The following is a 72,089-nucleotide window of genomic DNA, read 5'->3' on the forward strand; positions in this document are numbered from 1 at the left end:
GATTACCATGGATTACTTACTAATTTATTATTTGGCAAAAAGACGTCAACGGAAACAACGTCGATTGCGAAAAGCGTGCGCCCGCCCGTCCATCGAGCGTGTGACAGTCCGTCGCCCGCGTCCGCGCTCTGTCGCACGCGCCTGAGCTGCTCATACTATTTTTCATTATACACACGCGAGCGTGCGCCCGCGCGAGTTTTAGGGTTGGCCCTAAAGTACTCTGATCGTGAGATCACATGACCACAGATGACACGCATTGCATTGAAGTCCATTGCTGATAAATTCTTTAACCACTCATATTATTATGTGCTCATTTTTCAACAAGAATAATAATTGGAGATGTTTTAAATATTCTCAAATCTAACATGTTTTAGTCTCCAATAGTATTACAAATTTCGTTTTAGGTTAATCTTGCGTTTGATGCGTGTTTCCTATTGTTGTTTTGGCTCTCATTAGAACTATTCTAACTTTTGACGCAGGGCCCGAATCACGAAACGGTTTTGAGACTCAGACAATCGGATGAGAATGCCACGTCCCGCTCTAACAACATCATTTCACGTTTGTTAGAGTAGGACGCAACATTCTCGTACGATTGTTTGAGTCTCAAAACCGCTTCGTGGTACGGGCCCTGGTTCGAATATTTCCTAGAGCAAACACAAGTATCAAAGAATATGTCCTTATCTGCTCTATACAGTTCAGTTTCTATCAGGGAACTTAATTACGATAAGATTTATTGCTACGTCGTGAATACGGGATAAATGAAATAAAATAATGAGAGTTTAAAAGACAAACTTTGTATTATGTATATCATAGTCACAATTAAAATATTCCATAATTCTTAAGGCTCCGAAAATAACACGAAAAGAAATGTTCGGTGAAAATAATGGGGAAACTTTAAAAATTTTAGCACCTCTGTTCTATGATCCTATACAGAATAGGTAAATATATATTAATAGTACGAAAGGTGACCCTACGGTAAAGGACCAAGCGCACACAATTATACTTTTTAGGTGATTTAAAACTCCCAAAGTGTACTTACTACTATGTATTACATTTTGAATGCCATTTAATATATACAGTGTGTATATTGCACATTAAAACATTGTTTTTTGGACAAAGTTCGTGATTAAGAACAATTTTTAGCCTTTCGGCCAGCTTTAAAATATATTATACTCTGCATTAAATAATATTTATTTAAATTGACATGAACCATTTTACAATTTTATACTATACATAGTCATCACTCATAAAAATATATTTTATTAACATGCACTATGAAAACAAACCATCTATAAAATAAGTTATTAATACAAACAAAACCAAGCGAATACCTATATATTATGGATACAAAAGGTGGAACTAAACCAACAAATGGCTTGTTTCACAACCGCCTCATAGGTAACGAATAGCCTATTTCGCTGTCGCTGAGTATAAAACTTCCGAATAAGCTATCCGTCTCTTACTATGCTGTTGTTAAACAAGTACATAGACCACAATGTTAAAGGTACAGGTACCTGCTCCTAATGTACGAGGTACACATATATCCGCGCAATATCAAACCATTTCATTTATTCTTTTCTTTACAGTATATACTTATTAGTACAAATAAGTACTTGAAAGTTGAATATTATCATTAAAACAAATTGATATCATTTACCTATACTTTGATTTTTATTACCACTTGCTAACAGTTATTTTTATGCAACGGAATAACTATTCAATGTTGCTGTCTTTCTCTACTTGGAAAAGTCACTCCCGGATGTACATAAAATATTTGTAAGTGAATCGCGATTTAACTGAAAGTACCTGGATATATATACAAGAATTGCTCGTTTAAAGATATAAGATTATAAATCAGAGTACTTTTTTTTTGCTGAAGGCAGGCCATTAAGTAGCCCTGATGTCACTGCGACCCTTAAGGATCTATTGTGACTAAATCAGAGTATATGTATTGTTAAACACAATAATATATGTAATATTATTGTGTTTATTACGTTTACAATATTAATTATTCTTTTATGTGGCTAATTTGCCTAGTCTGATGCTGACTGTAATCATGATATTGAGTGAATAGGTACCCTTATTACTATTTGATCGACAGCGTGCACTTATCAATCTGCTATCAAATACTCACTAGACGGTTGACGCTAAATCAGTATAAGTTACCACATTCACAGCTATAAATCCACTGACTACTCTTAACAAGACAACAATTTCGTCAAACGATGAGGTATTAGGTTAAGTATGTACAAATAGTAAGTAAACTGTATGCATTATAAATTATAATATAATATTACTTTTCATTACCTTAGGTACGTCAAATTCACACCTTCTATAAATACTTCTATAGGTAGTGATACATTTTATATAAGTAAATAGTAATACAATATACAATGCAAAGATTTGGGGACTCATCTTAGATTCTATGAAAGTAATTTCGTATTTTTTATTATTTGATTTTTAAATACACTATGAATTAATTAAATAGATTGTCACTATGATGTAGCACAATATTTTGCCAGGTTCAAAAAACAAACACAAGGTACGATATTGTAATTTGTATACTCGTAGGAAGAATTATACAGTACAGGTGAGTATTCTATAATAATGTTTTGGCAAATGTAGCGGTAGAGGGCGCGTTTTGGGCGGAGCTATAAGCCACGCCCATTAGGGCTCGGGCTTCAACACAAGAATCGAACGCACGCACGAGTGAGTCACGACAATGATAATAAAGTAAATAAACTCACATAATATCATGTTGCAGTTTTCTGGGTAATGAAATATACATCGTTTTTGAGTACCTGCGAAGAGGACTCCTTTTTTAACCGACTTCCAAAAACGAGGAGGTTATATATTTGTCTTTAAATATGTATTTTTTTTGTAGTTTGTTGTTTCAATCTTCGTCTCAAATTTTTACATTGTCATCGAAATAGTAAAAATAAGTTTTCGAGCGCAATAACGACTTCTTGCCCCAGAAATAAGACAGTACAGAAGAATATAAAACAAGTATAATGTAGTGCGATTACTACCATTATTCTATTTGAATATTGATTGTGGATAAAGATAAAGTCGTGTCAATAGCTTATAGAAAAAGTATATTATGTATTTATTAAGGTAACAAAATAATTTATTTTCTTTTATATCCCTTCAGCTGTGGCGGCCATTTTTTTTTAAAAAAAAGCGCATCTGTGGGGCTACTTCCGGATGTTCCCGCGTGACGCGTTAAAATGACGATAACTCTAAAATTCCTTATGGGGGATGCATATTATAACTATGTCATTGGAATCTGTATGAATTAGGCTGAGATAATAAAAATAAATTAATCCAATTCTGCTATGTTAAGTCTTATTAATTTAAATTTGAAATCGGAATTAAGTACAAAAAAAAAACCGTTTTTGTCCTTTTAATAAAAAAGTGAAAAATTATTTAAAATATTTTTATTAAATTTACATAAATAAACATTATTTAACATTCATCAATAAAAAAAAACACTTCTCCGCGCGATTTGAAGACAAGGGTCAAGTTTGAAACTTCTAGCAATCGTCGTAAGTGTGTTTAGAGCCATTAGAAGTGACTATAGCCCGTCTTTGTTATATAAAGTACACTTTGTGCAAGTTAGAGCGGTAAAGATATAGTTTACGGTATACTGTGGTTAAAATAAAACACGAAGGTGATAATCGAGCTCCAGGAGCGCGGTCCACAGATGCGCGCATTTTTGACATCGAGCTCCTAGAGCGTGGTCAACAGTTGAGGGGATAATAGTACTGTCTATGCATCTTAAATATGCACTCTTAAATGCAGTCTACCTCTAAGGTAACACAAGATTTTAAGTAAGTACCTATTGAAACTATTCTAAATCCCACAAATATTTCGCCTCATAAAGACAATATTAATATGAAAAAGCGCTTTAAATAGGTTGATAGTCATACCACATACTCAAGATTTTGTCGTCGGAGATTATTTCCCTACATTTTTGGGCGACCTTGGGCATCATCTACGCTTTTCTTGAGAACAAGTCAAGAAGGTAAGTAGGTAATAAAGATAATGAACCTCGGTCCAGTGTTGCTACAATATATAAATCAAGTAATTAAGGTTCGCAACTGGTGCATTATTCAAATCAAAAGGAAGTAAGTTACTTAAAATTATTACTATTTACTTTACAAGCTTTAGAAAAAAAAACAATAACGAATCAAGAGGATACAACATACAAACAAGTTTACACAGTTGCTTAGATCAATTTTTAAGGAGATGGTTTTAGCTTAGTAACAAAATAAACAAAACGAGCCACATAATATTAAAACAATCTGATCATGTTTTTAATTTTATTACAGTTAACAACTATAGCTGGCAACACAAACTAATATTTAACCTATTTATTTTGAAAATAACTACACTCACTCAGAACGAAATCAACTATGATATTGTTGTGGTCAAGATAACTATAAATTCATAGATAAGAACTTATCATAAAAGTGACCATACAATTCACAACAATCATGGTAACATATTATAATTCATGTAAATTATATATTTACCTCTTGATAATGTTTTTCCAATATCATTACAACTTAAAGTGCTCATATTTTTTTTTATAAACAGTTGCAATAATAATTACACTGTCAAATCCCAGAATTAGTAGCATATTTTTTTATGTTCAAATATATATTCCCCCTTACTAATAAACGTTGTATAAGCTTTGAATAGTTATACAGTGTTTTGTTCCTGTCACACAAGTGAAATTTTTAATTGGATTGAAGAAGACAAAACACTGTATAACTATTCAAAGCTTATACAGCGTTTATTAGTAAGGGGGATTAAGTATTAGTTTATAGTTTATAGTATACACTTTCTGTAGTTATTTACAGTCTTTAAATTTGTACCATTATCTTTATAGTTTGATCTGCATTATATACACTCGTATATGCCAGTGGATTTACTTACGCTAAATTAGGTACCCATTCAACAAACACTACTTTGCCTTTGTCACAAAAATATTTATTCTTTCGTTTGTCAAAAATAGACATCCATATTAATTATAATTTATAAGCCACATTTACCGAGGAAACATGCACAATAAATTTATAATATTCAACGTTATTGGATAAACAATGATAACAATCAATAGACTTCTATCTTTCTCTATACATTTATGAACATTCAACAGTCTGTAGTAAACATATACCTATTAATGTACAAAGCACAGAAGTACACTTAATCTATTCAAGGTACAACTTACATTTTGGATTTTAAGGTTTTATAAAACCTCTTGGAGTAGAAAACTTATGGATATAAAAATAAACTGCTATTTTACTTGGTTAAATAGAAAAGTAATAAAGAACACTACACCCAAATTAGTCAATGTTTTATAAAATTAACATAACAGCTTTGATAATTTCACATCAATTAATGTTAAAAGTATATTATATGACACAAGACTGATGTTAATTACAATATTATAGTATACATATTATATATATTTTTATACCTTGACAATCTCATTTCATACCAGACCAGTCTCTAACACTAATATGTTTCAAATTTACATCAGAAATTAATAAAATTGTGTTTCTGAATATTAAAAAGGATTATTATGCAAAATGAAGCAGTATTTACTTTCTAAGCTGGAGATGTAAGGCATCGTTGCATTAGGGGATTAAAAACTATTCAATGATTTGTGTCAAGGATTAAGCACACCAACAATTACATCATGATCATAAAAAAAACAGAGAACTAACTACTACAAAAATCTTTCTCATCATTAACTATGCAATTGTAACAATAAAGTGTCAAGAAAAACAACAAACACAAGCAAATTCATAATAAATTAATAACATCAGCAACAAACCACTCTTTACCAGAACAACCCAACGGTAGTGTAGATAATGACAAATAATTATCTAATTCTTGCTACAATCACAGAGATTATTGTGAGCTTATTAAATCAAACACCGGATCAAACAGAGTGGCCTTGTGATTGATGTCTCTGCCCCCACTGACTAGAAGGTCCCTGCGCAGAATTACCTTGTTGCATCCATGACAAGAAATTGGGTGGGGCAGGTGGAGCCGAGGACGCCGGTCCAGCAAAAGCACCCTGGTCCGAACCTCCCGATGGTATGTTGTTGATGAGACCCCATCCTGCCTGATTTAATGCTGCCGCTACAAGTGCTTGATTAACCGGTAGGCCACCCATTCCCAAAGGCATGCTGCTGCCTTGACCTTGGCCTCCTCCTCCGGCGACGGCAGTTTGCCCGTGTTGACCGGACAAGCCCAAGGCTTGCATACTTACCATATCCATGTTGCGGTTACTCCACGAGTTGTTATTTGAAGCACTATGAGGGTGTCCCTCGTCATAGTTGCGGCTGGGCAAGTTCCTCTGGTTGGAGCCACTTTTATTTTGTTTTGGAGATGCATTGGAGACATTCACCGACACCCCTTTTATGATATGATCTTGGCCACACAGGCTCTGGGCCACTTCAGGGTCTAAGAATGTTATAAAACTGAAGGCTCTGAACGGCTTAGGTATGAATACATCTGTCACTTCACCGAATTGGGAAAAGTATTCTCGCAAATCATTGGCCGATAAATCTTCAGTACACCTTCCGACGAAAACTTTGCATGGCAATGATGTCACTGACCCTTCTTTGGAGTTCGGTATTCGTACATCACACCAACGCCCATCTATCATATGTCTCTGAGCCAAAACTCTCATCTGAGATGTATAAGACGAAAATCTAATAAAGGCGAAACCCTTCGACATACCGGTTTTCGGGTCTCTCTTCAGTTGTGCCATCAATACTTCACCGAATTTCTCGAAATATTCGCGCACAGTTTGTTCCGTGGCTTTCCATGGCAATCCTAAAACTATTAAATCGGAGCAGAGGTTATCGTTTCTTTTACTTTTGATAGAGGACGTTTCGGAGTTTTCACCAGATTTGCGTTTATTTTCCTTGGGGAAACTGCAGATGTAAAGATGATTACCCCAGCCTTCTGGTGGTGGATACAATCTGCCGTCTCTGAGCCTGATACCTCGAAAGGTTTTGCTTTCTGGATGGCGATATTTTAGACCACAACAGCCAGGAAATTGCGCAGATACCGTGGTTAACATCAAAGTCCCATCTTCTTCGATTGGAAGTTCTATGGGTTCTTCATTTTCGTCTTCGGCTACGGGCAAGTACTCGAATGACATTATTTTAACTTCATGAACTATTTTTAATAATAATAAATAAAAATAAACACTGCTAATATGTACTCTTATAGCTTTAAATCTGTACAATTTCTATTTCATATAAATATAAAATACGTCAGCTACGGGTTAGGAACCCATTGCAATTTGATCATTGAAAACATAGCCAAACCCGTAGGTTTTGATCAATTTTCTTAATACTCATTAAAAACTCTACGGTTTGTCAAGTATTAAGTAATAGCGAGCGCGCTATAATTTCTATACCTTCGATCGTCAGTCAAAAGTCAAAACGTCAACGACGTCAACGAATTAGGTAGGTACCAATGACATTTTTTTTTAATTCGTCTTGGTCGGGACAGGCAAAGGGAGCGTTGCCCATACAGCCATGGTACCAACGACAATAGAATTTGAAATTTCTTTTTTTTTCCAGGTTATTATAAGCCATAACTCACATTAAGCCATTACACACATTCACACATTTCATTTCTTAAGACTTGATTATAGCCATAGACTTAATATATACTGTAGCATTATAGGTTTATGATTATAGCCATAGACTTAATATAATTATAGCTATAAACTACGAATAATAAAAACTAAGGAATCATAACTCCTATACTATTACTGTTTTAAATTTGGTTTCTTTTGATCTCTTATGCAACGTCAGCCTAATACCGCTCAAGGTCACCTAAATCATTACATTTGTGTAGACTGCATTAATATAATATAATAATAATAATTTATATGGACGATTCACACCACGTCAGTCTGGCCCCGTGCCAGTACCTAAAGGACTTGTGGTACAGGTACCAGACAACGGAAATATATTTAATACTTTTATACTATACATATATTTAAGATTTTTATTATATCATACACATATTTAATACACATCCAGACCCGGAAACATTGGAAACTTATTGTTCCGTCAGCGGGATTCGAACCCGCAACCCCCGGCTAGAGCTACCAACGCGCTCACCACTGAGCCACAGAGGTCGTCAAATATTGCAAATGTATTGAAATGTGTACCTAAGGTACATTTTTTTGACAAGTATTGTGGAGCATGTTTTTTGACGGAGTTACTTTTCCTTAGTTTTTATTATTCGTAGGCTATAAAGTATTTAAATTTTAAAACGCGCGATAATGAATATCACACAGACACAAAGAAACAAAATAGAAGATTCAAGTATATGTTTGAATATGAAAAATGTAAAGCCGGCGCCAGACATGTGATCAATTAATACGCAAATATAATAGTTTTATACACAGGTTTTATACCTACAAATAATTTTATTCGAGGAGTGTGGCACTATCATATTAATTTGCCTAATAATTTGTGGAGATTGAAAAAAAAACGCACAATTAATATTTAATGGATAGTATTATTGATATATGGATAGGATAATATTTTTATACAAGAGTCTACAAAAGTGTTTTCAGTATTTTATTCAACATCGGTGATCGGATTCACCTATAATAATATAAAAACTAAAAGTTTGTGAATTTTATATCTAAATAATATGGGCTGTTGAAATTAAATACAAGAGCCTTTTTAATGTATTGTAAAAAAAGAAATGCCATAAAAAGTTACTCTATAGTCTATACTCTATCTATTGACTATTCATATTTCATAATTCATATTTCAGAAATCAGAATTCAGAATCTGTGAATACAAAATTGTAATTTGTAAATTGTTTGTTTATTGTATTTAATCGCAATTAATTTAACACGTTATATGTAATATTCTTATCGCAAATGAATTTCTTTTGTGTGTGTGTGGCTATGCAAGAGGAAAAATAAAGAATTTGTTAAACTAAAATATAACCTGACTTGGATGTCAGTAAGAAGTTGAATTGTCTGTTTATCTCAATAATATAAGTTTACAGTGAAGATGATATTTTAAAGATAGTGAAAGAACAGTGATATTGCTATGGATGATGATTGCAAAGATTACAGGAAAAATAAACCACAACAAAAACTCTACAAACCAGGCAGTGGTCCTTTAAGACGTTCTAGATATGGTTTAGATTCTAAAATGGATTACAATTTCGATAATTCTCAAAAATATAAAGATAAAAGTTATTATGGATCTCAACAGTCCATTAATGGTGAAGATTCTTTATGTGAAAGTAGAGAAAAAGCGATTCCTAGGCATAGAAAACCTGAGCAACAACTTTATGTACCTAAGTCTGGTGAATCTTCCTCTGAAGTAGATAGGTCGTCGAATTCGTCTATGAGGTGTAATAATTCTAGTCAATATAATAATCGACAGATATCTAGTACACAAGACAATTCTTCAGTAGCAAATACAGGGTCCCATAAGAGTGCCTCAGGAAGAGAATTTTCTAAAAGAGATGGAGTAGCTAATGACTTCAATTCTAATAGACATTATAGACAAGGATCAGAAACTAGATCTGTTTCTCCCGGTCATTTTAATCAAGATTACAATTCTCTAGATAGAAATAGAGACAGTCGTAGCATGGAGCCTTGGGCCGGGAGAAATAAGCAAGGATCCGGTGGTAAGCCTCCTTCCGGTAGAAGAAATTCTGCTGGGTATCAACCAGTAAATTTAGACAATATACCACCACGATTCAGAAAAAAATATTTAGAAAAAGCTGGCCATCAAAGCTTCGATAATGTGGATCAACTTCACCATGATCATCAAACAGCTAATGAGTTCATACAGTCCGGATACCATTCTGGACAATTCTATAACTCTAATACAAATTGGTCCCAAACTTTGCCATCGAGAGGAAGGGGTCGTTTAAAGGACAATGACAATTTTGACAGAGAAAAGTTTATGAATTCATATTTGAAAAGCTATGAGGCCCAAAATTCTAGAAAATCGACACCCAGTAATTCATATCTTAATTTATATGAGTCAACTGTACTGGAAAATAAAAGTAATAAACCCAGCAACAGTCAGGAAAAAGCTAATGTTTCAGTTCATGATAATAAACAAAATTCCCATGACAATGGTAATTACCTTTTTTTTTTTACTATGTCTAAACTCCAATTATTATTTTATAATTATTCTATTATAAATAGTGTAATTTGCATAATTATGCTGTTATTATATTCACATAACCCATCAAGCCCTACGCGGCAGCCCGGCTGCCACATAACAATTCAAAATCTATTGTGTCTGCGATACCCACGATGGAGGTGTTTATGGTGTGTAAAAACTTTTTGTTTATTGTTATTAACATATTTACATAATATTTCAGTAACCAATGGGACAAGTAGTTCAAATAATGTAAGTGAGGAAAAGGACAAAAATTATCAGGATAATGAAAAGTTCAATGAATGTGAAACTGCATCACATAATTCTACAAATCTATCAGATTTAACAAATTTAGTAAGTTGAAGCTACTGATATTTTAGTGTCTAACCTCTATAGTTGTACTATATTACCTTTTTAACTAATTATGTGTCTGTTTGCTACATTGTGTTACTGTGAATTTTAATGAATGAAAACATTTTGTCTAAAAGTCATAATTTAAAAATCCCAGACTCAACCTCAATAAATTTATTGTTTACACTCATTGAATCACTATTCATCGTAATATTATTTTACATCACAAAAATCAATCCTTAAAACATGAAGAATAGAATTTGCTTATAATTTGGAATAAAAAAAAAGGAATATTATGGCAGGTGGAGATATAGGTGTAGTTGTTTTTGTCAGTTGTATATGTAGTTTGGTGGTTACTTTATAATATGTATCTAGCTTTTAGCTTTGCAGATAATGAATTTCAGCAAATTGAAGTCATATGTACGCCTGAAATTTCAAAACAAAAAAGATTCCAATAGTAGTGATAATCCTGAGGTCAAATGTAAGTAGGTATGTATTTAAATTAATTTACAACATTTTTTAGGATTGGACTGAGGAAGTGGAGAAAAATATTAAGCTGGATGATTTATGTAACACAGAAATAAGTTTTTCAAATGTTACACCAAAGGAGGAAGTCAAAATTGAACCTCGCGAAAGTAAAAGGTCAACCAGATCTCGACATAAAGATAGAAGGTTAGTTGTTGGGTACCAGCAAGTGTTTTACAACAAAATTTATATACATATTCCCTTTTCAATAGTATAAGTATTGTTACGTATTATAGTTTGTGCGTTTTATGATGATATGCGTGACACATTATAATTGACAATAGTAGGGAAGTTACCTAACAAAAATTAATCGATAATTTAAAAATATTGAATCACTTCGTAAAGGAATTGCAATCGAAATTATCGATTTGTACTGACATTTCAGTGGTGCCGGCGATTTAAGATGGCCGCCCTTTTTTATCGATTTGATTTCGATTCAACAGAGTCAATCTCTATTGACATAAGTTCCGTTTCATGCATATGACATTTTTCAAATGTTTTCGTAACAATAATTTTATATTCCTATTTCACAGTTAATATTTATAATTTTTATTAATAACTTAGCATTTAGCATCTTTTCATTTTTATTCATTTACAATTATAGGAAACATTTGTTTTTGTAGATGGAATATAATTTATTACATTTAGATTTTTTTGTTTTCTAGTAAAAAAAAAAACAATAGCAAGGAACATGAAAACTGTCACCCATATCATCTTAGAACGCACAAACTATAGGAAATAATAATTTTTTGTACTAAAACATGTTAAATAAATAATGTTAACAAAAATAAATATACTTAATAAATATTAATACATTTTATTTGCATATTTGCAGGAGTTCAAGTAGAGGGCATAAAAATTCCGAAAAGAAAGAAAGGAATAGGAGGGACAGCAATGTAAGCGTCCATGAAACTGAACGCACCAGAAAAGATAGCAATGTCAGTGTTCAGTATGAATCCATGCCATCTAATCTCAAACATCGCGAACGGGAGAGACGCGACAGCCACAGGAGTAATAAATCTTCTACGATTGGAAATAGTAGGGACGACTTGGACCGTTGGAGGTCCCTGAGATCTTTTAGTAGGGAACATAGTACTGAAAGGTAAATTTTGTGTTTTAATTATTTTGTTGAAATATAATGGGAGGTGAGGTCAATTTGCTTATAAAGTATTTCAAAATTTTAGGAGAATAGTCTCTCAATGCAACAGTAGAGATCCATCAATGAATAGAGCAACGAGTCCAAGGGATCATGATGGATTCAGGGTACCAACAGGATCCACAAAATCTTCTATGTGGTCTTCTGTAAGTAAATAAACTTGTATACTCAACCTATATTGCGCTTTTACAAAACATAGCTTTAACATTTTTATATTCAAGTCTGAATTATATTTCCAAATCCACTAATCATTGAGCATAACAGAAATTAAAATGAAAATGTGAACAAGTATGTCATGTATGTAAGTATAATTTCAAGTTTTTTTAGAAGAAAAACGACTACGGTGGTAGAGGTTCGAGCTCTGAAAGGAGACAGTTGTCGCCTGCCGCTAGCGTGGTAAGTGTGAGCGAGACGGGAGATGCGCCGAGCGGAGGGCGGCGGCGCGAGAAGCGGCGGCGGCGCGGACGCAACGCGGAGAACGTTCAGCCTCCCACGCGGCAGCCGCCCGGCGCCCACCCCGCGCCTGCGCACAACTGGCGCGAAGAGATATTAGAGTCCAAGAAGCATGAGAGGTGAGTTTTTTTTTTATATTTTTTGCAAAGGGCATTTGTCGATCGGCCGACTAAATTTTCCTACTAGCTGCTTGCCTAGCTTATATTATGACAACATTCGTGTTGTTATGCTTGCTTGTTTTATTCAGACATTTTATTTGTGTCTGTAATCTGTATTCGGAGTGTTCCTATATGTGCCATTATAAACCTATTGGTACTTATCCTTATTCACAAGTGAATTTAGTACGGGATCCCTAGAACAAAATTTTTTTGATTACTATCAAGCTAATTTTTTGTGGGTAGCTTCATTTTGATAAGACGAACATCATTTTTAGTGCGAAAAATCTCGAAATTGGTAGCTAACAGAGATAGAAAGGATTTCATACTTTGATTTGATGGTCCTAAAATATGGATTGTTCTATTTGTAGGACAATGTTACTCTTAAATTACAAAACTATTAACCTATCAATATACAAAAAATCTGCTTGTTAGGGTTCCGTTTTAGGGTTCAGTAGTCAACCAAGTTTGGTTGGTTACAGAACCCTACAATGGAACCTTAACGAGCTGATTTTTGTATATTGATAGGTTAATAGTTATGTAATTTAAAAGTAACATTTTCCTACAAATAAAACAGTCCATATTTTGGGACCATCAATTCAAAGTATGAAATCCTTTCTGTCTATGTTAGCTACCACTTTCGAGATTATTAAAATGTTGTTCGTCTTATTAAAATGAAGCTAATGACAAAAAATTAGCTTGATAGTAATAAAAAAAAAATTGTTCTAGGGCTCCCGTCACAGACATAGGCTCCCGTATTACTTATACAGGGTGCAATTAAACCTTCCTGCCAAATTTTGATATATTGATCCTTGTTAAAAATAAAAATACACGTATTTTTTCTTTTATAACGCACTCAGTACTAAAATGTTGAGAAATAGCTTCCGAAAGTTATCCTAAAAAACACTACAATCAATCAGTGCCGTAATAGCCCGGTGGTACCGCCCTATTTACGGCACTGCAATCAATGGACACGACGCGTCGCCCGCGCGTGATTTGACCCCGCGCGCGCGCCTCCCCCCGCGTTACACCCTCTCATTCCCCCGCGCCGCGAGTAACCGTTCTGCAACGATTTTAAATAGGATAAAATATGTCATTGAAAAAAAAAATAACACCCAATTTTTTTTTGGTTAAATGGCAGGAAGGTTTAATTGCACCCTGTATAATATTATACTATAACACCATAAGTTTACCTAATCGTTTTCTAAGTTACAAACCATTTAATTCAGACATCCGGAAAGCACTCACCAGAGGAATAGATTGAACAGTGTTTTATCAGAAAAATCTGTGTCCGAACCGACCACTCAACCTGGCTTGATTATTTTGCCTCAAAGTTCCAAAACACATTTACAGAAGGATCAGAGGTGAGTCTGAATTAATAGATTTGCACATTGTTAATGAAAAAGTCTGTTACAAATATCATTTTTCAGAAGTTGCACAACATAGTCATACCTTATTATTTTTGCAGAGCCACAGAAAATCAAAAAACTTTATATGATTATAACAACCCCTCCAAGCCAATTATTGTGCAGACGAGTCCGTCCAAACAAGACACGCGGATGGAACGGAGTAAGTTGTTTTTATACAATTTACAATACGAGTGCATCATATGGATTTTGAAAGGGCTATTTAGTTCAATTGACTCGGTAAAAAGTTGGTTGGGATGGAAAAATTAAATCTTCATGTTATTTACAACTTACTACTACTATTACTTTAGTGCATTCAATTTTAAATTTAACACATTTGAATAGATTCCATTCTACATAATATAATAACAGGCATGATGATGACAATTTTTTTTAGAAAATTAAAAGACCTCTCAATAATAGGAACATCATTGAAAGATTGAATCTTGTAGCTTAAATATTCTTCGAGATGTGACAATTCAAAAATCACGTAAAACCATAAAGTTAATATACCTAGCGGAATAGAGCAACAATCTCGAGCTGTCAAACGAAACCGAAATTGGTTTTCATCTGTGTGAAAAATATGTGTACGTATACACTTACACATGCATGATTGAACATGATTTCTATGAGATTAAATTATCAACGTGCGGCACGTGCCGACTGGTCGTCAAATAAAGAGTGCTGCTGTCATGTATCACATGTCTCTTTTTACCACGCAGTGCTACTGATAGTGACATCTCTCTTGCTCAGGCCTTTGTTTTTCTATTCCGCTAGGTATATTAACTTTATGCGTAAAACAGACCTTCCTTAAGTTATTCCATTCCCAAAGTTATCAAGCTGAAATTTTAGAAACACAATATTTTTTACCGTTATATCTTAATTTTATTTAAAAAACCTGCTAATCTTTGACCTTATCAGTTGTCATCATCCCAATTTGATCATCAGGTAGAAAGGAATCTACTGGTCGCGGCGGTGGTTCCGGCTACGACGCTAACGACGCGGCGCGAGCGGCGCGACACACGGCGCTGTTACAGAAGGTGGATCGCGCGGACGCCATCTTGAAAATGCACATACTACGCGGACCGGCCGCGCTCGCTAATACTTGGTCAGATGTGGCTGAAACAAGGTTAGTACACTAAATTTGAAATAAAGATGTCGGGATTGTGCAGGAACAATTAGTGGTGACACTTGTCTAAAATCAATAAATTCTAAGTTTCTGTATTCGTAACGCTAAATTTTAAGTTTCGTATAGTTATGGCCTGTTTCACCGCTTCCTGATAAGGTGCCCGATAGGGTTATTTGACAGGTTTTCCATACTCCATCTGTCAAATTAAGTGGTGGATAGCCTTATCAGAAACCGGTGAAACAGGCTCTTAGTCTTTTTTGTGTAAGGGAATGTGAAAGAACTACAGGTGGCATGACGTGTCAAGCAAATAACTTTTAACTTTTATAAAACTTTTGTTACAGAAAATTCTTACAATCCGCATTAGAAATACTCCTGCTATCGGATTTAAAATTTTGTCAGTCGGACAACATCGAGCAGCAGTTTTGGAAAATATTGTACTACCATTTCATAGAAACTTTGAGGAAAAGTATACCGCAAGCCACTCCCGAAGAGAAAGCAATAACTGTTAAACTCATCAACACTATTATCGAGGAGGGGACTATATTTTTTGAGAATCTCGTTCAGCTACTAGAGAAGACTTACAAGTTTAATACGGACGACTTTATAAACGATAACCACGTGTTACCTCCGAAGGGTCTCGGCTACGTCGGCCTAGCCTTGATCTCAGTACAAAAGCTGTATGTATTTCTCGGCGACCTATCTAGATATAAGGAGCAAGTGAACGAGACGAATAACTACGGCAAAAGCAAACATTGGTACACAAAAGCGCAGCAAATCAATCCTAAAAACGGTCGGCCATATAATCAGTTAGCAATACTAGCTATTTACGCTGTGAGTATATGAAACCATACGTTTTATGTTTTTTTTTAATGGGTAGCTAACAATTAGCTTTTATTTATATTATTGCAGAGGCGCAAGCTGGACGCTGTGTACTATTATATGAGAAGTCTCATGTCATCGAATCCTTTTCAATCAGCGCGAGAGAGTCTACTATCTCTTTTTGATGAAAACCGGAAAAAGGTTGGTTATTATCTTTTGAAATATAATTTACAAACAGAATGGATATGTGTTTGTGTAAACATAGCTATTTTTATGTGTTCATTCTATAAGCCCTCTGGTAAACGTTATTCAAGTATTTCGCTTATGGCCATAAGCGAATATAAGGCGCCATATTAAGAAGTAGCTCTAATGTCATTTTGTCTGACAGCCGTTTCGCAGCCACGCCTCTTTTTCAAAGTTATCCAACTGCTTAAAATATCTTTGTACGACTGGTAGTGAGGTCTGTAATTTTTTAACATGACGGGTTGTGTCACTTGTAAGAACGTGATGTGGAGCTGTTGATACTTGATAGTAATGTTGTGAATAAATGTTTAGAAGTCTTAGGACCTGTTTCACCACTTCCTGAACTTCCTGGTAAGTGTCGGATTGGCTATCCACAACTTATTTGACAGATACTGCATACTCTATCTGTCAAATTAGGCAATTTATCAGGAAGTGGTGAAACAGGCCCTTATTGGTGTCTTATAACTTATTCAATTTGTCAATCAGTACGAGACAGCAGAGCGCAAGCGTCGTACCGCGGCGGAGTCGCGCGAGGCGGGTGGGGCGGGTGGGGCGAGCGGGGCGGGTACGCGAGGGGCGGGAGGCGTGCGCGGGGCGGGGCTGCGGCGCGAGGTGTGGGTGCGGCCCGGCGGCGGACGCACCGCCACGCTCACGCACGCGCCGCGTGATGACTACCTCGATACTATGACGCCTGTTGAGGTAAATAATTTTGACAACTTTCTGCTAGTTACCAGTTGTACTTCCATTTAAAGTAGGTGGCGCTAGTGTCGCGGATTTTACAAGGCAGTATGCACTATAATTGTCGTGTAGCTAAGGGTGAAAATAAAGGATTAATAAAATTCTCCATTACATTCATAATGTTCTGATAAGTAATTACTGCCACTCGCAACACCATAATACTCTTTTTTTACAGTCTGTCATTTTCAGTTGAACAGTTTACTTGAAGTCCTTTGTTGCGTGCCTACGTTCTTAATGCCATTAAATACATTTTTATAACATATACATTTTTATTGCAGTTAAACAAAAACTTCATAATGAGCTACTTACACGTCAATGGAAAGCTCATCACTAAAATTGGGTAAGTCATTACAAAAAATTTAAGAAAAAAAAGTCCATGGAAAGTTTTATGTTTTATTATTGGACTGAAAACGATACAGAAATACAGAATGACGAAAAAATATCTGATTTCTGTTGAATTACTAGTATGGTATTTGCGATCAAAGATTTTTATCTCTTTTTCTCGCAAAACGAAATTTTGTATGGACTTTGTAAACAGTAGTGCATGTGACGTCATAGTAAGACATCGGATCTCTCTTTCCAACCTACTACTTTAAAGGCTTCAACTTTATTTTACATTTCCTTAAACGACAGATTTATTTTTCACAAAAAACATACGTATTCCCTATTCCATAGGTGTCTAAACACACTAGGCCGAAAAAACGCGGCCGAAGTTTGGCATGATTATACGTGTATATATACACGTGGGAGAGCCATGCTTTGGCACGAATGGGCCGGCTCGACCGGAGAAATACCACGTTCTCACAGAAAACCGGCGTGAAACAGCGCTTGCGCTGTGTTTCGCCAAGTGAGTGAGTTTACCGGAAGCCCAATTCCCTACCCTATTCCCTTCCCTACCCTCCCCTATTCCCTTCCCTTCCCTACCCTCCCCTTTCACCCTATTCCCTCTTAAAAGGCCGGCAACGCACTTGCAGCTCTTCTGACGCTGCGAGAGTCCATGGGCGACGGAAGTTGCTTTCCATCAGATGACCCGTTTGCTCGTTTGCCCCCTTATTTCTTTAAAAAAAAATACGTCGCGTTATATTGTATGCCTTTGACATTGCTGACGTAATCATGCCGAATTTCCGCCGCGTAACTTCGGCATGGTGTATTTAGATCTAGAGCTTTAACTCGTTGTTTATTTTTTACATCATAGGTATCCATAATAAATCCATAATATACGTAATAAGTATCCATACTAATATGATAAGGCCCAATTTTACCACCGACTGTTAAAGTTGTACGATGCAAGCATCGCACATTCCTAGGTCAGCATAATAATTAGTTTATCAATTTTGTAAATATCTCAATATTTAAACGATTTCGTAAAGTTTTAATTTTTGCTATACTCATCATTATCTTTGTGTATATAAAATGTGTCTGCTATAATACGCGAGCACTTATTCTTATAGCACTTATACTTTCACTTATTCTTATATCATTAATCTTATATCATTGTACCTTTGTTGGTGTATCAATAAACAGTTATCATTTTACGGCTGTTTCTATAATCAATCATCATTATCAGCGTGTAAGGTTTACAGACCCGTACATCTTTGTGGTCTCTATAGTCTCTATAGTCATATTTGTGGTATGCTCTAATTAGTATCACGTTACCTTACTTTACTTATTAATCTCTACTTATTAAGCTCTCCAACAATATAGTCCTAGTTGCTATTTATCGTTCACCATCACATAGGCACCTGGATAACTTCATAACTTCGCTAGATGAAATTCTTAATTCAGTAAAAAAATACTCGACAATAGTAGTAACCGGTGATATAAAAATAAATATTTTCATGCCCTCTAATCAGCACAGCTCTGAATATCTTTGCCTAATGTCTGAACATGGACTGAGTCAAATTATCTCCAAACCCACTCGTGCAGACTCATGTTTAGGTCACATATTTCTAAAATCAAAATACGCTACTGGCACAGGTGTGGTATGTGATATTGACATCACTGACCATCGAATGGTTATGTTGGGTCACAATTTTAAGCCACCAAAGACCAAAAATTCAAAACAACGTATTTTATTTAAAACGGATTTAACAGCGCTACAAAACGAACTTAAAGATACTGAATGGTCAGAAGTATTGAAAGAAGTAAATGTTAATAGTGCTGTTGATAAATTTCAAGACATACTATCAAGCCTAATCACTAAACATACCTCTGAGAAAAAAATTAGCTGCTCAAAGTATATATGCAAACCCTGGATCACGCCCGGACTAATAAAATGTATGAATCACAGAGACAAACTACATCTAGATCTAAAGATGTTTCTTTATTATACTCGTAGTCCGGGCGTGATCCAGGGTTTGCATATATACTTTGAGCAGCTAATTTTTTGTGAGACCTCACAAAAATATTGAATTTGGAGTCCCACAGGGAAGCGTACTAAGCCAAACACTGTTCACTATTTATATAAATGACATTCAAGGTGTCCTCAAAGGCAACGCTGAGGTAATCTCCTACGCAGATGATACAGTTCTTATATTCCATAATAAATCCTGGCAAAAAGTCATTAAGGAGGCCCAAATTGGCATAGATGCAATGAAAAAGTGGCTTGATCTAAACTTGCTATCTCTAAACGTAAAAAAACTAAATACGTATGCTTCTTTAAAACCCAGGCAACTGCTCCAAAACATTCACTAAAACTCAAGATCCACCTGCCCACATGTAGTTTATTGACATGCTCTTGTGAGGAAATTGAAAAAGTAGATCACATCAGGTATCTCGGTGTCTTAATAGATGAACGACTAACTTTCAAGCCCCACATTGAGCTAGTAGTTAAACGCACAAGAAAAATCATCTTCTTAATGAGGCTTCTGCGGAACTCGGCAAGCAGGAACGTTCTTCACCTGGTTTATATGTCCCTGTGTGAATCCGTAATTTGCTACTGCCTCACTATATGGGGTGGTGCTGGAAAGTCTACTATGATACATCTGGACAGAGCTCAGAGATCGGTCTTAAAAGTAATGTTGAGGAGGCCTCTTATGTATCCTACAAAACTATTGTATAATGAACTATCTCTACTCAATGTAAGGCAACTTTATATTCTAAAGCTAGTTTTAAAACAACACCGTATATGTCTTCAACGTGGTGACTTTTCTAATATTAGTCGTCGAGTTTTTAGGGTTCAAAGTGTCAAAGTAAAGTCCACTTTTGCCCAACACATGCAGGAATTTATGCATACCTTTATATACAACAAAGTCTTAAAAGCTTGCAGCATCCAACAGTGCACTGTAAAAAAAGCTAAAAAGGAAGTATACAAATGGTTACAAAATAAATCCTACGACGAAATCGAATCCTTCATAAGAGTAGTATCATAATAACCATACATACACGCACGTACGTACGCACTCACGCATGAATGCACACACACACACATACACACACACACACACACACACACACACACACGCACGCACGCACGCACGCACGCACGCACGCACGCACGCACGCACGCACGCACGCACGCACGCACGCACGCACGCACGCACGCACGCACGCACGCACGCACGCACGCACGCACGCACGCACGCACGCGCGCGCGCGCACACACACACACACACACACACACACACACACACCAAAGTACATCTACACGTTCACATAATTAATCGTTCATGGATAATTGTAAAGTTTTATTTTGTATTAAAAAAAACGATTCTATGTAATTAGATACAATTATTATTATTGGTAAGACCACTCATGGACTCCACGAGACAGGCCAGACCTAGTGTGGAGTCCACTAGTAATTAAGTTGTACTTTGTAAAATTTAATGCAATAAACAATTATTATTATTATTATTACCTCCTTATTGGACCTTAATGCTAAAGTGTGTCTGTCTATCTTCACGCTCAAACCGCTGAACCGATTTTGCTGGAATATGGTATGGAGATTTGCGGGGGTCATTTAGTTTCAAAAAAACGTTTGTGTCAGCATGGAGTCGTTCCACGAGGCGGCGGGGTCGATGGTGCGTCAGTTCCGCGCGCTGCTGCACCGCTCGCCGCTGCCGACGCCGGCGCCGCGCCTGCTGCAGCTCACCGCGCTCAACATGTTCGCCGTCGAGACCACCGCCGCGGCTACCAGAGGTATTACATCTGTTATTACTTATTATCGGCTTGCATTACCTTCTAATTAAAAGTAGCCCATTAAAAGTAGTACCAGAACTTGGGACCGAGGGCGGATCCAGGGATTGGGGTCATGGTGGTCAGGCTGGGTAATAGTTGGCCACTGCAATTTTATCTAATTTTATTAATCTTATCCGTTTAGCACTTTCAACTTAAAAAATTGACAAACACTTTCACGTTCTATAATACAGGGTGCAATTAAACTTTCCGACCTAATTTTGATATATTGATCCTGTTAAAAATAAAAATACACATATTTTTTGTTTTATAATCACTCAGTACTAAAATGTTGAGAAAAAGCTTCCGAAAGTTATCCTAAACAACACCACAATTAATGGACACGACGCGTCGCCCGCGTGTGACGTGCCCCCGCGCGCGCGCCTCCTCCCCCGCGTCACCCTCGTTTATACTCACCGCCGCGAATTGACCGTTCTCCAAAGATTTTATAGGATAAAATATGTTATCTAAAATAAATTACACCCAATTTTTTTTTGGTTAAATGGGCTCTCCTAATGATACCTAAGCCCTGGAAAAAAATTGGCAGGTAGGTTTAATTGCACCCTGTATATATCTATCCGAACTAGATTACGGAACCAAGCTGTCTGCGACGTGGTCCCCCTTTATATATAAAAGCTGGATCCGCCTTTGCTTGGGACATAACTTTAACATAAATATTTTAAAGTAGGTACGATCCAAATCGCTGCCTAGGTATGCCCCCAAGAATCTCAGAGCTATGCCCCTAAATTCTTGGGGCCGGGCGGGTAATCCTGACGGGTCCTCTCGGAAGAAAAAATTTGCATTCCCCACTGAGAGATCCTACTATACTCATTATGAAAGCCGTCACCTCGAAAAAGCAGCTGATAAATGGCAAACGGTGATGCGTTTATTTCATTACTTTATTAAAATAAAGTCATTTTCGAAATTGGGTATGATAAGGATGTTTTTATCCCGGATAAATGTTAGGGGCACGCGATTTAACGAATAACGAACGAACGCAAAGAAATTACGAGCAACATCTTAGTACTTGAAAATAATATTACTTATTAGCGTATGTATGTGTGCCAAATCTAGTTTATTGTCAGATTTCTGTACTCATGATGAGTATGAAAATATTTAGTCGTTTAGCCAGAAGTCTTTTATCTGGTACTGTGCATGTGATAATGCGTTTAAGTATTTATAAATTATGATTACGTCATTTTACGTTAATCTGGTATACATATATACCAAGTATAAGACTTTATACCCTGCCCAAACATCTTCCAAGTATGACAGCATTGGAAGAAAATATAAATTTTATTTTTAGTACCATCGCGTATGTGATACCTATTTATAATTACGGTCTTGCGCAACGATAAAAGATGTATTTTTACTTCAGTAAACATTATCTTTATAGCGGAGTCATGTTGAAGATTATTTATTACTTATGCAATGTATATTAATGTGGATGTATGTTACTACTGCGAGCGATCCCTATCGCGCCGCGGCGGGACGACAGAACGGTACACTCGCAAAATAAAACAAAACACGCGTCTCTTACAAACCATTCAGATTTATTTTACCTCCACATGACCCCTACGCTCATAACATAAGTATCACTATCGTGGGACCTCCGGGGTAAAACAATTTAAAGGACGCGGACCACACATCCTTTTTCACGGAGAAGAATGAGTCAACCTAATTGGTCACGCAACGCCAATTTATGCATATGACCGAAATAAACACATGGATTAGCGCTTGGACACGGATCATGGGGTTATTACAGTATAAGTTATAACATAAGTGCAGTGTGCACATTTTGCAATTTTTTTTTATGAAATAGGGGACAAGCGTGCAAACGGGTCACCTAATGGAAAGCAACTACCGTTGCCCATGGACACTCGCAACATCGGAAGAGCTGCAGGTGCGTTGTCGGCCTTTTAAGAGGGAATACGCTCTCTTCTTGAAGGTTTGCAGGTCGTATAGGTCCGGAAAAACTGCTGGTGACAGTTCGTTCCAGAGTTTTACAGTGCGCGGCAGAAAGTTACGCGAGAAATGCACGGTGGAAGATTGCCACTCATCAAGGTGATGAGGATGGTATATTTTTCGCGTGAGACGATGGCGAAAAGTTGCAAGTGGTATGAAAATACATACAAATTTTAATAAAGTTTATGATACTTAGTAAAAATGACGATTACTTACATAATATAAATTTTACTCAAAATAACGACATCAGAAAAGTGCTTATACTTACTGTATTTTAAGAACAAACGAGTGGAATCAAATAATTTCATACCTAGTTTTAAAGCGTTTAAAAACTAATCATAGACATAAAAAACCTCACGCACTCAAAGGAACACCGCGGCGTATAATATTTTTAAACACGACCTAATGCTTTTTAATTTTATACGTGCAGTTTTATTTGTGGAATTGGAGTTTTTTAAATGTTCTCAGGCAAGTGGTGCGAGACGAATACAATTACCGCAAGAAATTATTGCATCGATAAAAACTGTAGCCGAGCGGGTGCTCTTGTATTATGTAATTATGTCTTCTCTGATTGCTGGCAGCTCACACTGCTGATACCTGACTTTACCGGTTTATTCTTGTCAATATTATTATGTTTTGCATCTAGATTAGTAGATACATATAGGTACTAAATAATTTGCATTAGTATATCGACGCCTAATTTTCGTATCGCCGAAATTTCAAATTAGTATATCGTCACAATTGGAACTGTACATTTTGCAGCGATTCTCCAGGGTTCAAAGAATTTTTAATAAAATAAACTTCTCTAAAACGGTTAAGCTGTTTATTCGTAAAGAGGTAAGAACTAGACAGAATGCGATACACTCATGCCCGTTTTCACCAACATCACCTAAAATTTAGGTGTCCCTTAAGCCAATATAAGGGGCACCTAACGTCAGTTTTGTTTTCACCGACGTTTAAGTGACACCTAAACCATTATAATTTAGGGGATGAATTGACGTTTTCACCGACGTTTAAGTGACACCTAATCCTAAACCATTATAATTTAGGGGATGAATTGACAACCCCGTAACTCTTAGGCGACGTATATCACTACATACTATAAAACAAAGTCGCTTTTTCTGTCCTCATGTCCCTTGGTTCCCTTTTCTTTCTTCTCTAAAACTACTCTTTAATTATCTTTAAAACTACGCAACGGATTTAGATGCGGTTTTCTTTAATAGATAGAGTGTTTAAAGGTTTGTGAACACAGCCATGGAAATTCGGCCATTGAACCTATCGCTATGTATCTTTTATTTACGCACTAATATTTAGCTGTCTCGTTCTCACAGCCAACCAAAGGAACTCGATAGCGATATATTTTCGTGTGAATTTCTGGACACAATAATTTATTACCTCATAATGTTGTTAATTAAAATGTAGTATTAAAGCTCGCGTAATCGTGAAATGTTATAATTGCCAGGCGAAGGTTTTTGCCCTGTAGGCTGTGGGGTTGCCGCCGCGGTGTATCGAGTACACACCGCGCCGAGGTTCAACAAACTGCCGCGCGAGGTCCCTTGTTATTTTTTAGCGTTTAGACAATAATTATACGTGGGTCACACTGAAAGTGTTTAGAACTAGCTAGTTAGAAACATTACTAATGAAAACTTTTTTTAAATTACAATTTTAGAATTCTTTGGTAACATAATCTGGTATATTACATTTATTTGTCATTTGTTTTGGTGAATTGGCAGCAAATCTAAAACTCTTGTTACACGTGAAAATTAACTTAACGAGAAAATTTTCAGTTAATGATTTTTTATGACTTTCGTTGTGGGCTTACTCAATAACAAAGCTTTGATAGGCTGCTATTACCATTTCATAGTGAAGGCCCATCTCGTGTCACTATTTACAATTGACTTAACGAGTTTAAACGTGGACGTAGCAATCTCACTGATGATCCGCGTGAGGGACGTCCCTTAACAGCGACTACTGAAGTTAACATTAGTGTTGTGCGACGCATGATAGAGGGAGATAAAAGAGTGACCTACCAGCAGATACGGGCAAGCCTAGGCATTGCTATGAGTCAAGTTCAACAAATATTATATGAACATTTAGGCGTCAGGAAGCTTTGTACCAGATGCATACTTCAATCGACGACCAGAAACGCCTTCGCATGGACTGGTGTCGCCAAATGTTAGATAAGTTTAACGGCGGTGACTCAAATGCTGTATTTGACAACCTCACTGGTGATGAACGCTGGATATATTGCTACGAACCCGAAACCAAAAGACAATCAGCTCAAGGGGTGTTTCCTTTCGAGGTTTGGCCAACTAAGGTAAAGAAAGGAAGAAGTCAAGGCAAAAAGATGATTGCCTCATTACTTGGTCGGAAATGTAATTTTGCGACAGTTGTGCTAGAAGATGAAAGGACAGTTACTGCAGAATGGTATGTCAATCGCTGTGTGCCTGTCGTCTTGGAAATATTTTAACAGCAGCGCCCTCGAAGCAGGACACTCCTTCACCACAACAATGCGCACTCCGCGAGACGGACTGTTGAATATTTGACTATGGCACGTGTTGAGATATTGATTCATACGCCATTTAGTCCTGGCCTGGCGCCCTGCGGCTTTAATTTATTCCCAAGAAATAAAGATAAAATTCGAGGTACTCGCTTTACGAGCCCTGAAGATGCGATGAAAGCGTACGAAAATGCCACAGAAGAGACCCCTAAGGAAGACTGGACCCACTGCTTTTTCGGTGGTTCCATCGAATGTGACGATGTGTAGAGAGGAACGGAGATTACTTCTAAAAACAATAAAAGTATTGGCAACTTTCTACATTAAGCCGTTTTTCATTTTCTAAACATTTTCAGTGTTACCTAGGTACACCCTGGAGTCCTTACGGTGTTACAGTGATACCGAAGACGTCTGATATAAACAAATTAAAACATCATGTATGCTGCGTACTACCAGAATCATGTGCTCAAGTAAAGCAGTCTAAAAATTAGCATTAAATCCATACTAATATTATAAATGCGAAAGTGTGTCTGTCTGTCTGCTGTCTGTCCGTCCGTCTGTCTGTCTGTCTGTCTATCTGTTACCTCTTCACGCCCAAACCGCTTAACCGATTTTGATGAAATTTGGTATGGGGATATTTTGAGACCCGAGAATGGATATAGAATACTTTTTATCCTGGAAATAAGTACGGTTCGGCAGCAAAAAACTTATTTTGGCGCAACGGAGTTGCGGGCGTCATCTAGTATTAAATAATTGAAAACATGATTGAATGAAGTCTGTAACTAATAATTAAAAAAAAATCTCCACAGCCGAACATATAACCTCCTCCTTTTTGGAAGTCGGTTAAAAACTGACGTTTTTTGCATAAATGAAAATTGATGACCGGAAAAATGATTTGAAATGAAGAAATGTATAGTTTTTATAGTATAGATTAGAATTAAGATAGATGATGAAGTAGGTCGATGTTACAACAATTGAGTAATTGTGTGTTGATCTACAATCATTTCGCTTTTATTTAGGAAGCTAATGGCAAATACTTATAAGGTAAAATAGTGTATAAGTTATTAATATTTTTTATAACTGTCCCTCTATGATGACTATTATTGTTGTAAAGGGACATGGGGATAGGCCGTGGTTACTTGCAGGTGCGATCCCCTCTGTATATTCTTAGCCGGGCATATTTATAGATAACCAGCCTGATAACTGTCGGCTAATACTCGACGTTATATTGGAAAACATGTTATGTTCTATGATTCATGTCGCAATCTAGCAAACAAGTATTGAGCTTAGCCAATATATTTTTATTTTGTTTAGGAAAACGTTGGAATTTATTCGTCTATGCCCTATGGGTTAATGCTTGTTTTCTAAGGGCTACAAGATATCGCCAGGATTCTAGACTCATTATCATTGTTTATGGCAGTGGCAAGTTAAAATTTCAATTTCCGAACCGCTCGTACTTGTCAGTTTTTATGGACACAATTAACATTTATAACGGCAAATTATCTGTTCTAGCTGAATTAATTTTATGACCTACACAGGATAAACGCTTAAGCCCCAATTTCACCAACGTCTGTTAGTGTTAACAGCTTGTTAAAATGTAATGTCTTCTCTTTCATTCATATGAAAATTGAAAGAGGTAACGTGATACTAATTCCGGCGTTAACTTTAACAGTCGTTGGTGAAATTGGGGCTAAGCATTCTGTCCGCTTTTTGAACGGCCGCGAACAGCCCCTACTCCCAACACAATCGAGAATCGAATCAACTCGATCTCGGTGGAATTTGGTACTCCCGTCATCTACACTAGCGCACGATCGTGCTGTGGCTCAATTTGTAACTAACCCCCGCTAAAACCCCCTATTAAAATTGTATTCGCTAGTTTCGATAGCGAAGTGACATGTCAAAATGTGTGGAAATTTATTAATGTAATAAATTTAATTTAATTTAAGCTTGGTGTTCTGAACAGAGTGAGACAATTCTTCGGTCCGTACCAGCGCCTACAACTCTATAAGGTGCAGGTTCGGCCTCATATGGAATATTGTTCTCATTTCTGGGCAGGGGCGCCAAAATACCAACTGCTCCCTCTGGATCGTATCCAACGAAGGGCCGCTCTAATTGTTGACTGACATAGTGTTTCAAACAGCTTGGACCCCTTGGAATTATGCCGAGATGTAGCTTCAATCTGCATCCTCTATGGGTTGTATCACGGGGAGTGCTCTGAGGAATTGTTCGGAATCATACCACCTGCAACTTTTTTCCATTATCCCACGCGAAAAATATACCATCCTCATCACCTTGATGAGGCAGTCTTCCACGTGCGTTTTTCGCGTAACTCGTAACGTAAACTCTGGAACACACTGTCATCAGCAGTATTTTCGGACCTATATGTCCTGCAAACCTTCAAGAAAAGAGCGTATTCCCTCTTGCAGCTCTTCTGATGTTGCGAGTGTCCATGGGCGACGGTAGTTGCTTTCCATCGGGCGACCCGTTTGCTCGTTTGCCCCCTTATTTCATAAAAAAAACTAACTTCGCTATCGAAACTGGCGAATAAATTTTGACTAGGGGGCAAGAATCAAGAATAACGTTTGTTCGACGCAAAGTCGATCTCGTTTCGAGTTCGTTCAGAACCGGCGGGACGGAGCGTGTCGCCACTGTGACTATTTATAGTTCGTCCGCAAATAGAACCTTAGACGTGCTTCTCACCGAGTTACAAATGGATCAATGACATATAAATATTATGTCCCGGAGAATCCGGTGGAACGCGCCGCGCCGCCGCCGCCGCCGCAGCCCTGTACCCCGATTCCACTGTATTGTTGCAACATCAATGCAGTTTGTTTCTTATTCGATGTAGTCAATGTCGTCGGTTCCACATTAAACGAGAAAATCATTTTGTTGTTTTACAGGAAACGATCAACCTAAAAAATGGTTTGTTATGTAACCATCGACATTTAATGAAAATATATTTCTGTAGTTAAGAAATGGACTGGATCGAACAAGAAATTAAGTTGCATGAATATTGTATAAAAGTAGTAGAATCAGGGTACTGGCGTCTGAAATTGTATATGTGCACTTGAATAAAGATAACCTGTACTCATACCGATGGTTTTTATTGGAGCTATTAGATTTCTTGCGGAGACGGGCATTTTTATTGTTATGGCTACATTTTATTTTTTAAGTTTCCTCGTTTATTCGGTCTGTAAAACCTGAAGTATGTTAGGCTTTTGTAGATTTAGAACATACATTTTGTTTACCTGGAGTAAATTTATTTCATGTTATCATTAAGTAACACTAGCTATTTGACCGAGCTTTGCTCGGTATTCGATAAAACACGAATAAAATGACATTTTTTAAAAATGATTCCTAGCTAGATCGATGTATCGCCCCCGATACCCCCCCCCCCCCCCCCCCCGAAATATACTAAATTTCATGAAAATCGTTGGAGCCGATTCCGAGATTCCAATTATATATTTACAATAATTGCTTGTTTAAAGATATAAGATAATACTCATTTATGACATCAAAAGGCGCTATATTGAGAAATACAGTTTAAAAAAGCTTTCGATTACGTCACAAAAGTTGAACGTACACATAACACCGAGCATACCTAATCAATTTGCTGCATGTATAATGAATCTCCCGCCGGCATCGAATATCCTGGAACCGTTTTTATATTTGCAAATTATTTATCTATTCTAGGTTATTTCGTGTTGTAAGCTTAAGTGTTTTCCCAGGCTCGTAAATGTACTAAATGTCTAGGATACAAACTTTAAACTTTTTTATGACAAGATCGATATTTTCGTATTTATTGTTTCATATTATCTCTATGTTATGGTCGAGATTTTATGCTTATAAGCATTGTTATTTTTATTTTTATCATTTCTTTTGCTATTAGAATATCTTTGTGATTCGGCCTCTTTTAATGCTTATTATAACCATTACGAATCTGCCTCTAAAGACGCTTCAGTCCCTGCCAAATAAACTGGTATCAATTATTGGTTTCTTTGAAAAAAAAAAAAGAAACCTCTTTATAAGAGTGCCTAATAGTAGCTATGTCCACACTGTGCACTTTCATCTTCAATTTTCTTCATCAACTTTCATATTGGCGCATTCAATAATTGAATGCGTCAAGGAACGCAAAGCCAATATTGTCATTTTTGAAGTTTTGTATATGGTCAGAGGGCATGCGTCGCGGGCATGCCTCACGTTCGCTGTTGACTGCGCTATAACGCATGCCCTTGACAAACAGTAAAAGGCACAGTGTGGACAAAGCTAGTGAGTAGCCCGTTATAATAATATGTGACACACAGACAACGGGAGCGGCGAGAGGTCGGCGTGGCTGGAGTGCGCGCTGGGCGTGTCGCTGTTGATGTTCGGCGCGCTGCTCGAGCGCTGCTGCGCGCTGCTGCCGGAGCCGCCGCACACGCAGCAGTTCGCCGACGCGCTGCTGCTGCTGCCCGCCATCAAGGTAACACATATATCTCGCCCGTACTTTGTAGGTACTATCAGAGAAGTTGATTCGTAGGCAGATGGGGGACCTACGTTATTTGGTTGCGTTATGTCAAACATTGCCGACAGATCGCGACTTATTTTTAATTGACATATCTGTCAACTGTCTATGAATCAATTTATTCGGTGGTACCTATATTTATTACTCTATGGTGGTACTTTGCCGCTCCCGGTGTCTAAGTTACTTTGAGACACAGACAACAGGGGCGGCAAGCGGTGGGCGTGGCTGGAGTGCGTCCATGTGGGTGTATCGCTGCTGATGTTCGGCGCGCTGCCCGAGCGCTGTTGCCCGGTCCACCAAATAGCTTTGTCCACACTGTGCCTTTTTCTGTTCGTCAAGGGCATGCGTTATAGCGCAGTCAACAGCGAACGTGAGACATGCCCGCGACGCATGCCCTCTGACCGTATCCATAATTTCAAAAATGACAATATTGGCGTTGCGTTCCTTGACGCATTCAATTATTGAATGCGCCAATATGAAAGTTGGTGACGAAAATTGAAGATGAAAGTGCACAGTGTGGACATAACTATTGTGTGACACACAGACAACCCGTTTGTCGAAATATGTTTTTAATTCAACTCTATCCGTAACTGATATAACCTTGTTCCTAAGACCCGTAAAAAATCTTCGCTAGCTTATTTTTTTGCGAGTGTACAGCTACTGTAAAACTTATCTTTTGTAGGTATGGTCTGACTGGATGCTCTGTCACAGCAGCATATGGAACCCACCGCCATCTTTCGACAACTTCGAAGTAGAGTAAGTGTTATTTGCTGTCATAATTTGGAGCCAACTTTACTTTAAATTATTTGGTTGCATAATATTTGTTTTCATTACTCAGAACCGACGGCGACCCCTGGGACTGGCTCGCGAAGCTGATGAATATTCTCGAATCACTCGATGACAAGTCCATAGAACTGGAAACTGAACAGAAAGAAGGTATGATTATTTACATTTCCGGACAATCCGTGACGTCACATTCGTTTATGTCCCTCGTCGCAAGTCAGATGGTTAGGGTTCCGTTTGAGGGTTCTGTAGTCAACTAAGTTTTGTTAATTACAGAACTCTATAACGGAAGGTTAATAGTTATATAATTTAAGAGTAACATTGTCCTACAAATAGAACAATACATATTTTAGGACCATCAAATCAAAGTATGAACTCCTTTCTATCTCTGTTAGCTACCACTTTCGAGATTTTTCGCAGATAAAATTGTTGTTCGTATCATCAAAATGAAGCTACTCACAAAAATAGTATCAATCTATTAATAGTAATTAAAAAAAAAGGGATCCCTGACTACTACCATTCGACTCTTTTGAAAGATCGATAGATATTTTTTCTTACGTGCTAATACTCCAATAATTCAAACTTAACCAATATTTGTATTTGAATAAGTCCAAAATATAATAACGTTTCCATAGATTCAATATATAGCATAGACAATGCCTAACCCACTTGTCTATGTGTAGGTTGCACGTGCGTGCGTCTGCCGGAGGACGCGTCGTTGGGGGGGTTCACGCCGCTCATGTACATGGAGCCGGCGGGCGCGTGGGCGCGGCCCGGCGTCCCGCACCACGCCGCAGAACACGCGCTGCGCCTGCGCAAGCTGCTCTTCTTCGGCACTGAGTGAGTGGCTTACTATAAGATAACGGTTACACGGTCAATCTGGCATCAGTTCCGTCCATCGATCTATGTTTGACGCCAGACTGATGACCGAAAAGTACATAATAAAAAATATCAGTCCATCAATCCATGGGTTAGACGTTCAGTTTCGCGTCAATCTTTATCAGATTAATGGACTGAAGTAATGAAAAATTGAGCGTGTAACCTACGTCTATGATTATACGCTACTAAGTCTATGATTATTATGCGTACGGGGTTATTGTAACATACCATGGTTTGATAGTTTGTCTAAGCAAGCAAATTCTTAATGCTGTATGTCTAAGCAACACGGAATTACAAATAAAATCTGTTGTAAAAACACGAGTGACGCCCCTATATACAGTGTCACTAAATATTTGTGTGGTAGCTAGCTAGCTAAATTATTTGTTTTGGTCACATGTAAATAGTTAGGAAGTATAAATAAACATTAATCTCTATTGCTACTACCATTGCAACCTTTCTTATTAGAGTTGACGCCTAACATAAAATTAGTATGTATTTAATACTCAAATATTGTGATTAAAAACAGCATACTTCTGGTGAGCGAGCTCGATATCCGCATTGGAAGTCCTAAATATTACATAGGAGGTTGTAATGTCTGGATAATATCCGTGCAGTGATGCGAGGTAGCGGGCAGCTCCTATTAAACTAATGGCACGTTCGGCAACAGATACACTTATCACGTGATTACAGACAGCTCAGTTACGTATATTATAAATATTAGAAGCGTGTCCGATGCAAATTACGAATCGGTCGTCCACAACCAGCAATTACTCGTGGTTCAAAATAGCTCACGTCTGGGATAGTAACTATCCAGTAGTGTAGCTGGCGCTATAAACAGGTGCAAATTGAAGTGAAATATAACAGGATCGTCGATAGTAAACAATAATATTACATGAATATGAAACATTTTATTGGACAGAACAGAGAACACGACAGAGACGTTTAGTTAGGCGATAGTAAATTTTCAAATATGAATCTTAACTCTGATTAAGGTGGATTAATTTTATACTACTACTCTACTACTACTAGTATGTATAATCCTCAAATGTATAATTACACAGGTACCTAGTGGGCGTGGACCCTCCAGTACTGAAGCTGGAGTACCCGAGCGACGCGCAGCCGCGGTACGTGAGCGCCGTGCAGCGCACGCAGCCCGCCTACCCGCCGCTCACGCAGTTGGTACGTATACGCACGCTGCGTACGGCACGCAAGTTATACCCACAAATTTTCAATTTGCATAAGGTGGTCTTGTGTGTGTATGACGTGATTGCAAAACGTTGTCGAACTAAACTCACACCTATTGATGTGTTATTACAGTGGGCATGCACATGATTCAACGGCGCAGTTTAGTGATTTTCATCTTATGTCTGGATGTTTTTTTTTTTTCAAGCTTTAATTTTTTTGAAGCTTAATTTTTTTTTGAGTTAGTCAATTTTCATCTTATTTTTTGGTTATTGTTTATAAAATTCAATAAAATATATTATTTGTTATATAGTCTGAAGATTCCGAGGACGAGGACACTGCGAGCGGTGCGACGAGCGGACCGACCAGCCTCTGCGACGAGTTGCCCGAAGGTGCCGACGAGACGACGAAGAAACTCCTCAAGAGGAAAGAACAGCTCGAGTCTAGAAACGCGACACTGGAACGACGTCGGAAAAAAATGCAGGTATTATATTTTTTTTATTTGAGACATCTAGGGAATATGAAAACATTGTATATTATATGCATAATTATAGTTAATTGAGGTAAAGATACTCCGGTTTCCGTTGATATTGTGGGAGAATGAGTGGTATCCCTAAAGAGAGATTCATGATTGGTCAGGCTAAAGCACAGTCTTTTGTCATCTATTTACCATAACTCATATAAAGTAGCTAAAAAAAATTCTAAAACGCCATTCAAGACTGGCGCTATAATTAGTCCATTACACTACTATCAAATGACGTAGTAATTCAGTTATAATTTACCAAAGTCAGTTTTGACATCCGTGTGACGTTCACAGGAGATGCTGGGCAGCGACTGGGTGAGCGTGGAGGTGGAGGTGCGGCCGCGCTGGCTGGTGCCCGACACCAACTGCTTCATCGACCACCTGCCGCTGCTGCGCGCCGTGCTCGCGCTGCCCGACCAGCCCTACCAGCTCGCCGTGCCGTTAGTCGGTCAGTACATACTACTAGGGCAACAGGTCATAATGGAAACGAAATGCTCTTAGTTATAAATCAATTGTCGCTAGAATATTAAATTACTATAATTTTATTTTAAACTTTTTACGTTACTTCGTATCAATTGACACCCCATTTATTACGATCGGCATTATCATGTTGCAGTATCTAAAGTCTAAACTATACGCTACGACATGCTTCGAAACAAAGAAACATACAAACATAAAATACCAAAATCATTCCCCTTTCTTTTAGCGTCACCACAAGGTATTTGGCTGTTTAGGGTAAAAAAGTTTTATAGAAATGAAACAACGTTTAGAATAATAATATATAATATAATGTCAGTAACATTTTTTGTACAGTGGTATCGGAGCTGGAGGGCCTACAGAAGTGCTCCCGGGTGGGACCATGCGCACGCGCAGCTCTAGACTGGTTGAACAGCGGCGGGGGCGGCGTGCGGTTCGCGACGACGCGCGGCTCGCTGCTCGCGTCGTGCGCGTTCACCGCTGAGCGCGACGCCGCAGCGTGCAACGACGACCGCGTGCTCGCTACGGCACTAGCGCTGCACGCAAACCTGACGCCGCATCACGGTAATACATAATATATACGTTGGGGATAAAATGGAATACCCAAAGTAATAAATATTCGTTACTACCTTTTCTTACTTATAAGTTGTGTAAGTACGCCGTGTTCGACTAAGGCAAATTAAAAATTTGGGAGAGAAGTGCAGAGTACTTCTCCGGCAACATTTAATTTCCCGCAACATTGAACACATCATCGGAGCCCTAAATATTAGGGCTCTCGCTCATTTGAGACACGGCAGTCTTAAGACAGGCTATTACTACAGTCTACATAAATGAAGATAATATGCACTCACACAAATATTTTCTATTGCAATTCAATGGTCGGTCTAAATAATGTCTCATTTAAGACACGACGGTCTTAAGACAGACTATTACTACGTATATAGTACGTATGTCCATGAAGATACGCACACGCACAAATAAATATTTTTATTGCAATACCCAGTCTAAAGACTGCCGTGTCTCAAGTAAGCCAGAGCCTTTAATCAGCCCTAAACTCTACAGGTCCGCGGGGGACGGAGGAGGCGGGCGCTGGCGGTGCGGCGGGCGGTGCGGAGGGTGGTGCGGGGGGCGGGGCGAGGCGGGCGCGGGAGCTGGTGCTGGTGTCGGACGACCGCAACCTGCGCGTGAAGGCGCTGGCCGCGGACCTGCCCACGCGTGACTTGCCCTCCTTCGCACACTGGGCCGGCATCGACACTGATAAGGTATTTTTTTTTAATTTAATGTAAACAAAAAGCTGTAATTCGACCAAATTAATCTCCCACTTAGGGCCATAACTCACCGGGACGCTGTCGCGACGTGGCCAGTGACGTTACCATGGCAACGTTCAAGCAACTTAAACTTAACTTTAAAAAAAACACCGCTTTGCAGCGACGCAGAGACGCCAGACGTTGCCATGGTACCGTCACTGGCCACGTCGCGATGGCGTCCCGGTGAGTTATGGCTCTTGTACTTTGAATGAGAGATATTAAAATAGGTGAGCATAGAAAAAAATAATTGCTACTTTTACCAGTAATTTTTTTTCTCGCGGACTAATCTAGTTTTGTACGCCAGCTCCTCAATTATAATCAGACTATTGATAGGTTATTACTTTATTAGTTTATAAAGTCAAGTGGTAATAAATAGACGGACAGTTCAACACACTTTCACATTTATGTTAGTAGTATTTGCTAGTAATAGATCGTCGAGCCCGAGCCCGGTTAAGCTCGTCGTATAGCGGTCAGGTGTGAAAATTCTCATAAGTTCAAGAAGTGACTGTGGATCATTAAAAATGTTGCTAAAGGTAGAATTTTCGCAGGCAGACGTAGATCGCAATCTTATTTGATGTCTTGTTCCGCTCGATAATGTATGAAACATGACGTTTTGTTATTTAATAGTGTTCGTTTGTTTTGATGACAAGTTTTCTCGGAATCGATCGCATCCGCATTTCGCATTCAAATCGTAAAATTTAATTTATTTAAAAAAATAAATTAATGAGATAATATATAATGAAGTTATAGACGATTAGACATACTTCACGCGGTCACGGGGAAGGTTAATTAATTACGCAGCTGAGATCCGGTGGCACGATTCTTTTCGAAGTGTGAGGCCAGCTAGAGGCCACAGTGTTAAGCTGCGCTGCGTCGTCGGTACGGAATATCGCGTTGCATGTCACCTAGCGTTGCGGCGATGTGCGTTAACACAATGGTAACAGCGAGGGCGATGACATTAAATGACGCCATTTTCTCTTCACCTTCATATCCTATCCGACATTTCATTAAAACAGCACGTTTGATAACTCAACGCATCAATGGTATAATTATCATACCATGTACTCAATGCCTGCGTTCCATTCAGCGTTATAAACGATCAAAACGCTCAAAATAGGAGGCATTTTGAGCGTTTTGATCGTTTTTAAACGCTAAATGGAACGCGGGAATATGTAAGATAGATCTACTAGTAAAACGTCGACGCAGCGCTCTGCGTCGTCGCAGCAAAGCGGAGCAATATGGCTTCGCTCTTATAATTTATTACCCATGAGTTGGTTACTTTACATTTTTTATAAGCCATTTTTATAAATTAAGTAAATATTCCTCCAGAGGTATTTTATCTTAGAGTTTGTATTCTCATACGTTTCACTCTCGTCATCCATCGTGAGCTTAAAGGTCTTGTCACAGCTAAAAGAGCTCAAAATTAATTTATAGTACGAGATTACTTGAAACGTATATAAGTCACCAAGTAACTTGTGAAGCGAATCTACATCCATCAAAATATCTGCGATTCGGCACTTAAGTTTTCGAGGGAGGAAAATATACCATATATTTTAAGATGAGCCTGCACTCTCGTAATCTTGACAGTAATTAATGATGCTTATTGCTATATAAGATTAGACTTTTATTTCGAGGCTTGAAAACGTATATCAACGTCAGTTAAATTGGAAGATAAACTAATTATCTTGTCTGGGAGTTTGTTGTCATAAAAATGTCTTGTATGAAGTAAGGAAAGTCGGCAAATAACTAACGTACACTATTACTAGCTTTAGTTGTTTACCGACGTAGTTCTTAAAACGTATGTTAAACTTTTGACATGTTTTCAGAGTTCGTCGACGAAGGCGCCGACCGCACCGGGCGACTCTCCGGGAAACAAATGAAGCCGTCGCTACACCGGCGACCTAGTTATAACGTGACAAATTTACATTACGTACATAGTAGATAATTAATGAAATAACATTATCCGCTGGCCCGGCCCGCGCGACGCTCACGCATGTCACTCTAGCATAGGAATTGAATAGAAATAAGCGAAATAACACACCAATAGAGAGGTAACTAGTAACTTTGTTAGAAGCTTTAGGATTCCACCTTCGTGTTCCTGGGCCACGTTTTTAATTGTTAATATTATTTTTGTGAAATGAGATATCGATGCGGCATCACCGCCGAGCTATTATTTTTTACTTATTTTTGTAATATTTTATTTTTACAATATATTTTAATTTTTATGATTTTGATCGCTCCGCTTGAATCGATGTAGTGGCGTACTCGATCGCCGAAGTGCTACCGCGTCAGGCGATCCGTAGCGAGCGCGCATCGGCCGCGGACGTCTCTCTAGTTCTAATTCAACGTGTCCCGCCGTTTCTCTCGTGATTGAATTGTAATATAGATGTGGGGCATAAAGCGAATAAATAGAGGTAGTATGTAGGTAAATGTGGTCGCGGTACCGCAAGCGGCCGGCGCGCGCGTCTATTGTGGCGGTAACTCCTCGGCGTTTCCTCGCCGTCGGACACATCTGGCACGAGATATTCTGCCCGTTTTCATCAGCACTCGTTTCGAAAGCCGAAATCGACGCCCTTCGAAGCGGAGTTCACTTTGCATTAATGATTGTTGTTTTTAAAAGTTGACTGCATCGTAGCGAAATCTAGCCGTAAGAGTAAATAGTGACCAGAATTATTCCATCACGATTATATTGCACTATATACATATACTTTTGTTAAACGTTTAAAGATATACAAACTTTTACTATATATCTATACTGAAATCGTGTTATTGTAACATATTCCGCTAAGAAAATGTATTCTTCTATTGATTTCACGCCGACTATCAGGGAATGTTTTAGAGGTACTCTAACGTGTCGTTACATTATTTTATAGCTAGTTGTTAACGTTAACGATGAAATACGAACGATCTACGCCAGAGAGTAATGTGAAATTATCATTTTTTAATGAGATGACGATGTTAATTTTGTCTTAAATCATGTTTTAATAAACATTGATATTTCCGACTGTTGTTTCACTCGACCTTCCCGGCTCCCGCGCGGCGCTATGTCACGAGCGCGACGCGTAATACAGGTTCGTGTCACGAAAACCCAGCAATTACCAGGTGTTATTGAATTTACCTCCGCGCCTGCCGCAAAGGTCGGCGAGCGAGCGGCCCCCATGGATTCCCTCGATCGCATCTTCCGATGGCAATCAGACGGGCCGGCGACGCACGCGGCGCGACGAGGACCGCGAAGGAATTATAATGGCTGCGAAACTTTCAAAGGACTCCAGCGCCATTATATTCGCGCGTATGTAATGAATAGTAAATCTATTTATGGTCGAACGAGTGAGAAATTCCAATGTTTAGAGTTGAGCAATGGGAATTGGCAGTGTTCCGAGGCGAGGCGAGGCGGCGGCGGTGCGGAGGTTGTAAAAGCCCCGTTACTCTTATTTACCGCGCATCTCGCTTTGGGCGCGTATTATATAACGTGGGTGCACTTAACTGCGACGTATATTCACATGACGGACGCTTAGGACGCCGGTCCTAGCGTCGCATAAAATCTGTATGTAAATTAAGGAAACCTATGGAATAACCTGATGATTATTTCACATGAAATAATTGTTATTCTTGTAGTTAATATTCTTGTAGTTAATATGTAGTTGTAAACGTTGATATGTTTTCGATGTATCCGAAATCACGTCGATAGTAGACGTGGGAGAGCCATGCTTCGGCACGAATGGGCCGGCTCGACCGGAGAAATACCACGTTCTCACAGAAAACCGGCGTGAAACAGCGCTTGCGCTGTGTTTCGCCGAGTGAGTGAGTTTACCGGAGGCCCAATCCCCTACCCTACTCTCCCCTATTCCCTTCCCTTCCCATCCCTACCCTCCCCTATTACCCTATTCCCTCTTAAAAGGCCGGCAACGCACCTGCAGCTCTTCTGATGTTGCGAGTGTCCATGGGCGACGGAAGTTGCTTTCCATCAGGTGACCCGTTTGCTTATTTGTCCCCTTATTTCATTAAAAAAAAAGTATTATCCTTCCTAATGTACAGTTAAGGTTCTGTTTTAGTAAATTACTTTTTTAGAACTCTACGGCCTACCTATTTACCCAGGTATTGGAAATCTCAGCAGTGGTCTACTTTCAGTCATTTATTTGTTAATCTCATTTTCCGTTACCTGCTTCGTCGTGTTTTATAAAGATTAAAATATGAAATACCAATGAAATTGTAGCACAAAGGAAAAAAATGCTAAAGAGGTGTGAAATGAGATGACACCTTCAACCGTGAATAAGTAATGAACTAAAAACATTGGAAATGCGAAAAAGAACAACTTCGCAGGTTTTTGTGTTGAATGTCGCCACTCGCCAGTCGCAAGTTTCGGACTTGTTGCCTTTTGCCAATAAACGGCATGCCTACCTACATCTTAGAGCTTTTTAGGGCTCCGTACCCAAAGGGTAAAAACGGGACCCTATTACTAAGACTTCAATGTCTGTCCGTCCGTCTGTCTGTCTGTGTGTCTCCAGGCTTTAACTCAAGAACTGCTATAAGTAGCTAGACTTCTGAAATTTTCACAGATTGTGTAGTTATATCTGTTGCCGCTATAACAACAAATACTAAAAATAAAATAAATTAAATTTTAAGGGGGGCCTCCCATACAACAAACGTGATTTTTTTGGCTTTTTTTGTCCGATAACAATAATGGCAACAGGTAGGAACATGAAAATTTCACAAAGTCCTTAAGGGCCTTCCCTACGGAGATTCCGTAATTTACCGTATTTAAAGCCCTATAAACTCATAATTTGAAAGCTACAAAGTTATAATAAAAATACAGCAATAATCTTCAGTATATCAACATTCCTTTCCCCGTTTTAAATTTTCTAATTTTGTTTATTATACTCATGATATCAGCTTCCAAAGTAAAACCAATTTATCAAAATTCAAGCATACATTCAGCATCTCCTTAGAATTTACAAATTACTTTTATTTGAAACACACGCCAATAGATCGACAATATCATATACTACATAATATTCCCCGTTTAAAATTTTTTTTAGGACAATTTTGAACTAAGTTAAGTAAAAAAATTAGGGTTTTGGTGCGATCTCGACAACGCGGCAAATGTATGGCCAAGGTCGTTTGCTCGGGGGACGGCCTTAATTATATATGTACTTTAATAATTAATAATAGTATTAGATAAAATAAAAATTTAAGGGGGGCTCCCATACAAAAACACAAGTTTTGGCCTCATTTTTCTCTATAACGGTACGGAACCCGGTTCGTGCGCGAGTCCGACTCACACTTGGCCGATTATTTCGACCCACCCCGAATATGAAGGTTTTTTTTGTGATTCTTTAATTTCTTTCAAACTATCAAGTATCTAGTACCTATCTACCTAACGTATATTTTGCATTGTTTGACTCCCTGGGTCCGAAGTCACTAAACATAACTCTTGAATCCTTAAAGATAGGTACCTACTTATGTGTTAAAATATTTCGGCATTTTTTTAATTTTTATTTTTCAAGGATTTAAGAAACTATAAATTCTTGAAAAATAAAGGAGGATAAAATATGATGGGTCCTCGGGCCTCGGCTCTTGGTAGGTATGTATGTTTATTGTTCTTACCTACTCACAGCTAGATATTGTGCTGTAAGTAGGTAAGCACATTAAACAGAAATATATTGTAGGGGTTCCCAGAGAAACATTGACTTATTGGAAATTCAAATCTGAGTTGGCGAGATGCTTAAGGAATAATGACAAAATAACGGGTAAAGCCTTGACGAGCCATTTGGCTCGGGCGGCTGGTCTAGTTCCTAGAGGGTTGCTGCTACTCAGAATTTAACCGCAGCTGTGTATTATTAGTGTTAAATATCATTTTTACGCATAATCGGAAAGTGAGTCAGGGCGTGGAGATCGGGGCTTCACATACCGAAGTTTCCTCAACCGCTCGAGTTTTGCATGCGATCGGAACATTCCGTACCGTATTAACTAGAACTTTGTTTTGTTTTGTTTTAAGGGCTCAGTATACGTCATAAAAGGGATCACGTTGAGTCAGGTCTGAAGAGTCTCAGGTATTTTCTAAGTAGGTAGCATGCATTATTAGTACCTGCTTACATTTTACTTACACTTATTTTAATGTTTATCACGTTTTGCTCCGATACGGTGTGAAACAAAGCTCCGCCACATTCCTATTCAATCGTTTCGACTAACCTATTCCTACTTATGTCACACCAGTTCGACTGCCGATTCTGCGAAATTCGTAGCTAATGAATGCCCTAGATGCAGTCTTAAGGCCCTAGGGCCCAGACAGAGGAGCGCGCGGCATTAATATTAATGGTGGGCACCTGTCGCCACCTCGTCCGTGTTTTGTCACTGCCATGGGAGACTGAGACGGTAAGTAGTTGCCAAAATATACAGCACGTTGCATTCATTTTTTTTTTAATACAACGGATGACTCGATCTCGCTTATTGAACATGACAAACAACAAGAAGTTTGAGAGGCTTAACTCGTGGACGAGTAGTTTTACAGTTTTAACTCCGAGCTCCGAATGGTATCAGGTTTAATTAAGGCCACATCCATCGAGTTCAATAAATTCGCATTCGTTAAAATATATTTCACACGTAAAGTGACTTACAAATGTGTATCCCAATTCCACGCTCTATTAAATAGTTGGCTCCAAAATGAAAAGTAACAGCTAGGTATAGGTACGATAAAAATATTGTTTCATTAAATTGAATACAAAATCGAAATGCGCTCAAATATTGTTGAAAAACCATGTCTAAAATGATAATTGCGCTGTAAAAAGATAAAACAGACCAGTCTATAAAACTTTAATCTCTCCTTTTGTGAATAGGTTCATTTACCTTTACAAAAATCCCACAGCTCCTCTTAAAAGCTCGAAATGTTGTTTACAGTATTTCGAACAATTAAAAAACAAATGAAGATTTGTTTCCAGACAAAAGTAATTGTTTCTCATGACTACTAATTTACTTAGTAGGTACGTTATAGGTACCCAATTAACGAATTTATATTTTTTACCCGTATTTATTATTATTACACTTTGAAAAATTCTGTTCAGAAACAAATAATTGGTTCAACGCATTCTTTCATAGAGCTTCTAAGTAGTGGTCGGGCAAAAGTGAATGCGCCAGTGCAGGAAGCGGGCTCCGAGGCGAATAATTGCGGACTTGATTAGAGGCCGACAACGAGTTTTTCTTGAGTATCATATATAAATTATATTGCAGGCGGTTTTTGTTCGCATCACCCCGACATTGATGGCAGGGCTTCCATGGAAGGCGGCGCATTCGGAGTTATTTTGCCTTTTGCGGGAGCTTTACGTCCAAGACATAGGGGTGATTGCCGAAGAGTAATGGGTAATTTCTGAACGCACAGGAGGTGTCGGCCAGTTTCCGCGCAGACATATTGAATAATCATCACGCTCGTGAATCGTGCGATTTAATCCGCACCCAGCTAAAACGAACACGTAAGTTTCCGAGTAATTAATAAATTAGTATGCCTCGGCCGGCTCTACCGACTATCGGGTACTTGTGACTTGTGAGTAGGGTTGCCATCCGTCCGGGTTTCCCCGGATTTGTCCTAGTTTGAAGGGCGTCCGGGGTGCGTCCGGCCGGTTTTTAAAAAGTGTCCGGGTGAAATCCAAACACTTTTGATGAGAGAAATTTAACTTTTTAGTCATGCAGCAACAAACGAAAAATAAAAACTCGCCAAGCATACACACGGGTCGGACTTGAGTTAGATTTTTACAAATTCTTGTTGGAAAAGCAAAAATTGGCAAGACGTTATCGTAAATACTGTTTAAGAGGTGTCCGGGGAAATAACCACATTTCGGCCAAATGTCCGGGAATCTTGTCGTGCCTGACCGGCGAAGGGAATTTGGGTGATGGCAACCCTACTTGTGAGTCATTCACTATATGAAAAATGAACGCGTCTTCGATACGCAAAACATTAATGCTAACATTTGCATATCGAGAAGCAGTCTCTTATTAGTGAGACTTAGAAGTAATATCAATATATTGCTTAAAGATCTAGTAGAATATACAAACAGCTTAGTATTCGAGTATTTTAATAAACACAAATATAAAATTAAGTACTTAGGTATTTTATTTGCGTTGAAAACTATATTTTTATCATAATTATTCTCTGTAGGGTAAATATTTTTTACTCGTTGGGTAGGTGCAAAATAGTGAAATAAGTATAAAATATATTCGAAAGGCATCTTATTAAAATAGGTTCGTTTCTACCCTTGTAAATTGATGAACCCTAATAAAAAGAACAAAATAAGGATTTCAGTATTGAATGCTCGACACATTACTTTTTTAATTAACCCCATTCCCTTCCGAGAAGGGAATTTCATCGTGGAATTTTAATATTAATTTTCCACCGTTTTCATGCATGGATAAAGGATATTCATATGTGATATGACGTGAGAATGGTGGTGAATTCTCTCTTATCTGCATTAAGTAGCTGATTCATCAATAGATATGACTCAAGTTGAAAAGAGGACTAACAGCTAAAAGTTCTCTTATCGTCAGGTAGAGTGTATGACATACGTGGGAGAGCCATGCACATCCATGGCATGAATGGGCCGGCTCGACCGGAGAAATACCACGTTCTCACAGAAAACCGGCGTGAAACAGCGCTTGCGCTGTGTTTCGCCGAGTGAGTGAGTTATCCGGAGGCCCAATCTCCTACCCTATTCCCTTCCCTACCCTCCCCTATTCCCTCTTAAAAGGCCGGCAACGCACCTGCAGCTCTTCTGATGCTGCAAGTGTCCATGGGCGACGGAAGTTACTTTCCATCAGGTGACCCGTTTGCTCGTTTGCCCCTTTATTTCACAAAAAAAAAACAAGACAATTTCATAGAAATAACGTGTAAAATGGGTTTCTCGGCAACGGCTGCAAAATAGGTATCCAAGAGCACAGGTATATTTGTTTAGGAGAAGAAAAAATATCTAGCTTAGTCTTATTTCTGAAGATTTTTTAGCATCATTTTCCTTCACCTATTTGAATTTTTCGCTCGAATCGTTCTTCCAAGTTCCAAGTAATCCAGGTATACACATTACACAATGTTTTAATATCATACAATGTCATTGTATGATATTAAAACATCGTAATCCTCGGTTCTATTACTGGGCTATTACATTTATAGGCTCAGTTGGCTGTGACCAATAACCGTAGCTTATTAAATGAATCAGACGTATCAGATATTATGTCGTTTTATCAACTTGTTCAATCGAAAACAAGTCTCATTAGAGTCTTATCGCGTACCAGGGTTTCATCTGGCTACATTTAAATTAGATTGTAGTGTAAGATGTTTTCCAAAAATCTATTTTACTACAGCTATTTCATACCTAGTTAATTATGATATTTGTATGTTGGTTTATGCTGTACCTATTTGATTAACTTTATTGGCGGAGATAGTTAAGAAAAATAGAGCGCGGCGTTATTTATCACTAGCTAAGCCTTTTTTACCTAAGAAATTACTAAAGATACAGGAATTAATAAAGACATCGGTATGTCAACATGTAAGCGATTATAATAATATAATAATATTTATAATCGTCGTTAACCCTAGGCTAGTCTTAAAAACGGCATAATGCATATATACGGTATGGTACTATATGGGTACGCACTACCCAGGTAATAGGTATTAAAGGTGGGCAATTTTCAATAGGTTGTTGCGCTAGAATGCGGTACTGTTTGAAAATAGTCGGAACAAACTAGCTGGCGAGATAACGTGTCCGAATTCCTGAATATCCCTCCGCAGACTGCTACAATGTGTCGTACGCAACAAAATAAACGCTGTGCCGTTACTGCGAACGCGGGTCATCCAGACTGCAGTTTTACAAGGCGTGAGCTTGAGTGTATGATGCACATTGTAAGCTTTTAACTTAAATACGCAAGGTATGTTTTCCATAATTGGGACGTGCAGTCAAAATGCATGCTACCGAGTACCGACCGAGCAGTTTGAAAAATTCATATAAGGTATCGCAGGCGTCATGTCACTTGGCGATTATTGTGAATTGCGATATCAAATCCCATACACTTTTAAAATTTGGTTTCGTTTTTTCGTTTTTATTTTTCATAACAGCATGTTTTTCTCTTTCGTGACAGCATGATAAAATGATGATTGTAACAATAATTTTATTTCTATTTTGTGAATAATTTACCGACGCCTTTTAAGATTAATTATTTTAAGATCCGCAAACACTTGATGGGTATATCAGCACCATATGAGTGATGAATTATGAGACCATCAAATTACTGTATTAAGTATGAGATTATCTGTTCCAAGAATTGTGAGCTCCGGTTCAACATTCGAAGTTCCCTGATCCCCGGACAAACAAAAAACAATTTCGCGTGATTCATGTGCGCAAAATGTCGGATTCGGTTCCCAAATGGGTGTAATAATCCAAGAGCCGGCGTTGACAGCTGCTTCCCACTACAGGACCATCTCGAAATACTTTAAGGGTGTCTGGCAGTGGGAAGCAACTGACAAAAATGTCCGGCAGTAGAAGACGTTCCTTCAATATCCTGAAGAAAATAAGAATAAAAAAACCGGCTAAGTGCGTGTCGGGCCACGCGCAATATCTAATTTTTGATTGGTCAATGACAGGACATTTATATCATGTTTTACACTACTAACAACATCATCTCAGTTACGTTCAAAGGAATTTGAACAAAAAGTTCCTTTATACTTCGCCGAATACATTTTTTTAGTTGATCGACTATTACTCAATAACTTATTAAGTCTTCTTAGCCATGATAATTTTGCTATTAAATTCAGCATATTTCCTACTCTCGTAAATTTTTTCACATTTCTAGCAGTAACTGTTTAGCTGGTAGAAGGGGGGGACACTGGAATCTGACGATTTTTTCCACTTTAAGACTTCATATTTCACAAATGGATCCCAAAATCGGAAATGATCTATGAATACTCATAACATTTAAAAAAAAACCTATCCAGCGACACCCCACAAGGTGGGGTGGGCGCGAATTGGAAAAAAAAATCATCCCCGCTTGATATGTGGGTGAGATCTCATAAAAAAAAATATTTTTAAGATTTTATATACCATTTTGTCGGCATCATTAATATCTGCATTCATGCCGAATTACAGCTTTGTAGGTCCTATAGTATCTGAGTAAAACCGCGGACAGACAGACCGAAACTATAAGGATTCCTTGTTGACTACGGAACCCTAAAAATTGAGCATCACTATATCGATAGACCTTCCGAACTGAATACTTCTAAACTCTGTTTATTGCTGGTCGTTATTATTTCCATAGGAGTCATTTACAGGAAAACTCTCAGCTTTCATAAAATAACGAGAGTCTGATTGTCACTGGCTCTTGGGTTATAATGTAACGTTATTAGATACACTAGCTTTATTACTCTAGCAGAAAAATACCTATGAAATATTAATGACCACTATAAAAATATATCTAAATGAGTCGCGTGAGTTTTGCGTATCATGAAACTGATACTACCTGATTGTAAGTAGGAAGAATAAAGCTAGATATCGTTTTAGTGCTATATTTATTTACGAGGAAAAAATAGGTTTTTATCTATTCCTATTGTTAGCGGTCATCATCGATCATAATCCTGATGTAATCTGAACATAATGTCTTCCGTTACTGAACATCAAAACGTGAATATGTTTAAAACTTTGGTTTCGACGCAAGTTCTGTACTTTCGATTGAGTTCTTTGAATGATTTTGAACATAATGAAACAATCTTCCGTGCACGTTCCGATAGGATTTTCTCATTTTCTTTTTACAAAACTTAAATACCACCAATTTTTGATGCTTCATGAAGCCCTCCAATTAGCTGTAGGATTTCTTAGCTTTTACGTTTTATCCGAAAGTTCTCCTGATACATTGATTCTAATTTATACAGTGGTGGAGGCCGGTTCTGCTATTTATTGTGGATTCTGCTATTTTAATCCTTCAGTAACACAGCTAAAATCTAGTAAGTAATCTTTAATCAAACAGCAAAATGTGTTTGCGTGTTTTCAGGATAAGAAAAAAAAATGGGCGCTCAATCAGAAAGCGTTAATTTGATATTTTATGAGAATACTATTTTGTAACATCAGTTTGTAAAATATTCCAAGATTGCATCGAGAATATAATATCGAAACAATATTATAGTAATCCATACTTCCATGTTTCTGTCTGTTACTTCTTCTCGACCAAACCGCTGAAATGATTTTGCTGAAATTTGGTATGGAGATACCTACTTTGAGTCCCGGGAAAGGACATGGGATAATAATAATAATAATAATAATAAATTCTTTATTTGCACACACATAAGAAAAGACAAAAACACATAAAAGAGAAAAAAAAAACTAAAGAAATAACAACAACAAAAAAATACAAAATTGTGCAAAAAGGCGGTCTTACTGCTTTAAGCAGTTTCTTCCAGACAACCGAAATACTTTTTATCCCGGAAAAATGTACCTATGGTTCTCGCGCCAACGAATTTTGACACAACGAAGTTGCAGGTGTCATCTAGTAATTAGGGTTCCGTAGCCAAATGACAAAAACGGAACCCTTATAGATTCGTCATGTCTGTCTGTCTGTCTGTCTGTCTGTCTATCTGTCTGTCTGTCTGTCTGTCTGTCTGTCCGTCCGTATGTCACAGCCACTATTTTTTTACATCTGGTAAACTCGACGTCGTTCGGTATCGGTCGATGATAATGCTCTTGACTGTGAAGGCATGAGTACAAAGTTGCCATTACTCATCCTTCTCGCTCATCCTCGTACTACAACCTTTAACACCTGTATCTCTTTATATTAATAGTTTTATTATCCATACAAAAAATCGTGTGCTCAAAGCATCCATTCAGCCGTGATGATATGAGGTCGTGACGACGTCATGGTGTTGACATCATCTTCATTATGTTCAGAAATCCGGTACCCCTCTGCATGATTCCATTGACTACAATTTGAGTCATCTGAGGCCATCCATAAAGTATGTCACGCGTAATGGGGGAGAGAGGGGTCGACGAAGAACTTAGCCCTTCTCTTTGTCACATCATGTCACGTGTGACAAAGAGAAGGACTAAGTTTTGTGACATCACATTTTAAATTTAATACATTGAATTGTGAAATTTAAATTATTGAGGGGCCTATAAGTTTTAAATGTAAAATTGCTTTGTAACGTCACACAGGGGGGTCTTACCAATGTGACCACTTGTGACAAGGTCTAAAAATCATTGAAATGCTGTGACGTCCTTTATGGATGGTCCCTCTTCAGATTAAGTATCATCCTAGATATTGAATACGCCAGACGCGGTAAACAAAGTCAAAATGCGTATTGAATTCCTAATGACTCATTAGGAATTTATTATCAATTTGTATTTTAAGATCTGATTCAATCTTTATCCTGTATGTGTGATGTTTTTATCAGTGTATTTTTTAGACTCGATCATCGCCGAAAAAAGTTAAGTAATTCATGGAAAACGAATGCATATGAATCATATTTGACCTGCGTGCTTTTACATATAAGTTTTTTTCTACGCGTTAAAATTACATGTAATGTGAGTCAAATTGCAATAATAATATATAGATGCTTTCACACCACATCAGTCTGACCCCGTGCGAAGTACCTGATAGACTTGTGCTATGGGGACCAGACAACGGAAATATATTTAATACTTTTTATATTACATACAATAATTATATTTAAAAATTTCTTCGTCGTCGGCGGGATTCGAATCGGCGACTTCAAGCTTGAGCTACCAACGCACTCACTTAATTTATGAAACTTGTTACAAACGCGGAATACACGCCTGGCTTATGGCATCTAGGAACTGAGCGCCGGCTACTTATTTCGCTAGAAGCAATAATTTTGTTCGATGATTGATTTTTTATCAGGTAGGTAACGCACGAGTCGTGTTTTGGCCGGGGCGGGTTAGCTCATCCGGCAAACATTTCGGTTTTTGTGGTATATGCGCTAGAAGGCCTCACCGGACACGATTCCAAACAAATGATGCCATGATAGTGATGTAGTGTTGATTAAATTTGTTTTACACTCAAAAGTATTAATTATGGATATTCGAAAATCATAAATGTGATGATTATTCGATGTGTTTGGAAGGTTTCGTTCGATTTTGCGAGGCACGTTGATGCAATTAAGTTGCCATTTACTTCTTTATATAGCACCTAATGTAGCCATTAGGTGTAATAATATATTGAAGATAATCGAAGTTAACTTTTAAATAAAATACCTCCTGGGAAGCTATTTTAAAAGCGTGAAGACGTCTATTATAAGAAGCAGATTCGCATATTGACTTTATATCAGTATGCAAATACGCAAATAGCATTGGTACGATGTTCCCATAGAGTTCGCAGTAAGATATTCCGGGCTTACGGTAGTATTAGCATGTGTTTATACGGGTATAATCGCAGGCTTCATTGAGGAGGTTTTCGCCTGAATATTCATGTAGAGATCGTCCGCAATTACTTTACCTCTACACGACCTTTATGTCGTTGGCTTAGGGACCATTATCATAGAAACTCCGTGGTGAAATAGCTGTAGGAACGTCACGCGGCCGGCGCCCGCGCATTAGACATCAACGCGCGATGCGTAGAAAAGCGCGTGAGATGATAAGGTCAGGTGAGTGTCATGTCGCAAGTCGCGGATTATTATCGGTCGCGTCATTATTTTTTAATTATAAATTACTTGCGACATCTTACATGCATAATACCTATAAAAAATCGGCCAAGTGCGAGTCGGACTCGCGCACGACGTAGGGTTCCGTACCGATATTGAGCAAAAGTTGGCAAAAATAGAGTTTTTTGTATGGAAGCCCCCCTTAAATATTTATTTTATTTTTAGTATTAATTATTAAAGTACAAATATAATAAATATTTTTGTGAGTATTTCAAGTGCCTACTGCCTGCCTTCTATCATTATTGATATAGAGCAAAAAAGGCCAAAAAATCACGTTTGCTGTATGGGAGCCTTAATAGTGAAAATTTCAGAAGTCTAGCTGTAGCGGTTCTTGAGTTACAGCCTGGAGACAGATAGACAGACGGACGGACATAAAGACATACAGACATCGAAGTCTCAGTAATAGGGTCCCGTTTTTACCCTTTGGGTACAGAACCCTAATAACATTATTATAGGACGAGGTACATAGCAGAATTAAATTTTCGGTTCCTTTACTAAGCTTATGTTTTTCCTGAGCCCTAATTTAACTGATCAAAGAAGACATTTAACTTAATAATAAAATATAACTTAATCACACTATAAATCATTTTTTATATCTCTATACAATAATTTTTAGGATAAACCTTTATAAGACCTTGTTTATCATTAATATTGACATTTAGGTAATACTTAAAAATATAGGGCTTTTAAAATATAGGTTATTAATAACTAATTTATATGTCCGAGTAATTTAAAAAGGGGAAAGGTTATATTATGATTCATTTCAAGGATGCAGGACGTCGCCTCTGCCTCAATTATCACAAACAGTAAAAAATGTTATTATTTACAAACACGAACAGAACTTGAATCTTAACAAAGCTTCTTGAGTTTTTTAGACACCTGTTTTGATTTGGCAGATAGATTAATAATTACTCACTTATAATATAACCTCACTGTATGAGATTTAAATATCTTTTTAATTATAGGTCGGATTGTTATTTTGAGACGAATATAAGTCTACGTTAATCCAGAGTTTAAACAACAGTCGTGAAACTCTAACAAAAATGTTTTTTTCTTCAAACTCTAACAAAAAAGTTCACAAACTTTTGCATTTATAACTATTATAGCATTTAATTTTATAATAACTATTATAGCATGGAATATAACTTTAGATTAGAAAACGAAAGAGGAAGCGTCTAAGCTCGGACACCTGGAGCCGGGAAGATTTATGCACAAAATTATATCCACGAGTGATTCCACTCCGGACATAATATATAATTGTCGATTTAAGTTAACATAGGTTTATGGCACCATAACCGGGGCCGAGCGCGTCGTGCGAACATAAAATATTGTAAACAGGGAAGACATTTATAAGGAACTCGCGTCTACGATTCCTCAACTTCGCCTATAAATAACTACTCCGGACGCCGACCACGAAAAGCAATCTCGCCGGGTGGCAGTTAAGGGTCCTCGAGTTATTTTATAACGAAGTTCATTAATGCCGGCCGCCGAGCCCCGCCAGGCGTTGTCGAGCGCCGGGAAAATGCGCCTAAACGCCGTTCCCGAGAGGTCACCTGTTGCGCGCTAGGCACTACTTTGTATAATTATTGCATAATAATGTACGACGTTTGAGCGGGCTTCAGGTTAATACGGCTTCCTACATTATTAACGCCGAGTATTACACCTCGAAATTAATCGGTGTAAGTTTGTTGCTCCCGCTGCAGCTGAGCTTTTCATTATTTGCATTGAATAATGCTCAGAAATGCCATATATTATAAATTATATAGAACTTACCTAGTCCCAAGCGTTAAGTCGTTATTTGTTTGCTATAATTTACGATTGGTGATTATAAATTTATTGTGGGTATTATATCTACCACTTTTTACCTAAAAAAAGTACTGAGTAATTGTTTCAAGTACCTAATGAAAGTAGGCACTATGCGTCAAACAAAATCAAAAACACATAGATTGCAAACAATGTTAATCATCAGATTTATTATTTATAATATTATATTGTTACTGTGAAGACCGCGGTGCAGTTTTGTAAGGTATCACATAAATTTTCCTCGAAGACAGCCATCACGTTATCATTCTGCGATAAACATGAAACCTGAGTCAGCTCGGCTGTCTGTCTCAAAAGTTCTTAAACTTTTTTATTTTCGTTTAGATTTTAAGAAACCAAAACTGGCGCCAATATTTGGTAACTAATTAATAAGGAAAACGTCAGGGAAAACCACGTATAACTCACGTAATTGTCGGTTAGCAATTGTTTCGTATCGTTTATTGAGATAACATTCTGCGCTTTTATTCGCATTACCTCCAGCAAATTCTAACATAGGTAAATAACAGTTTTGCGTGAAGTGCTTACTGTACTTAATGTTCATATGATGGAAGTATATACCAGCTCATATCGCTAGGCTGAGAGGGCTTAAGAGCACGTTAATGGAAAAGTGTTAAAGAGTGACACACGCCTGAGAGGCTCGAGACGTGTCTGTTTCTAGGCCTTTGTCGTCGAGCTTAAAAGCTCTTAAACTTTGCCATATTTTGTAAAGCTAACGACCGTAGAAATATTACAACTATTTCAGCTAATTAGTCGAAGGAATATTGTTTGCTCGATAACATATGCAAAATTGTTCTCGCAGAAGACGAGTATTTTTTGCTCGGTGAGGAAGTGTCGAACGTTAATTAGTGAGGAATCAGTAGCGCGATCGGCGGCGGCCGGCGTCGGCGGCCAATAATGATGTCATAAGCCGTGTTTTTGCAGGGACAAAAAGTTATTACGCGTACAAAGTAAATATCTAATAGAAATAATGGGCCTAACGCCACCCTGGGTGACGACAAAATAGCTAACGCGGGAGACGTGACACCTCGCTAATGATAAGAGGCGCGCGCGCGGCTCACATAGCGCGTAATGTACGATCGAACAAATTGATTCATAGGCAAATGACCTATATATTTAGTTGGGTTATGTCAATTTTAGCACTTAGCCGCTATCTGTCCGCTGGGTTTGACAAAAAGCGACCAAATTATGTAGGGCCACCATCTGCCTAGGAATCAACTTCTCTGATATTACAATCATTTTGTTTATTAAGGGCCTGTTTCACCACTTTCTGATAAGGTGCCGTATTCGGCAATTTTTCAGAAACTGGTGAAACTATTCACAATTTTTTTTTCCATACTTGATCTGTCAAGTTAATTGCATGGTGGATAGCCTATTTATCACTTACCAGGAAATGGTGAAACAGACTCTAAGTATTGTCCGCGACTTAGGGTCTGGTCACACGAAAACGTAATATTTATCGCTGTTTCGCGCTTCGCATCGCCTGAAAAGCGCGAAACAGCGATATTAGCGACAATCGGTATCGTTCTGTTTGGTATAGGTACGTACTTCTAGGTAGATAATGATACTTATTGTATTGACCTTATGCGTCTACTTATTTTGTCCAATTTCTGTAAGATACGAAATAAAAGCGGGGATTGCAATAAAAAGTAGCATGTTCTGTTTTAAATCTGTGCCCTTCAAAATAATACGAACTGTATTATAAAATAAAAACCTTAAAGTGTTTGTTCAAAACCAATGTTTTGAGATTTTGAAACAAAGCTTTGATGATTTTATTAATTTTACTTTTATTCGACTTAATTAAAACGTTATAAGAAAAATATTCATGATCACATAATGTTGCTAATCAATGTAACGTTGTAGCTTTTGGGCCAAATATTTTATTAAATTAATTAATTTTATAACAGAAGGACGTGGACGGGAAGTTTAATTAAAACAAGCTCAATAAGTACCTGTTGCCGCCTGCCGGCAAAGCTTCTCCGGTAATGTTCACATACTTAATCAAAAAGGTTTTTTTACAAAAAAATAATAATTACAACAGAGTTATTATTTTATAGATTATAATGGTCAATGGTATTCAAGTCTTATTATGTTATCATGTCCACCTTATATTTTGAACTACTTATTAAACATTCATTAACTACATCTTTACCAAATATACACATATATTTTACATCAAAAGTAACTGTAAATATAAAAAAAATGTTGTATTAAAATGTAATCTGAAAATATTATAGTATGCATGTGAGCCCAGCGTCCGTACCCTTGAACCAGCGCGGCTGCGGCGGGCGGCCGTTGCCAATGACCCCGGCTGCGCGCGCGCACCTCGCCGCGCCAGCCCTCGCTAATTGTTATGTAACTGTCGGTATTGCACAACTAAATATGCTAACACGTCGCCACACGCCCCACTGTTTATTCGGCTATCTGTAACATAATCCGTTAGCTTTCCTCCGGGAGCTCCAAAATTTTTCACGTCGACTTCCTCGAATTTTCGATTCGGGTAAAGTACGATGCGATGTATTCTCGTAATCAATTTTCTACAATGTTACCCGTCTAATGGAACGAAGAGTGATCCTATGCGCGGGTAATATTGGGGTGCGCAAACGAGAAACAGGTTCTGCAAACGCGAATATAGCTTCCTGTCAAGTCGGAGGAAGCTGGAGTCAGTGACCTTGTACGTCGCTTCTTTCTACGCGGGCTTATGATCGCTATGCAATCGACTTAAGTAATATGCGATGAAGTAAAACCGGCAGAAAGAAAATGTGCTCTTATTTAAGTTCATTCGTTAGATGTAAACTTAAAAAATAATATCCTGCTACTTTTTATGACTTTAGACTTTGCAATTATTGTTTTTAAGATTACAAATACGTTCCTGTTTGTTCTTTATTTTCTTGGTGCTTACCATTTATAATTGCAAGACTTTAAAATGCACAAAAGTGTTATCAATTTTCATATACTCCTACATTTTGAGGGCTCCGTACCCAAAGGGTAAAAACGGGACCCTATTACTAAGACTTCGTTGTCTGTCTGTCTGTCTGTCTCCAGGCTGTATCTCAAGAACCGCTATAGCTAAGCTTCTGAAATTTTCACAGATAGCTGGGTGTATATCTGTTGCCTCTATAACAAGAGTCAACAAATACCAAAAAAATATATTTAAGGGGGGACATACAACAAACATGTTTTTTTGGGCCTTTTTTGCTCTATATCAATAATGGCAACAGGTAGGCACTTAATGCGCGCTTTTATAATTTTGGACGTGGCGTCGTGGACGTCCGCGGTAAAACGAATACATAGGGAAGTAAAAAGTATGGAAATATAAGACGCTTTTATTATTTTAATTTCCGTCGACGATAACTTTTTAACGTGCAGGTTAGAGGACATCACGACGTCAACACTCTTCTAAACCGCACAAAACGTCCGCGGTGCGTAAAATCAAAAGGGCATATAACGTACCCAACGTTTTATTGTGAAAGTCGGCGTCCACGATAACGTGACGTCCGGAATTATAAAAGCGCACAATATTTTCACAAAGGCCTTAATTATATGTCTACTTTAATAATTAATAATAACATTAAAATAAAATAAAAATTTTAGGGAGGCTCCCATACAAAAAACACAATTTTGGCCTACTTTTGCTATAAAACGGTACGAAACCCTTCGTGCGCGAGTCCGACTCGCACTTGGCCGATTAATTATTATGGATAATTTATTATTTTCAAAATTTTCTAAATAAGTATATTATAAGTTTTCCGAGTTTTGCTGTCCATTTAAAACGTACTTAAATTAATGAACGATAAGATCTTGATTGCGATATAATAGTAAATATTCAGAGGTATATTTACAGTGAAATACTTATAGCGAAAGCTCAATTTTTATTCCAAATAAACACACAGCAAGAAAGTTTACCGCTGTGTTTACAATTTACATAATAATATATGTATTTACAGACGGAAACTCTAGAGCACATACTGAGTTTTCTATTAGATACGTCGTGGGTTATAATATTTATCAGTCCGGTCCGAAGATAGAGCTCGCGGGCGAGCGCGGCGGGTGCGGGCGCGGCGGACGCCGCCTCGGGCACATGAGCTAGAATTTTGATTGATATTTTTTGTCAGCCACTCGACCACAATAAAATGACAACAGCAACAAGAGAAGTGCAAAATGGTCGTCGCAACTGAAAGTACATATCAAGGTTAGCCGGCGGCGGGCCGCCGAAACTCGGCTAAGAGTAACAGTACACCCACGTACCGGAGAAAAAACGGACCTCTCGGCCCGATATTAAATTTGCTGTCACTTTTGTGCTCCACCATTTAAATTAATTATGTCAACGTGGAAGCGGGCGGGCGAAGCCCGGGCCGATCTCGTGCCCCCGTTGAGTCGAGATTCGATTCGATACGAGTAAAATGTGCCAAATTATCCGTTCATTCATCGCGATTCGCGGGCCGCCACCGAGTTTTTGCGCGGCGGAGAAAGTTCGCCAAATTAAATCAGATCATGAGACAATCGATCCGCGGGGATATAAATTAATGTGCTGCGAGAGCGATATCGCGAATTTCTGGGGTACGGAGATTCGGAATAGAGCAGCGCGCGCGCACGTCGTGGCCTGCGGCCACTTTCTTGGCCGCGATCCGCCACGGCCCGCGTGGGGAAGTCGCCGAGTTCTCAGGGCCAGGAAACTAATGTATCTATGTCGACGGTCGGCCGGCGGCCTTGAGCGGTTACCCTCAGCGCGGCCGGCGCGGCGGAGTCGCCTGCGTCGGACCCCGTTATATTGAGAGCCCAAATCTCGAACAGTCATTACGACTCGGAGAGGCATAATTACATACGTTGCCAAACTATATATTATACTCGGGTCATTTAGAAGAATTAGTACAACTCCAAACCGAATAGGACAGATGCGATGTAACTTGTAGATAAATATTGCTAATGGAGCACCTTAATCTAGTACTAGGTTACTCGTTTGAGGTACTCTACATTTTAATGATTGGTATACTTTTTAGTATAACATGCATTTAACTATGTTGGATTTTAGTTATTCATAATATATACTATGTATACATGCTAATTCAGAGAAACCATTTGCAATATTGTAAGCGATTATTTAAGATCATCAGCAAGTCTTTCATCAATTCCAAACCTCAATATCTTTCATTCATCAACTAAACAGAGAAACCCGACTGCAACAACCAGAATAATCAGCCAAGTGCGAGTCGGCCTAGTCCACGAAGGGGAATATAGTGAAAATAGGCCAAAAATTGCGTTTTTTGTATGGGAGCCTCCTTAAATTTTTATTTTATTTTAATATTATTATTAATTATTAAAGTACACATATAATTCAAGATTTTGTGAAAATTTAAATCGTCTGTCTGTTGCCATTATTGATATCGAGCAAAAAACGCCAAAAAAATCACGTTCGTTGTGTGGGAGCAACCCTTAAATATTAATTTTATTTTGATTTTAGTAAATCTGTTATAGCGGCATCAGATACACACAATCCGTGAACATTTCAGAAGTCTACCTATAGCGGTTCTTGAGATATAGCCTGGAGACAGACAGACAGACAGACAGACGGACAGACAGACGGATAGACAGACGGACAGACAACGAAGTCTTAGTAATGGGGGTCCCGTTTTTACCCTTTGCGTACGGAACCCTAAAAATGTTACCCACTTCTCCGCCTGTTGCTAGGTCGTAAAATGTCTCGATTTAAACATCAGACACGAAAGTCACACAGTTAAGTATATCAAGCGATTTGAAATGGAGTACATACGTAGAGTGAGACTATTGCGCGACGCCTGTGCGGTGTGATCGGAATTCGTATCGGCGGCGTCTGCCTGGGAAGCGAGTTCGACTCTCGTTCGGCGGTAAACCAGCGCGTTTTTACACGGAACGCTTTGCAAATACAAATAAAGCTGTGAATTTTAAAGCTCGCCGGGAATTTGCACGGATACTAAAAATGTTACTCGGGTATTTTGTTATTCGATATTTTCGTATAACGACTGCAAATTTTAACGATGATATTTGCTTCAACCAGAAAAATGTTGGCTTTTTTGACGAGACCTGTGTGTAATGAAATAGCCAGTCGGTATTGGTTTATTTTTTGGTGGTCGTCGTGCTACAGCTAAAAGTAGGCATTAACACACGGAATATCAGATTTTTTCTGGGACAACTCTTGAAAATTGAAGCTAAGAGTCAAGAGATTTATTCATTACCATACCACAGATTGAGAGAGATGTCGGTAAGGGAGGTAGCGGACAGTACCTATTTTGAACTCCATCGAATCATGAGTAGAGTTTAAGGTTTACAATTCGACTTACAGCCTTAATCAGAGACATTTGTTTAAATCCATTAAAAAAATTAACATAAACTCTCCACGTTATTCACTAAGTCTTCACTAAATTAAAATTAAGTCATAATTATCATTGAATATAGCCGTTAGAATGTGTGCAGACGTGACACGGCAGTGCGGGCGCGCAGACGTGAGACTATTGTTGTCGCTAATAGATAATTAGCGAGGTGCCGTTACTACTGAGGAGATCGGCGATCGTATCTCCGCCATCACGATCGGTCAACCACTTGTCAATGAAGTCGCTTACTCCCATTCTGATCATTTAGGATGAAGCCAAACGAGCATAATATATTTATGAGTCGTGACTTGTGAGTCTCAGAATTTCGGTTGGCAGAAATTCTGCTGCATTCGGTTTTATAAAAAAATTCTTACTTTATTCACACGAGCGTGATTTTGTAAGTCATGATAGGTATGCAAATAAAACGCGATCGAAATTCTGCGACTCACGAGTCACGACTCACAAAATTGCGCTCATTTGGCTTCACCCTGCTAATATAAAGTTAATACAATTATTGTTATTGTTGTTCCGCGTTCGATCTAGACAAAAAACCATTCTCAACTAGTCAAACAAACGTCAAATGGCTGAATGTAGAGTTTTGATCTACGAATGATAAAAACTAATGCTAAGTACTCACATGCGGTTTTGCTCGATAGTTTTACTCCAAATCGAGTAATAATTACTGTGTGGACCGCAAAACTGACAGCTCGAAGGCTCGCATCGAGCCGGCTTGATGGAATTAAATATTATATCGATAATGAAACTATCGAGCAATGCTGAATGTGTGGACGAAAGCCCGAGCCGCAGAATTTGCTCGACGTTATTGCTCGATCGAGCAAAACCGTATGGGAGTACTTAGCATTAGGAAAGTAGCTGTGTCAAAAAATTTGTCCACGAGTCTACAAAATGTGACCCGAATACATACATACTTTATGCATGTATTCGGTACACAATTTTGTGTAAATACTAAATATAGAAATGACAATTAATGTCAACGGCTTTGTTTCGTTAGTGTTTCGTTGCTATTGCTATAATTGTTCGTGTGCGAAAAGGAACCAAATTAAAAACGGTTGAAGTATGGGAGTTACGTTTTCTTAGTTTTTATTATTCGTAAGTTTTGACCAATCAGAACGTGTATGGCGATGGATTGAGATTTCATGAGAGTAGAGAACGAACTACGTCTTTTATTTTTTTGATGGAAAGATAGAGGGAAAGTCCTTAAGTGCTGCTCTGATCTTATGGAGTCAAAGTGGAAGCATGAACTTGACACATCTAAATTATATTCGTGGCTTTAAGATGTTTCGATTTGGCTTTTGTCCCAACATATTTGCAGAATACGCAGGAAAACCTAGACATCAGATTTGCAAATCTCAAATTAAAAATTCAAAAGCATCACCATTTTAAAATAAACTTTTGTATTTCTAGTGCGATTCCTTATTCTAACTGACAAAATACATTAAAAGCTCGAATTATTTATAAGTACAATAAGTTCGCCCGCTCCTGAATATGGTTTCTACGAATAACCTTCAGTAAATCGATAACCTAGAATTCTAGCGAATTTAAGAATAGCTCTATCTTTTGCTAGTTTCAGAGATACAAACCTATTTCGAAATATCAGATCGCTAACTGGCATCTTTAAAAGCTTTGTTAATTAAAACCGCTCGGTAAAAAGTACTTAAGTATCTACATAAGTTACAGGTAATCTCCATGATAGTTTTTACTTTTTTCACGAGTTGCATTTATATTGGCCACTTAGTTATTTATAGACTCAAATTTTATAAAGTTGGTAAATGACGTAAGGTAATCAGTGACGGATTAGCCCTTAAAAAATTAAGCAATTGCCTAGGGCATCACATCTGAGGGGGCACCAGAAGAGTAAAGGTTCAAAGACCGATTCTAGTTGAGATATGGATAGGGGGGCCCACAGGCATGGATTGCTTAGGGCATCAAGTAGTCTTAATCCGTCACTGAAGGTAATTGTGGGTCCAGTGAATACCTATTGTGAGTTACATATTATTATCGAGGTGTTACGTGTTTTTGTATCATATTCCCATTGTATTGCACAGTCAAAACAAAGATATGTAAACGATAAACATTAGCATTAAGATTTTATGTATTTATACGAAATGTTTGCGAACTAGGAAAGCTCCGTTTAATTATTCATAATGTATATGTATGTGACGCGCTCATGCAGGGCGTTTTTCTTTCTTATTATTTTCGTATACTCCCGTAAATAAGTACTAAGGGACCATTGAGATATATAAGTACCTACTACGAGATACGAGATAAGATAGACTAGATATAAGTAGTACTTATAAGTTATATCTCAATATAAGGGACCGATTACACCTACCGAGTAGAGTGGCGAGTGCCCTCGGCCGAGCACTCAGTATGTTTAGTATGCTTTCAGCCAATCAAATTGTCTGCAGTTCCCACTGTCTCGCCATTCTACTAGGGCCCTAAACAGCTTCGATCGCCGAGCGCGAGTTACGTCGAGTCTATAAATAAATTTAGGATTTTCCGCGTTAATTAATTTATAGAATTAGATGCGTTCCCGGTATAATCATTAGTAATAAACGTTTTGTTTAGTCACGGCGAAGGTTGTGGCGGCGGGGCGGTAAACAAAATCCGCGCGGCGGGTCACGAACCGGCGCGCGGCTGACTCACAGCACGAGGACTGCTGCTGGCGGCTATGGCGTCAGCACCGCCGCGGCCGTAGTAGGAACATCTTCTGCTGATAACATCTAAGGCGCTTTGCAGACGACGGGGCGGCGCGGGCCGGTCAATTTCGCCGCGAACGATAGCGAAAAGGGAATCCTATATTACCAACGCACATATTACAATCTATACTAATATTATAAATGTGAAAGTATCTCTGTCTGTCTGTCTGTCTCGCTTTCACGCCAAAACTACCGAACCGATTGCAATGAAATTTTATATACAGATAGTATAAAGCCTGAGAAAGGACATAGGCTACTTTTTTACTGAAAAAAAGCGTTGTAAGGGGGTGAAAATGCGTAAATTTGTTCAAATTACGTTAGTTCCAAAAATTCAAAATAGATGGCGCCGTGCGTACATCGCGCTAACGCTTGCCCGAAAGTCTTTCTATAAGAGGTGGTATTATCTTACATTCAGATTCCGATTTTTTTCGATTGTTACTTCTTAAGTACGTTATTTAATAAATCAGTACTTTATCTATGCAGTGACATAACCTTAAACCTATCAATGATAAATAGTTTATGGGTAAAGTTGTGTAATTGCGGGGCTAAATAAGCTTAAAAATTTGGCGTAAAATATAAAGTTTAATTTAAAAAATTGAAATATTATTATGTGCACACTGCACAGCTGTTTTGATTTAAGGGGTACCAGGGTTTTTTTTTTATAAAAGCTTTTGACACCAATTTTGTTGACATCGCGCGCTATAAACTGAAGTCCACGCGGACGAAGTCGCGGGCAACAGCTAGTATTCCATATAGGGTAAATATTGTAATACTGTGCCTTGTCAGCGCGGCATGTCCGCGAACAAAAAGCCCTCCCCGCCCCTTCGTCTGCACTCTGCAAAGCGCCTAAAATGCTACATCCATTCAAAGATACATTTAAGATCAAGAACTGTGAACTTATATACATTTAAGATCAAGAAGAAATAACAGTATAGTAAATCATCGAATCGTAAACCAAAGCATATTAAATATTACTTTTTGTTCCTACTTGAAATGTCTTATATATTTTTGAATGGCGTTTCGTTAAAAACTTTAATAACAAATGTAATGAATATAATTGCACTTATAATTATTATTTACATGCTTAAAAAATATATCAAAATATCATTTGAAAGTATTCTTTCACTTTCAATCAGTCATCATTCATTGGATTTTCACTTTTGGTCGTGCCATTGTGTAGGACAATATATTTAATCACGTTGCCGATACATCTATTACGGCTAATGAAAGTTTCATTAATACTATTTAGAGTTTCTTTCTCCTGGTACAAATACTTTGAATTTAACTTATAAAAACGAGTCCTCAATATTGAAATATCTTACAATTGACTCATGGAGTGTTTCAAACATTTGTAACTCTTTTTTATTTATATAATACGAGCTTTTGCCCGCGGCTTCGCTCGCGTTAAGAAGTATTATTATATACAAACTTTCATCCCCTATTTTAACCCCTTGGAGGTGGAATTGATCAAAATTCTTTCTTAGCGGATGCCTACGTCATATCGTCTACCTGCATGCCAAATTTCAGCCCGATCGGTCCAATGGTTTGGGCTGTGCGTTGATAGATCACCATGTCAGTCAGTCACCTTTGAGTTTTATATATTACTAGCTGTTACCCGCGACTTCGTCCGCGTCAACAAAATGTAAAATACATAGTTAAAAAATAAAAAAAGTAAAAATATGTCCTCCTCCTTTTTGGAAGTTGGTTAAAAAGTAACCTAAGATACTCCTTATTACATCAGCTATCTGCCAATAAAAGTCCGGTCAAAATCGGTCCAGCCATTTCGGAGATTAGTCGGAACAAACAGACAGACATACAGACAGACAAAAATTGTAAAAATTGTTATTTTGGTGTAAGTACCGTCTAAATATTCATATGCATGTAGTAAAAAACGGTTTTTTCAATATTACAAACAGACACTCCAATTTTATTTATATGTATAGATATAGATATAGATATAGATATATTCTACAGAAAATCCTACCTATGGTTTTTGGTCAACCAAACTATCTAACTTATCTTAGTTAAAAATTATTGAAATGAGAACAAAATTTTGTTATTTATAATTTACTAGTCCAACGTCTTAGCTCTTAACATTACTAGATTGACTCTGATGAAAAATAGATAAAAACGTTCAGTGTTTATGTTCGTAAATGCTTAAACGACATGGGCTATTCTCAAGCAATTAATTATTTATTTAGCGGACTACGCTAAGAATTTGAGCTTAAAATTCTTGAACTTAAAAACTCGTCAGCGATTAAGTACGCCTGACGCGGAGCAAGTTTTATAAATTTTCATATTACCCCTCATTACATACACGGGATAGCTCAGGTAACAAAGTCGGTCTTTTTACAGCAATCAATATAATATGTCTCAGCATTAGCCCAGTAATATACGCAAAGAATTCAGCCGGAGCTCGAGCGTAAGAAGGCAACAAAAACTTTTAGAGTTCTCGCAATGTGACATCATAATAAGACTTATCTCTACACTCGTTCGATGTTTTCAAACACTCGAAACATCTCAGAACAATAACGTTGAAAAAAGCACAAGTACACAATAAATATAAACGATAAAGTATGACAAGGCTAATCCATTATTGAGATAGCTGAAGTCGGAACTAATTCGGTCGCAAGTTGCGATTTCATCGCTTCATGATTGCTGTTTGTCTATGCGTTTAAGCGCTTCGCCTTGGCGATTAAATATTATTTAATTATATTCTTTACATCTATATATATAAAACTCAAAGGTGATTGACTGACATGGTGATCTATCAACGCACAGCCTAAACCACTGGACCGATCGGGCTGAAATTTGGCATGCAGGTAGATGTTATGACGAAGGCATCCGCTAAGAAAGGATTTTGAATAATTCTACCTTCAAGGGGTTAAAATAGGAGATGAAAGTTTGTATATAATAATTAATAATACTTCATAACGCGAGCGAAGCCGCGGGCAAAAGCTCGTAGTCTATAAATTATTAAAACATATATTTTGGACCTTATTTAGATATATTTTTTCAACACTTTTAGACGCATTGATATGTTGTTAAGAAATATTGATGATACCTCTACTAGCGATTTCAATTTATTCAAAAAAGCTCCATAGAACTTTGCCCTCTGCGGCAGTAAAATCGAATTATTCAGCGATTGTCGCGCGACGGAAAAAGTGAGTTTTGCTTTGTGCTTTTGAACGCGCCGTGTGGGACAATATTTTTTGTACGTCTGGGACGTACTTTATGGAAGCTTTGAAAATATAAATCGAATTTACTCTTTGTGTACCTCCGGTGCTGCTGCTACAATTTTCAGGATCGATAGAATCGCCACTTTGTGATGATATTGCCCAAAATGTAGTAGGAAAGCTTTCCTTTTATGTTTTTTTTATGATATAAGGGGGCAAACGAGCAAACGGGTCACCTGATAGAAAGCAACTTCCGTCGCCCATGGATACTCGCAGCATCAGAAGAGCTGCAGGTGCGTTGCCGACCATTTTAGAGAGAATAGGGTAATATGGGAGGGTAGGGATGGGAAGGGAAGGGAATAGGGGAGGGTAGGGAAGGAAATAGGGTAGGGATTGAGCCGGTAAACTCACTCACTCGGCGAAACACAGCGCATGTTTATATAGTAATTTTCTTTACATTTATACCCCTCTCTTTGTATACATCTGGATAATTACCACGGCGATGTAATATCCTGTTTGGGATTGTTCCGCCGTAATACACTTCTTATAATATTGGCAAATAAAGACACACGTCCGTAAATTATCCTGACGGTGTTATTACGAGCCTAGTGCTGTAATCGTCGCGTCGGATATTTAAGGAGCACGCCGATTATGTGCGGCCGATGAGAGGAATTTTTATGGCACGTCTTATGAGTAATGACTTTACCGAAGGAAACCAGAATTAACATCACTCGAAGCTCGCGAATCGCCGAGATAAAAGCGATTCACTGAAATGGCGCAATGCATGTTCGTGTTAAATTAGAAAATAATATTTATCAACTACCTACAACTACATACCTATTATTTTACGAAAATGACTATAATATGTAATTTAGACTACAGTTATAAAGTCGTGTCTAGGAGGAGAAAAGTGCATGTCAATTTCGGGGAAAAGAAATAGAGCCCATTAAGCGCCGTGAAAGTCCGCACGTAAAAGTGAATCCAGTTAGTCGTACGCGCTACAAACGTACCCACAGTCCACACGACCTAGACATTGATTCGGCAAATATATCATCACGGGCCTCGGTCCACCATTACGTCCATTATAAACTCATTAGCATACCGGCCAACGGCACTCCGGGCGCCAAATTACCGACATTATCAATTTAAACCGACCAGTACACAAACAAAAAAATCGAATGTAGATGAGTGTTTCCCGTTAACGAATTCGTATTGTGCAATGTACGAGAAAAATTGTGGCGCGCGTGGTAGTAGGTAGGGTTCGATACCGCTAGAGCAGCGGCTCTCAAACTTTTGTTCTCAAACGTTTCTGAAAAGCAAAACTTTTCAGGGAATATAAAAGAAAAAGTTGATGGCTATCGTGACAGGAAGTGGATATTCATTGCAGGATCCATGATGTATATCCGCTTCACCAAATAAAATAAATGAGTGGCATTTTTTGTAGAGCTGAGGGCCTCCATGTAGCATGCTCATGTCTGAAGACATTTAAAAAAAATCTTTAAATATTGCTCTCGGAGCCCCTAGAAAGGCTTTACGGAGACCCAGCCATGGTTGAACGGAGCACTCTTTGAGTATAATATCTGCGCTAGAGGATCGTGCGCGGACGCACGGAGGCTTTCACTGCGCCTGCGCGGACCCGCATGCATCATCTGCGCTTCAGCCGTGCACTAATATATTCATTGAAGTTTCAATTTTACATCATCTCCTAATAGATGACATGTTATTAATGTTTTGATTACAGCGAACTTCCTGAGAGGTGAGTACTGAGTATTTATCAAAGCCATGCGAAAATAGAACTTCAAGAGCTGCACTCTCGTTAAGTATTGGATTATTAAGTATGTTAATATTAAATACGATTGGTACGTTTGTTTTTATATAAATACTGTTGTTTTTGCGATAGGACTATAATTACAACTTTGATCAGTATTAAAATTACAAATGATAGTAACAAATTGCGAACCATAAACGAGCGAACACAATAAAATGAAGACGTAGCCATGTTTTTATCTAGTTTCTGGACCTTCTTATTGTTGTAATTATGATACAGATCAGAACCCTGCAGGTGGTGTTTACAATGTAACAATGCCTTATGCCACGATGTAAAATGTTGCACGGAGTGTCATCGGGTGACGTGTGAATCAGAATCATAGATCTACGACGAGACAGAAAAGGTAAAGAGCAAAACAATCATCTCGAACAGAAAAAAGACCGCATTATGGTAAATAAATAAAAATATCTCAGATAACTTGTTACTTACTGTGTAGCGGAAGAGTTTACATAATATTATTTTTAATTATGTAAAGTTTGGCATTATAATAACTCAATTGTTAATTGTTATTGATAATTTGAAGGTAAAATATTTTTTTATGAATAATTGGAAAATGTTTGATTAATTGATTAATCGGAGTCATGCACGTCAAATCAAAACCACTAATATCTGTATTTATTTGTTGAGTGTCAGAAGGTCATTTCCTCGTTGTACGAGAGGTTTGCGTAATGTCTCGTCACGTTTCGTCACGTCTTGTACAGAACGGGTAATCGCTCGTTCTATAAATAAATTTAGTACCCTGATTCTGCAATTCTCCACATTAATTATACACCAGCGGGGCTAGAATGGTCGCATTTAGCAATTCCTCTCAATCAATTCAGCAAATGAATTGTCAAAACTGTCAAACTGACGAATGTCAAATTAGTACGAATTACTAGACATGAATTGCAAGCAGAGTGACCGATCATTTTAGCCCCGCAGTAATTATATTATAGTTTAAAGAAGCAAAACTGTATAATATGTATCTGAAATAAACGTCGAACGATAGAGCTTTTAGTTTTGACGAAAACGCGTCCGACCATTGCCCCATGGCACATTTCACATACCAAGAATACCTATATAAATGACAAAAGACCTTATCCAAACAATATCGAAGTTGTCTTCATTAAAGTTGCATTAAATAGCAGAATCAGGGTACAAGTCGGCCTTAACAAGGACGGCAGAGAGCATCTACACCTCTACTGCACCTACAGCCGCACGACGTTGTTGCTCTTGAGAACACTGGCATATTGTAGCATTAAAGGAATATCACGGAGTCGATATTAGGGGTCAGCCATATTATGTTACGTAATGTTAAAAGGGATAACTGGAACAAAGTTCAAAATGTTTGATGTATGTAGACCCCTTCTCCTTAAGGACACAATGACTACAGACTTTAATGTGTGGAGACTTTGTACAAGTTAAATTGCAGTCTATCAATTCAATACATAATTTAGAAATGCATCTAATGGCATCAGCGCGTCACGTTGCAGTGGGAGCCGACCCTTAGGGTTGATTTAGACCGCAACGCGACGCGTAGATGCATTTCTATATTTATATGGACTTGACAGATTCGCAAGACGTCTCACGCAATTGAAATCTGTCAAATCCATACAAATTTATGCTGCGCCTTGCCTCATAGATATTATATATTTTTTTAATACAATATATTCACCTATCTTTAAGTAGATACCAAAACAAAAGCTACGACGCTAAACGATATTGGAGTTTTGACACGCCATTTGGATTGATCGTTTATGGCCAGCAGAAGCATATCACTTGATTCCGAATAAATTATGTTTATATGATTTTCCAAGTTCTTTAGATTATTATCATCAATGAGATAAGTGGGGACGTGCGTTGTTTATGCTAGTGTAGTTAATGATCTATAGTCTATAATAAGGCCTAACAAGTTGTATAAATCATTCAATAATAGCGTAAATAAGATGATCACAAGATAAATGAATAGTTTTTTGCAATTTGTCTAAGCTAATGTAGGTACTTTGTGTAAGCCTTGATGGGTGTACAACTGTACACTTTACAATGATACCATATTTTGTATCGAACTTCAATAGAGGATTTTTTTAATATAGTGCCGGAAATATGATTAGATATCAAAGAACAAAAACATGGCGTAAAAAATTAATCTTCTTTACTGTGAGAACATAATATTATATTCCCATCTACGCATTGTATATGGCGCTACAAAGTGGTAATATTCTTCTTGCTAGATTGGAACCTGGCTTAAGAATTAATCTTCCTGCTTGGTTGGTAGGTTTAAGAATAGTTATTGTGTCTATTATTTGAAAAATTCAAAAAAAAAGAAGAGTTTTTAAAAAGACACAAGTTAAAAGGCTTTTAAGGTTTTATTTGGAGATTTCATTAATAAGCTTTTCGTTTAGAATTCCGTAATTGAAAAACACTTTCACTTCTTTATATATTTAGTTTAAATAGTATTTACTATAACATATTATGCTGTAGGTACTTCTTTCATTTGTCCAGCGTATCTACGACGGCTCTTTATAGAGCATTATAGAGCTACAGTTAAACAACGCTACGTGGCTAGAGCTTTAAGCTAGACAATTAACATAATCCAGATTTTTTGGCTACACTAGTAGATGATTTCGGGACTCGGGTGCTTATTTAAATAGCACCTTTTTATATATTTTGTGTTTATCAACAAATGGGCGGAAGAACAAACCACATTAATTGTATTTTTTACATCCATCAAAGTACACGGGCACTTCGATAAACATGAGTGTGCGCTTGATTACCGAGCTGAGCCCACTCTCGTAATGAAAGTTAATAATCGTCCGGATCAAAGGTACGATCTTAATGCGCATGCGCAGATAGAAACAAATACGAACTTGATAAATGACCTCGTTACTATAACGGTCGGGTCTGTTGCTCGATTTTCATTTCTGGGTCACTATTTATACCTCTGTGAAGCATGTTACTCGTTTTCGGGTGGCCCCCATCATCATCGTGTTTAATTACTCGGTAATGAACGGTAATACAGCGCCCGATCATCGCCATTCGACAGCTGACACACTAAAGTGTCAACGTTCTTGACATATCGAAGGCCCTCGGCATCCTTTTCCTTATTACTCGTCAGAGGTCGCATCTCGCAATAAATAATTTTCTATTCAAAATTAAAATAACATCGGAGCCGACCGAACCTTCGTCGTTTACCGTGCACAATAAACTCGAATATCTAATTACAGGAAGGTCGTAACATTTTCGATTTTTATTCAGTCGTCAATATAATTACTGATTTAAAGTTTACTATAGATTTACGAAATACGGGAGAAGGCCGTATTGTGTCGCCGGGTCAGGTCTTTATAATGCCGGTCTTGTTCGACCGACCTTCGGCTTTCGTAACGACTCGGACGTCGGCGCGACGGCTTAATGCGTCTTTATGTCCGCCCTGTGTCATGTGTGATGCGTCCTTTTAAATTGTTACACTACACATGGAGGGTTCGGTTTCGCGCGTGAGTCAGTCCCCGCCGTTCCCACAAGGTATGCACGGGAAGCGGTCATTAAGTCGTTGCGATAATGTCACCGTGAGATCTGAAACTGTATAAACGCACTCGCACAATCACATCTGGGTGCGGCGAGATTCGATACAATTACGAGCTTCGTGCCTCGTAATTACGCACGCGAAGAGAACAACGAAAGATTCGATCGCCGGCTCAATTTAACTCCGAACGAGAACTCTCGACATAGAAACATAACCTACATAGAACACGAAAGCGCTTAACCGTTGGCGTTTCGATATAAATACAGGGTGCCGGTCGGTAACGTCGGCCGCGTAGAATTCGGCTGTCCGGCGAAAGAAGGCCGCGCGACGACCTTCCGAATGGCGGCGCAGAGCGTTGACCGCACACGAGTAGGTATAGCCAATTACCGATCCCTTCTGCACAGATCGCATAACAGGTTCAAGGAATTAATGCTTTACATTCGACTTTTTCGGATTACATTCCGATGCGAAATCGTTTCGACAACACTGCGGTGCTTAAATTTTGAAATGATGAAGGCAAACTATTTACTTTACTGATTGACAAAAGTACATATGCTTTTTAAATAACGAAATTAAATTGATTTGCAACATGTAAAACGTATTAAGTCGGACAAAATCAGCACAGAGCTTTAACGTTTAACACGTTACTTTAATTCGATTAATCTACTTTCAGATGAAATTGTATCACATAACTGTCAATTCTACTCGAGCTTAATGAATTAAGAATCGAGGTGCGGGTAACACTTACGTCTCTAAATAAAAGCAAAAAAGTTATCGCTTTCTCGTTGCGAGCTTAAAAGCTAACAAATAACCCATTAGGAGGTTTCAATGTGAAAGGAGGCTACCGTTTTTTAATATTTTTCGGAGAAACGAGGCGTTTAACCTGCGAGGAGCCAGCAAATTACGAAGCAATTTGTTTTAAAATCGTCGAAGGCTTCCCGGGTAACGTTTGCTTTAGGAATTCCCAAACAAAGTTGAACGCTGATGACCCGCGACGCGACCGGAGATCCTCCCGCTACATGATGCGTCGCGAGTCAATGTCTACACGAGATCAGCATTTTTAAACCTAATTAGATCGGCACCGACGGCTTTGTGAATTTTTCGACTAAGTTTTCGAATTCGTGTCTCATACGAGAGTAAATTCTGGTGCAGCTTATTTAGGTACTTTAAATTAGTGCATTTAAAATTAATGTCGTTTAAAGGCTGTTTTAAACAACTTTAAACGTCTTTTAAATGTAAATTAATTACCCTATGCCTTTATAAAAAGCGCTTTATTTGTTTCAGAATGAGATCTGTTTTCGAATTTCTGCATTAAATATCCTTTGGACCATGGAGTTGAGTATTGTTCTCACATATAAATTCCGCTTACAATAGGTACTTACGATGCGAGATATATATTTTAATTTAGTTATTTTGACTAAACAAATAATAAAACATAATATATACAGTGTGCAACAAAAATAAGTGATAATACTTTAGGGTGTGTTCCTTGTAGAGAGTTCACTGTGAAAGTAGCAGCTCTGAAAGACGAATTTTTTTTCACTTTTGTATAGGCAAGGGCCCGAGCGTCACGAGTTTTCCCATACAAAAGTGAAAAAAAAATTTGGTCTTTCAGCGCTGCTACTTTCACAGTGAACTCTCTACAAGGAACAGGTACACACCCTAAGGTATTATCACTTATTTTTGTTACACCCTGTATACAAACATTATAACGTCTACGCTACGATGCGCTATCGACGTACCTTTCTTCAGAATTAGCAGTGACATCACCGTGAGATTTTTACAGCCAATTCGTGATGCAGGCCAAGAGTTGCGGAATTTTAACGCCACTCGCATACAGGTAGGTGCTTCTTTAGCTAAGAATCTACAGGTAGGCAGACGAGGTGACCTACTATTGGTACCTAACTCTACAGGATGTAACAAAACATACTGTAGATGATTTAGTATACAATAGATACCCATCTGATAGTAATTCTTTAGGGTGTGTATGTGTTCCTTATAAAGAGTTCAGAGCGCTGAAAGAGCAAAAGTTTTTGGGATTGGTATGGGCCAGCACCCAGCGCCATGAGTTTGCCCATACAAAAGTTTAAAAATTAGTCTTTCAGCACTGCTGCTTTTACAGTGTGCAAGTGTTTTGTTACACCATGTATAACTTCACTAAGTTACGTTTATTCCCAAGAAGGCGTTAGTTTCACGCTAGATAGATATTAGTTAGATAGGTTTAGCTCAGAGTTATCTGACTAGCTATTTTTGTTACTAAAGTAACTAACTCTATTAACCAATATTTGGTACAACAGCAACAAAGATTTTCGCTCGGGTTTTCCTGTTGTGAAGAATCGTGTATTGTAAAGTAGGACAGGTTAAAATTGATAGCTATAAAATGAAAAAGTAATAAGAATTCGCATCAGATGTTGTGGTTGGCATTGTTTATAATATAAGAAAACAATTGGCATAGTTTTTATATTATTGATGTTACTGGCAGCAACTTTATGGTACCTATTCATTTGCTAGTGCAAATGAATAGGACGTACTAAATGTTAATTTTATTATATCTTTGACTAGTTCCGTTAAGCTT

At 38.0% G+C, this 72,089-nt stretch overlaps 2 protein-coding genes across 2 annotated transcripts; one reads left to right on the plus strand and one right to left on the minus strand.

Annotated features, from left to right (window-relative positions):
* Positions 1 to 4,887: 4,887 nt before the first annotated feature.
* Positions 4,888 to 7,384, minus strand: LOC121732014 (TAR DNA-binding protein 43-like). Its single transcript, XM_042121755.1, has one exon. It carries the CDS (start codon positions 7,184 to 7,186, stop codon positions 5,954 to 5,956), a length of 1,233 nt encoding a protein of 410 aa, XP_041977689.1. The 5' UTR covers positions 7,187 to 7,384; the 3' UTR covers positions 4,888 to 5,953.
* Positions 7,385 to 8,853: 1,469 nt separating this feature from the next.
* On the plus strand, positions 8,854 to 38,453 carry LOC121732012. The gene is made up of 24 exons (XM_042121750.1): positions 8,854 to 10,161; positions 10,411 to 10,541; positions 11,062 to 11,210; positions 11,899 to 12,165; positions 12,248 to 12,365; positions 12,547 to 12,791; positions 14,057 to 14,191; positions 14,296 to 14,396; positions 15,182 to 15,362; positions 15,704 to 16,193; positions 16,272 to 16,382; positions 16,911 to 17,123; positions 17,441 to 17,502; positions 21,148 to 21,299; positions 30,102 to 30,259; positions 30,984 to 31,057; positions 31,140 to 31,237; positions 31,768 to 31,924; positions 33,025 to 33,142; positions 33,459 to 33,629; positions 33,963 to 34,116; positions 34,482 to 34,709; positions 35,208 to 35,407; positions 37,279 to 38,453. The coding sequence occupies exons 1-24, from the start codon at positions 9,114 to 9,116 to the stop codon at positions 37,330 to 37,332; spliced, it is 4,815 nt and encodes a 1,604-aa protein (XP_041977684.1). The 5' UTR covers positions 8,854 to 9,113; the 3' UTR covers positions 37,333 to 38,453.
* The last annotated feature ends 33,636 nt before the right edge of the window (positions 38,454 to 72,089 follow it).

Source organism: Aricia agestis, chromosome 11, assembly GCF_905147365.1.
Source record: "Aricia agestis chromosome 11, ilAriAges1.1, whole genome shotgun sequence".
Lineage (NCBI taxonomy): Eukaryota > Metazoa > Arthropoda > Insecta > Lepidoptera > Lycaenidae > Aricia > Aricia agestis.

Coding starts and splice junctions, on each gene's coding strand:
- LOC121732014 (XM_042121755.1), bottom strand. CDS start 7,186: ATGTCATTCGAGTACTTGCCCGTAGCCGAAGACGAAAATGAAGAACCC.
- LOC121732012 (XM_042121750.1), top strand. CDS start 9,114: ATGGATGATGATTGCAAAGATTACAGGAAAAATAAACCACAACAAAAA. Junction 17,124..17,440: donor ATACTATGACGCCTGTTGAG/GTAAATAATTTT, acceptor TTTTTATTGCAG/TTAAACAAAAACTTCATAAT. Junction 35,408..37,278: donor CCGGCATCGACACTGATAAG/GTATTTTTTTTT, acceptor ACATGTTTTCAG/AGTTCGTCGACGAAGGCGCC.